This window comes from Glandiceps talaboti, chromosome 6 (assembly GCF_964340395.1).
Source record: "Glandiceps talaboti chromosome 6, keGlaTala1.1, whole genome shotgun sequence".
Lineage (NCBI taxonomy): Eukaryota > Metazoa > Hemichordata > Enteropneusta > Spengelidae > Glandiceps > Glandiceps talaboti.
In genome coordinates this window covers 6,973,312-7,045,400 of record NC_135554.1, presented here as the reverse complement: position 1 = coordinate 7,045,400, position 72,089 = coordinate 6,973,312, and the positions used below count along the sequence as shown (strand labels likewise).

The 72,089-nt window shown below is 35.7% G+C and overlaps 3 protein-coding genes across 4 annotated transcripts; 2 read left to right on the top strand and 1 right to left on the bottom strand.

Moving 5' to 3' along the window:
* Nucleotides 1–40,786: 40,786 nt before the first annotated feature.
* On the bottom strand, nt 40,787–51,845 carry LOC144436095 (transitional endoplasmic reticulum ATPase). The gene is made up of 15 exons (XM_078124779.1): nt 51,722–51,845; nt 49,519–49,633; nt 48,593–48,846; nt 48,031–48,223; nt 47,539–47,670; nt 47,082–47,184; nt 46,470–46,603; nt 46,068–46,203; nt 45,679–45,791; nt 45,053–45,217; nt 44,254–44,589; nt 43,480–43,658; nt 42,748–43,036; nt 41,944–42,101; nt 40,787–41,656 (listed from the first exon to the last, which is right to left on the bottom strand). Exons 1-15 carry the CDS (start codon nt 51,736–51,738, stop codon nt 41,551–41,553), a joined length of 2,430 nt encoding a protein of 809 aa, XP_077980905.1. The 5' UTR covers nt 51,739–51,845; the 3' UTR covers nt 40,787–41,550.
* Nucleotides 51,846–52,142: 297 nt separating this feature from the next.
* Nucleotides 52,143–60,564, top strand: LOC144436096 (leptin receptor gene-related protein-like). Of its 2 annotated transcripts, none has more exons than XM_078124781.1 (4): nt 52,143–52,323; nt 58,153–58,226; nt 59,102–59,291; nt 60,211–60,564. In XM_078124781.1, exons 1-4 carry the CDS (start codon nt 52,288–52,290, stop codon nt 60,325–60,327), a joined length of 417 nt encoding a protein of 138 aa, XP_077980907.1. In that variant the 5' UTR covers nt 52,143–52,287; the 3' UTR covers nt 60,328–60,564. The 2 variants fall into 2 exon arrangements, with proteins under 2 accessions (XP_077980907.1, XP_077980906.1); XM_078124780.1 differs by lacking the exon at nt 52,143–52,323 and adding an exon at nt 56,738–56,977.
* A 4,236-nt stretch (nt 60,565–64,800) lies between these two features.
* LOC144436286 (ribosome production factor 1-like) lies at nt 64,801–71,494 on the top strand. The gene is made up of 9 exons (XM_078125034.1): nt 64,801–64,941; nt 65,514–65,564; nt 65,723–65,803; nt 66,436–66,531; nt 67,302–67,455; nt 68,101–68,183; nt 68,573–68,751; nt 69,876–70,002; nt 70,527–71,494. Exons 1-9 carry the CDS (start codon nt 64,801–64,803, stop codon nt 70,566–70,568), a joined length of 954 nt encoding a protein of 317 aa, XP_077981160.1. The 3' UTR covers nt 70,569–71,494.
* The last annotated feature ends 595 nt before the right edge of the window (nt 71,495–72,089 follow it).

Sequence of the window (72,089 nt, the reverse complement as noted above, 5' to 3'; positions counted from 1 at the left end):
ACATCTGTAAAAGATTTTGTCGGTAGATAAGAGAAGAGTCTACTGCGATATTCGACTTCTGTCATGACATTCACTCCTCCACTCGCACTATTGTCTGAATTAGCCATCCTTTGTCAGGTTCAGTTGGTTTCTACCTGTGGTAATTACACATCAACAGCGACGGTTTCTCCAAAAGCGATATTATTTTCATTGTCTTTCAACCGAATATACATGTGTGAGAGACTTCAACAATGAAACCACCATATAGAAGTAGAGGAACTTTGTAGCTTTAGCACTTTACCATAGGTAACTCATGTAATTATAAATGCAGTATTGAACTATGCTGTATGTCGGAGGCAATGCATAATTTATATCACCTCCACGTTACCAACCAAAAAATGTTGTGTTCTCAATGTCATAGGCTTTTAAATTACACTGCGGTTATTGACTCGATACTGTGGTTATTCGAAAATAAGTATGCGTTGTAATATGCAGTATATTAGCTAAAGGCTAAGTGATCCAACATATTGTTGTACCGAATAAAAGAACTGCGTACAGGGCGTGGCTCTTTAAATATCCATGAAACGTTTTGAATTTTCTTCCACGTCTACTAAAATGTATAGCGTATATTCTCATGTTTATACAAGTCACAATATAATAATTAACTACTTATTAAACACTTATTTATCGTCTGTTTACATTTTATAAGTGTTTTCAATTTCAATTTACTAGTACATAGTAATTTTACTTCGTAATATTGTAGCGAAAAGAGACTTTGCTAGAAAGTATTTTTCATAATTGTGTGTACAGAATTATATGAAGACGTTGGTGCTGTTAGAACGTGAACTCCTTTTGGCCTCATATACGTGAAAAGTGAGAATCATGAGTAATGGCACCATCCCATCTCTATAAAGACTGTCTATGATTGTATGCTTATTGAAAAGGTTACATAATGATATTTGCAAATCAATTCTTATGCCAGATGGGTTGATAGGGCTTATAGAATTTAGATTACTTTTTCTTTCCATATAAAGATTGTTCTAATTGACTGATGCGTTTTTGATGAAGAGCCGATAAAATGAAGACTCAAATTTGTCAGGCACGATTCATGGACATGTACTGATTTCTGGGAAGGGACAACTATACGTTTCCTTCTATGTGTAGGTACAACACTTCTAATATAGTATCCCTACACGAGGTTTACATAAAATGTAAATTTTAGATAAAAGACTAGTTACAGAAACTGCTAATCAGATTAATACATTCTACTTACCTTGGTCTGTGGCCGTTGTCAATTCGCACATAAACAGGAACCAATAGACAATTATAAACATGGTCATATCAGAGCCTTGGCTGATTACAAGGAAATTTGACACGTCTCTACTATGTCTGCAGATGTCTAACGTAACGGAAACGTGTGTTACACAGGTACATAATCAGAAGGCGAATCAACGAAGAGATAGTCTTTGTGTTGTCGACAGTATGTAAAAAATAATGGACTCTCTCTTCAGTAGCATTTCTTTGATAATTTGCGACGTCGACTTTAATGGAACTTAAATCTATTTTGGACATGATTCCGAAGGCTAAGAGACTCGATAATGTTGCACTGATCTGAGTGCACAGGAATGAGTACAGAATATGGTATTTTCATATATCCACAGGTAGTATATTGAATTTCGAATTTATATTATTGTATGTATTGTGGTCGTAACGATCACATACAGGAAAACATGTCATGTATTTATCGTCTTTTTTGCTTATAATTTAATAGGAAGTGGTATCCTTTTGCGTGATTACCAATACTACTTTTACATCTGAAATATTGTTGTGAAAGGGTATGCTCATACGTACTTACACAATTAGATGTACAGAATATTTTAAAGATGTGGGTGTTGATTTGTAAGTAAACAGGTCATCGCCTCACCTGCGAATGGATAACATAGTGAGTGAAAACATATTACTGAAAAGGCGCCAGGGGCGTTGTGCACAGCCGATATTGAAACCTATGATAATATTTTATAAAGAAGGTATTCCTTTTAGTATGTAGATCTACCAAGTAGGCTTGAAAGTGGCCATATGGATGGCAAATTATTAATAATTTTGGATTTTTAATCCATAAGCAACTCTCCTGTGATGTTACACTTGTGAAACAACATAGACTAAATCCTTGTTTGCTACTTTAAAAGACTTAAGACTTTAAAAAAAATGTTTTTAAAATACTTGTTACTGTATGTACAATAACAAACATTTTACACACATTTAACGTTATGGTATTTATTGAGTTACAAATAAGGATTTCGTTAACGTTGATGGCGTTTCGCATTGTTTTTTAATTGTCTTAAAGATTAACCATGCGAAACTGCAGATTTAAACTGAATTTTCCCGCAAGGGCAAAATCATAGATTTTTGGGCCGCCACACACCGTTGGAATGCAAATTCTGAACTATAGCTACAATACATATGTACCATATAAATTGGAAAATTAATTATATTAACATATGCTAATTAACCATTTAGCTTATAATTTCAGCATCAAGCTTTAAATGACACATGCACGTCTTTTGCATCAATACATGTACTAAATTATCTAAAATTTAAAGTTTATTCAAAATACTCACATTGCCTATTGCTCTTTTGCTAGACATGTTCTTGAAATGTATTTTGGGGTTAAAATGTTTTAAAAGCGGCTGCAAACACCTTACACTCGATCCACCCAGACTTTGAACGACCAACTTCATGTGAATATTGCGCAAGTCCATGAACTCATCAATATACTCCCATGTAAAATTGCATATGTTGATAAGAAATGTTCATGAGTTGATACAAATGTTCCTATGAAATGTTCCTATGTTGATGCAAAACTTCCTCAGTAGACATAATAATAAAGTTACCGACGCTATCATCATGTCAACAACATATATATGGATACCAAGAAACATGCTAGAAAGCGTGCAAATTCGTTTATTCGATTCGTCGACGAGAGTAAAAGAGTAACGAACTTTGGATCGGCGCGCTGACGTGGAAACTTGCCACAAACACGATGGAAAAAGAATTTTCAATGCCATTTTCTGTTCGAAAAAGTATTTTGGATCGCCACATACAAGGACTTCCATACAGTGAAATTGCGTCAGCTATCGAGGTGCCTAAAACAACGGTGTACAATATTTGTCATCGATATGTGACAACCGGTGAACTTGCGACGACTACACCGCCACTACGTGAACGCACAACCGTTACTGACAACATCTTGCAGCACATAGCATTCTATAAAAGAAGACAACCAAGTATCTACATCGATGAAATTAGAAGAAATCTCTTCGTCGACAACGTATGTCAAAATGTAAGCCATAACATCGGGAGAATTTTCCTCCAACTTCTTGGGCATCACTTCCCTAAGGACCACAAGTTACATAAAATTTTCAACAAGGGGAACGTGAAAGTGAGCTACAGTTGTATGAATAACATGGCTTCCATTATCAAAGCTCACAATAATATGATCCTTAAACACCGAAACGAAGCTCCAATAGGGACATGCAACTGTCGTGATAAATCAACTTGCCTGCTTGATGGGAAATGCCAATCAGACAATATCGTCTACAGCGCCCAGGTCAAAATAAACAACAGAGATACCAAATTCTACATTGGCTCAACAGAAAACAGCTTCAAAACGCGTTACGGCAACCACAAGTGTTCTTTCGCCAATAACAAATATGGAAATTGTACAGAACTTTCAAAGTGTGTCTGGAAAATAAAGGAGTCGGGCCACCAGTATTCCATCAACTGGGCTATCTTTGCCCATGCAGCCGCCTACTCTAACGCAACAAAAAGGTGCAACCTGTGTCAGAGAAGATGTTTATCATAAGTGTGAACAAATTGGGGCTCCTCAATAAACGATCAGAACTGATTTCATAGGGCCGCCATCAAAACAAATACATTCTATCATTCCACCATGTCACTCCTCAACGCGCATCACATCCGGGTACCAGTTCTTCTGCGAGTTCGAATTCTATCACTTGAATTTCAGTTAGTCATCTGAAGATCGCATTCAAGCGTGAAACTCTGTAACGGCTCCGAACTAAAACTTGTGTATTTTGTGTAAATACAGCTCTAGTTCTCAGTATTGAGCGCTTTTCCTTCAGTTTATGACTTTGCTGAATATGCAAGATATGGAACAAGTTAGATTCAAGTACTCTCTGAAGAACATTTCTATACCATCTAAGAATGCATACAAAACGTCTCATGGAAAAGGTGGAATCCGTTATCTAGCATATGATCGATAAGGTGGAAAGTCTTTCATTTTTTGAAAGGAGAAAACGGCGATGACAATCTACCGAGAGAAGGAAAATTTGGTTTCAAAACTAGAAAGTGTCCGCCACAGATTACTGACATGATATCTTTCGAGGAAGACATGCTAAAGATGATTGAAAACATCAAATTTAGAAAGGTAAATAACGACTTCCAGAAGAAGTTAGAATCTGACATCCAACATATCAAAAAAAACCTGACAAGATGTTTATTCCCGCGGATAAGACACGAAACTTCTAACAAGTTGAAAAACAACAATATGCAAAGCTCCTTAGAGACAACATCACGAAGACATACAAGGAAGCAATTTCAATTGATCTTCATCTTCACCATTTCTACATCATAAGTTGTTTAAAAAAATATTGAACTTATTATAAACAGTGTTGTGGAATGTACAAACACAACTGCATTGCAATTGATGACAAAGGCCAGGGGCGTCATGGAAAATTTAAACCCCTGTTGGTGCTGTTTGCTGCCTGCCGTAATATTTATTCTGTTTCAAGGAGGTTGCCTACAGATTAAATAACCACACTTGGCAGAACCAATTAAATAGTTACATCAGTTGTTGTTGTTGCCATTGTTGTTGTTGTTGTTGTTTGGGTACTAGTACTATATTATTGTTCAACAAGGTACACCAAAGGTACTATTGAATTTCTCAACACATTGACCTGGTCCCTGGAATATTATGCTGTATCCAAGATGTAGGGATGTTTCTGTGTACAATGATGCTAGACTAGATGGTTTAAGTGGTGAACCTCACGCCTTCACTGTTAGAGATAGTGAGAGGGATGGTCTCTTGAATAGGAAGGTACAGGCTGATCATAAACTGATATTGAAGAAAGGACGATCGGTTATTCTACTCACTAATATGTATAATATAAATGGATGGTTTGCTATCTAATGGTCTCCAGAGTTACGGGAAAGATTTTGTCAGTGGATTACCGAAGGTACTTTTGAAGATGCAAGGGCAGTCATGGTGAGAAGAAAGCATTTTTCCATTTTAGATGAATCTGGTAGGGCACTTGCCAAACGTCTACAAATCCCTTTACAGTTGGGTTTCGCATCTTCAATTCACAAGAGTCAAGGGTCTACACTTACTAATTTAGAAATATGTGATATATCAATGTTTTCACCTGGTCAAACATATACTGCATACACAAGAGCTGCAAGTCCTTGTGATCTTAGAAATCTCCCTGGTGTTATTCCAACCCATCCCCATGTTAAGAACTTTTATGATAGATGTGTTGACACTGTTTCACAGCTGGTAGTTCCACCGATGTCATAGTCCACTCCTACCTTCTGACTGTACTGATGTAGCAAGTTTTCCATCCTTCCCAATGAGCATGACGCCAGACCACTTTGACTGTGTTGACATCCCAGTATACATTATTAATGATCTCTCTCTAAATCGATACCATGCTGGAGAAACTTGCATGTATTCCTCTTAATGCACCAGGCACAGTTGAGATTATGCTAACATTAGGTTTCTGTGACCCTACTAGGCATCAGGCAGTGCTGATCATTTTATATATAAATGTCATCTACTCAGTGAGTCATCCATTAAGACGAGTACTACACTAAATCAGAAAATCCTGAAGGGACAAGGAATAGATGTTGCCACCATTATTTGGCATGGTAAGGTTCATCTACATGTACTGGCAGATTGTCCTTAAAAAGTACGGTCTCTTCAATAGTGATGTGGTTACTCCAAGACTACATTTAGTCATGTCAGTACGTATTCTAGAGTTAAATAAGTGCTTGATGAAAATTTTCATTTCAACTGAACACATCCACCATACACTGAAAGAAGTTGTTAGTATACCAGCTGGCTTTAATAAGCCAATGCAAGGAAAGCGACATAAAATTGGTGGTTGGCGTGTAAAAAAGATAGTTGATCAGTGCTATAGAGATATGAAAAATGTCATGTCAAGCAAGTCCAAGAATACCAGGAGCAAATCTACCATGTACACAGGGAGCTACTAGCACTCTTCCAACAACTACAGGTTTCATATACAAAGTTGGTAAGTATTACACCATTTCCTGACAGTCTTCAACACAGGGAACGGCATGACAGAGGAAGTTTGACACACATCACACTGTTTCTTTTTCACCTGTGGGCTGGAAACTGTGTGTGAAACGCTTTTCACAGAAGATAGGATGAAAGAACACAAGGTATCATTTCTACAAGTTATCACTACGGCTGTCAAGGAAAATGAGCCTTTGTATGATATGATATGTGAATAGGACTGCTCAATGGGCAGTTTCTCAATGCTCCTGTAGTGGATGAAGGTGACGATGCCATTGAATCTCTCCATCAGGAGGGTGATGAACAGCTTCAAGATGATGACTCCTTTGACTACAAGCCACAACAGAGTTATGGATGTTCTTTTGCATAACACAACTGGTGATGTAGTTGTAGATGTGTTTATGGATGATGATGCAAGTACTGTTGACCCTAGCGTTGCAAACCAAACATGTACATGTAATTCATCTTTGGATGACATTGTAACCATGGCAACTGGTGATGTCGTAGTAGATGTTTTATGAATGATGATGATGATGATGATGCAAGTACTGTTGATCCTAGCATTACAAACCAAACAGGTACATCAAATTCATTTTTGGGTGACAATTTAACCATGACAACTGGTGATGTAGTTTGTGTGTTTAAGGATGAGGATTCAAGCAGTCTTGATAGGGATTTCAGTCACGTGACCATACAGTGACGACGCGCACAAAACCGTCAAGCTGAGACACTTCCAACGTTTAAATCTCGGTGTAAAAAGCTTTATGGGTTCAATTTTAAAATTAAAATATCATGAAATAAACAAGAAATATATCATTATACTATGTCTAATAGACATAGTATGTTGCAGGGTTAAGGGCTTTAGGTCTCATTGACAAGATAATCACTGGACCATTCTGGAGACTGTGTTAGACCAAAGCCAGTGTACTAGATCTGAACACCTACCTCCTCCAGATGAAGATCACATTTGAAAGATGCCACATCACTCTTAGAAGGAGGGAATTTATTTTCTGATGTAGCTATACATAAAGATGCAATATATGAAGAGCTGCTGAGAGATTCTGGTGATATGGAGCTTGACTGTTTAACGCAGCAAGCTCTAGAAATCATCATGCACTCACTGCTACTCATTCTTGAAAGGCGGGCAACAGATCAGTTGCCAGATGGCAAATACTGGCAACCTACTGAGGAGATGGTAAGACAGGCAGCCAATGTACCTACCACCAATCTTGTTTCTGAACGGGACTTCGCAGTGCTTGACATGTTAGTGCGACAAAAGCTGCTGCAACAGTCATGGCTTTTGAAGCACTAACAATGTGGATGAATAACAGTACCACACAGTGGTTGGCTAAAAAGTCACCTGAAGAGAAACACAAGTTACTGAAGGAAGCCAGGGAATGTGCTCCAAGAGCATGTGATAAATTGAAAGAAAGACAAGCTGTATTAAAGGAAAAGAAGCTAGTAAACTTAGCAAACAATCAAAAGAAACAGGAAGAGATGAAGATTAGACAACATACAAAAAAGGTCAAAATAACAAACAAGGTTACATTGAGGGGAAAAGTTTGGAATTCTCTACTTGCGGTTGACCATGAGTTAGATGCTATCGAATTGGCAGAACGACGAGAGGCTGTGGTAGACCAAATAAACTTTCAGAACCATATTTTAAAAGCTGTTGTACCAAGACAATTATATACTTAAAGTAAATATGTTCAAGAAAAGTGTTTCTTGATTCCTCTGCAGCAACTAGTAGAAAATTTAAAAGAAATCATCATGCTAAATCCGGTGAACAACACAATAGATGACACGCCATCAACTACCGTGACGAATCCAGTAGAAACACACTGGTTGAACAAGAAAAAGAGAAGCTAGCAAAGAAATTGCGCTAAGCTAGAGAAAGGCGCAAGGTACAACAGCAAAAACAGATGTTGCCACAGTATGAAGAGAATCCTGTACGTTTAATTGACAAAAAGATAAAGTACAAATGTGTTGAAGAGGGCAAGGATGCCATGTGGTATGAGGGAACTGTGACAGGAATAGTGAAAACAAACCCTTCTAAGCCATTACAAACAAAATACTCTGTGGTATATGAAGATGACACGACTGAAGAATGGACCTTTCCTTTGCTGATGGATATGAAGAATGGGGACTTAATTTTTCTTAATTAGATAGTTAACAGTTATGACTGTGTAAGTGAAGAAAGTGTCACAAACAAGTGGAGATCCGTGGAACAAATTTATTACTTGAATTTCTTTTTTATTCAATAATAGTAAAGGAAAATTTTGTGGAAGTTCCTTCATTTTCTCACTGCTAGTACTTCATTTTGTAAATACTTACCTGGTGAAACCTGTTTGGAAAAGTGAGTTTCAGTTAAAACTGAAGCCCAGCAAGGGCAAAAATATTAATTTACACTTACGTTGATGAATTTAATATGAAAATCTGTTGTGAAGATAAAAATGACAGTTGATGTGAAAGTACTGCCTGTGCAAAAAAATATTTTTCAATTGCCTTGATCAAATCCTCTAGTCAAAAGGTAGTCAAAATATCAATTTGACTTTACGTTAATGTGGCAGCACATTGTGTGTAGAAAGTTGGATTTTTAATAGGTCATTAATTACACAAGACGTATCACCATTGCAACGCTACTGTAATAGTGAAATATATATATATTTCAAAGTGAATCTTTAGCAAAACTTTGTCATTAAGCATTAATTAAATTTATTGTATATTACGTATTTAAATGTAATCTTCTGACAAAAGTAAAAGAATTACACTATTCTTAAATACTGTATGATTGGTTTCCATGGCAACCTGTAATTTACTGCTCCCAGTGCTTCTGATGATGCACTATTGTGAATAAGATTTCCAAAAGTTTGATGAATTCTATTCCAAAAATTATGCTATATTACATAATGGAAGTTATGCTACGCATATTTTATTTGCAAAAAATTGCAACATTGTTGCGTTACCATGGTAACACACTCATAAAAAATAATTTCCAAATCCCAAATGAATAGAGCTTCAAAAGTTACTAAAGAACTGTAAATTTCATCTAAATTTTGTGAAAATCGATAAAGTTACATACCTTTTAATTTGTATTTTGATATCTTGATAGGTGAAAACTGTGCCATATGCCTTGCCAGATTATCATATTAGTGGGCCGCCGCAAGCGAAAAGGGACCTTATGGACAAAATTTTCGATTTTCAGTTTTCATTATTTTGTGAAAGCTCGTATGACGTGCTTCGATTTGATATATGACACGTACACCAATGCTACCCCTATCTCTGTGTATAAGGTCATGAACTTTGGGTAATGACCCTTGACCTCACATCTATTTCCTTTCAAGCATGTGTAGGCATTATGTATAGGTGAACATCTCAACATGCTGTACTAAACCCGTTGTTCTTATAGGTATTTGACCTTATTTATGCATATATAAACATGTATATTTCATCTTTGAAGAGAACTGAAAATTTTTGCGATGGGACTGTTCCATTTTCATGAAATAGGGGGGATGGGTCTGTAACGGCTGTCTGTCCTCTTTTCTTGAATATCAGGGCTTCATGACCCCCTGCATTGGCAGAGTAATTGTTATATTGACAATTTGACAATGTTTTAGTTCCCTTTTAGCCCTGGTAAATATCCCCATAAGAAATATATATATATATATATATATATATATATATATATATATATATATATATATATATATATATATATATCATTAGTGATAAGTCAGTGTGAGAAAGTTAACATTCACAGCCTGAAGGTGTAGACTGTCAAACATGGATGAAAGTGAATGACAAGAAAACAAATACAAACCAACAACAACAACAATATAGGTTTAAAATACTCTGGACTTTTATTGCATATTTACACAAATACACTGTTTAATCTATTCTTTTCACACAACCATTTACTACAATGTCTATGTAGCACTCTATTGGGAATTTGTAATAGAGTTGTTTCATTGTAGTAGGGTAGAGTTATTCTTCTCTTGAACTTAACTACCAAGGAGAACAATTCTCTATTCATAAAATATTCTATTCATACAATGGACAGAACTCTTCTCTAAATGGCTCTCTGACATAGGGTAATATCTGTTGATGTAACTCCCTGTGTCGTTGTCGGCTAAGACCCCCGGCAGATAACAAATTTGGCCTGATGTTTACTGGAGGAGGCCATGAAACACCACGCCTTAACAAACATACCCTGTCCTCAGTTGTATCAGTAACATGAAATTTACAATAAACTACTCCAGGATCAGTTGATGTAAAACGAAAATGATGATACTTACTAATACCTCTCAATGGCTTCAAATAATTCAATAAAAACTTATCCCATTCATACCAATTAAAAGTGGGAACACCAGATGGACTCTTATAAGTTACAACCTCATTAATTCTGGCACTTTTATCTACAACTTCAGCAAGCTGATACACAGTATCAACATCAGACCTACGATATAGCTGTCTGATCTTACCAAAACAAGCGTCACATATGCACTTTGTGTGACCCACTTGCATAAAATGATAATCTATTTCCTTATTTAAACCTGTACTGCACCTGTAACAAAAATAATGAATTAAAGTTTTGTTCTTATTTTGTCCAGCACAATTGTCAGCATGGAAGGAACTTTTCTCCTCACCAAAACTAGAATGATGCAAGTAGTGGTCTAGGATGCTCACAACATTGTTAGGACCATGACACTTTTTACCATCGGGTTCAATTGTTTCAGTCTCGTCAAATAAATAATTAACTTGTTTCTTAACACCTTCACAACAAATACCAAAACAATTTACACGTAAAGGGTTCAAAAAATATAAAGGTCCAACTTGTCTTGATTGATGTGGTAACATAAATGATTGAGCAAAATCAAATGTATAATGGACATGACTTAAATTTGTAGAGCACGGAGAAACATTTCCTTCAGTGAAGTCAACATCACAACTATCCATTTCAACCTTAGCGTCTTTAATACATGTATTGAGAAATTTTCTTTCCTGTTGTGCTTTAATTACATGGGAATGATACTGTTCTGTATATGTGAGTTTGTCTTGTTCACTGAAAGAAAACTGTATTTTCTTTCTGAAGTCCTCACATTTATAACAGACATCAGTCTGAGGGGTCATACATTGTATATGAGGAAGGCAACTATTCCAGACACTTCTGAATGTACTCTCACCTACTGCAGTTAGATTTTTTTCGCAACAAGATTTGACATAGTGTTCAAACACATTAAACTTTGAGTCACTTGAAGGAAGATACACAGGTGGAACACCATCTCTACCACGAGGAGCTGCTGGCATTGGCAACCCTACCTCATCTCCATATCTCTGAAGAAACTTGACAACACCATGAATGACCTGCGTGACCCAAAAAAAAAATTAACATTTTAATATCCAAATGATCAGGTTGGTATTGTGTGTAGCAGTATATACAGCAATAATTATTCAACCATGAACAGAATATAAACATTGTTACATTTCTACTTAGTAAAATATCATCTCACTAAATAGGTATCTTAACATGAGTTATCAGAGTATTAGTTTTACTTCTTAAACAAATCCCAAAGTCATACTTATGGACAAGATCAATATGTCCAATGTTGAAAAAAACCTAATTTTTTTTAGTTAAACCTCAGAAATCCCCAACTCCCTCTCCCCCACCCTGTCACTTTCTAACTTAATTTGCCAAAATTGTTTCAGACAGCAAACAATTTCACAATAGTATGTAATAGTATGTAGTGCTATGAATACAAAGCTAGTATGTACTATGTTGTAGCATGGAAAAAATAAATATCTTTTATCAACACTTCGATGTATTTTAGATCCATACATTTATTAAAATGGAAATTCTTCCATTTCTGTGATTTGATAGTTAAAAATAATATTTCTACATATATTTTGGGGTACTGAACAGATTCTATTCAAAGTAAAATTGATCTTGTAGAACTGAAATGGTTAAAAACCTTACCCTCAAACTACAACAATTTAGTTTTATCCTACATAATACATTGAAATTTGAACTATTGATCTCACCCTTAGATAAGACTGTTTTGTGTTGAATACTAACTAGTCAAGGGAAGTTTAAAGATTGTATCAGAGTACTTTCTGAAAGCTACATTGTACCACCACTGAAACCTAAATGACTGTAATTGATGTACTTTGATATATGGTATATTTGGCAACATTGTTTGATAACACTGGTTCTCATCTCGGTATAGACATAGCTAAATAAAAGAAAGTATAAATTCAAAAGGGAAAACAGAAACTCACCTCATAAGAATAAGCATTATGAGGACGTCTTCCCTTATTGCCATGATCACGGGGTGTCACACCATTTAATTTGTAATGCTTCAGGATATTCTTGAATGCTTTTGGACCTAACAACATAACAGGATATAAAATAGTTATTACAATACAAATAGTCAACATGTATGAATAAAGAAAAGGACAATTTAGTGTGTTATTAAATTGAATAAAATAATGGCTTAAAATTAATACATGACTAAGCAAAATAATGATGAATGCAGTAAGTCAAAAAAATGTTAGGAAGGTCAGATCAACATAATTTACAAATTAATCAATTTGGAGGATTTCACCAATGATATTTAAAATGTAATCTTAAAAAATCATCAAATGTAATATAATATATTTCAAACAATTTCAAGAAAAAATAGTTTTGACCAACGACATTCAGCAAAATGTAAAACAATCAAAAATTGAAATTTATCAAACATAGAAAACAATTATGAAAAACCAAATCAAACAATAAACTGTTGTCCATTCAATATTATAATCATCTATTAAATGTAGTAACATAATGATGTAAGATGTCATATTTATTGGAGGCAAAAATTAATTAAAGCATACGTTGAAATACAAAACTTTATGGGGTTGCAATGGCAGGGCGACAGACCAACGACTGGCTAGTCACCAAGCATATGTACGTCGCAGGATAGGACTCGTCGAGTTCGTTCTGAACTATGACATAAGGCCGACGGCAACAGAGTCAGATTCGGTTATGTAAATGGCTGACAAGCAGTGAACATCAACCACTAAATACTATATACTTTTTATATGATAATATCTAGTAATATTCACATATTTGGCTTTATTACACACATACAAAAAACAGTAACTCAACACATGGGCGGCGAAAATGTCTGAATTCGAAAGGATTGTGTTTGTTTACAAACGTACAACAACAAACAAACTACGATTATTTGAGTCGTTCCCACGAGAATTAACAACATAGCAGTCGGATTTCCAAACATCAAAATTTATATTACACATCCTTTCAGTTTCTACATTAGTATTTATGCATCAAAGTAATGTGACTGATAAACACGATATGTACACGACGTAGTCTACTTACCAATAAAGTGAATGTAACGCCATGTTTCACGACAAACTTCATGGCCATCAAACAAGTACTCAAAAGACTGGCGATCCCGTTTCCGTCCCTGTTTCGTTTTACCGGCCACTTCCATCATTTCAAGTTTCGCAAGGATTAGGAGATCTCGCTCTGTAGCTGTGAACTCCGCCATATTGAGCCTGTAGTCAAATATTTTGTCGACCCCGATATGCTGATAGCAATTCCGATCGACACACTTGCAGCCCTCTTGTACAGTTTTCTGAACGTCGGCTCGGTCCAACGAATCCTTGTCACGTCTGGCATGGCCATCGCTTTCAAAATCTTGAGAATATCTTAGGGCAAGCTCCTCAGTTTCTAATGGTTCTTGCTCTGTCAAGTCATCATCATCGTCGTCGTCGTTGTCATCACTGTTATTGGGGTCGGAATGGGGTAAGGAAGGTGACCTATTTGACACTTCGTCATCTGCCGAAATTATCTGAGGCTCAGAGTCGCTGTCTTCTCCGCTGCTACCGAGAAGTTCCTTCTGTGAGTCCTCAAGTAATTCTTGTAATTCAGTGTCTAAATCAGGATCAACGTGATAGTTCATCGCCATGGCATAAACAAATATTGACAGGGAAACTTTCTCCAGACGATCTACACAACGTATATGAACAACGCAATCTTCTACAATCAAACCCTAAGCGCAATTTTGTATTCATATGCAAATTTCAGATAACACTTACGTAGAGTCGACGCTCTGTTATCTTGTAAAATACGCCTAATAAAAAATTGTTTATCCCTCAAAGATACATATAATGAAACACTGTATATGTGTATTGCATTTCGTTAGGAAAGAAAGTTGCTACATGTATTTAATTAAGCAAAAAATCATTTTTTGACATCGTAGAAATTGGCGGTATTTTCACTACGTTTTCAACTTTGCAACATTGTTACTTTAAACGCCGCTATATCGATTTTATGTGCGCGCTGCTAAGGTCCCTTTTCGCTTGCGGCGGCTATTATAAGCCATTGTCTGAAATCTTATACCGCAAATTGCGATATCTTCGGAAGCAGTTCATCAATCTTTTCCAAATAAAAAGTATTTTGCTTGGTATATATAGAATTTATTTATGCCAAGTATCTGCATGTGAGGAAAAAGCTTAAAACATTGACCTGAATTCCCTAGTCTTGATGGTGGCATTGGAAACCAAACATTTACATCGAACTCATCTTGTCACAATGGTGTAAAACTACATGCGTACAAAATGATTGTTACACGGTATCACCATCTGCGCTCAAATACATTGACTAAACTCAAAGAACAGATGAGAAAGAAGAAAGAAATAGAGTTAAGGAAATAACTTGTAGTTAAGTTCAATACCCCATCAAGTCAGCATTCAGGACTAATCACCAAACAAGATGTCATCACACAGGAAATTACAAAGCATGCTTGAATCAGATCCAGAAGGTCTTTTTTTTAAATTACCAAGGCTATAGCTTCATTGTACTTGTGTGATATATTAGATGATTTCAAGAAATCAAACAACTGTAAATTTCTAAGTACAGAGTTAACATTCAGAGTAGCACAAGCTCCAAGTATGCACTTATCTCACCTCATGACTCACCATAATTTAGAATGCATGAAAGCTAATACCCCTACATGTATAGATGTACATGGTACTACTAATCAACAACAAGTACGATTATTAGAGCATTAGAGGAGAAAAGAACAATGGAAAGTGATCACCACAGTGGTAATTGGCATGTTGCAGAACGAGCTCAAGCATTTCCTGGGACTGGAGATAAGATCCGAAATTGGCAAGTGAGATATAAGAAGAGAAATTGGCGATTGTAAACAATCAACAGTCGTAGTTTCAAGGATTCATTATGCTAATCAGTTCAGGCAAGACAGTAAGTCCATGAGTTAGTCCTAACAATTTTATCATCGATATCATCAGAATCCGTCTTACAATATATACACTCAACGTTCGAAATTGAAAGAAAGAGAATCACCAAACAATAACGATAACATTGTGCTCTGTGCTCGTGCTCTTTTCAAACAGAGCGCTCTAAAGTACTGTACCCGTATGTTCCGAGAGCATTACGCGTTGTCATTCGTTGAGTGAATTCACTCAGTGCAGAGAAGTTTCTCATTTGATTCCGAGCATTGAATTGAATGTTGTGTACATTATATATACACACATAAGGCTATGCATTGTCAGTAGTGTACGTGGCAATATTTAACATGTGGCAAAAAACAGTCGTAACAATTTGTAGGTATAACAATTTCATTCCTATTGTCACTTATAATGATGAAATAATGAAATACTTCAAGTTCACAATTGAAGTAAATACAGAGTCGGTGAGCAATGTCTCAAAGAGTATAACTACCATATAGCAAAGCATCTTGGTTAGTATTGGAACTATTAGTTGCCCTTGAACAACTGAACATGTTTTCAGTGCTATCTTGATCGGTTTTGTAATCTTTCACAGGGCCTCCTCTACGTACAATTTCAGCAGCATAGGTTTGAAACCCATGCATCATACTACACAGATCGAAAATGGTCTTCTCTGACAGCAACATATTTTTTTTTCTTTTCTTTAGTTGTAAGGTTTCCTTGATGGTTGATATTTTCCTGCCATTTCAAAAGCCACTCTAGAACTGCTAGATTTGACTCGAGGCGGGGGGGGGGGGGTTAGACCTTGCGGTAGACAGAGAAAACACTGACAACCTCTGATAAATTCGATTTGCAAGATTCAGTCATTCCAAGCAGCCTTGCTACAGAAATGTTATCTGAGTTTAGAGCCTGAGGTAAAGACTTTATGAAATGAAATTTACCAAGGTGGGAACTCTCCAACATACGGTGACCGACCTCTGGGAAATGCTACAAACTTGCAAAGTTTTGGCGCGACTCCCAAAACAAGCATTGCCCAACTGAGACAAATGGCTGCTGCCATGCCGATGTCCATGATCAGCATGACCTACAAGAAACCAGCATCAGTATGTTCCTGATTTTATAAAATCATCTCAGGATCCAGGAGCAAACCCGTAGTCGGGTAAGTCACAACAATTTCAAACAAGAAAGGATAATACTACCATTTCAGTCTCGCCACACCTGTCATTACAACCACGGCCCCTGAATTTGGGCTGGCAAAGAGATAAATGACGACTCGATGTCAACCAACGAGTTAAGTTTGTTGAGGGTTATACTATTATTTTAATATTTTATACAATCAGTGAAAGGGAGAAGACTAGCGATTACGCCATTTGGTATGTAAGAAATAGTTATTTACAAAGCCATTCAATATTCATTCAAAACTCTTGACAGCAACATTTAAAGACCATCACATGTTTGTGTTGGTAGTTTTCAATCTTCTGATTTTAATGAAGTATTATCTATATATCAATAAAGTAGATTTTGCTATTTCATTTTTATTATTGCAGGTATCCCGTAGTAAGAGCTCATTGGGTGTACAGGTAGCAATAGATTAGGCGTAGATTGATTTGAAGGCGTTGTTGGTAGTTAATATATAGATCTACAGTCGTGAGTGTAGGAAAGTACATGCAGGCAGCAGGGATTCAAGAAGAGAAGCTGGTTGACTTCTCATTAAACTGCCAGTTGTAGAAAATGTCGCTAATGGTCTGATGATAGAATTGTGTAAATATCAAAGTCAACATCAGATGAGGTTGAAGTATTTTGTCGATTGGGTGAAAAATATTCATTCAAAGTGTGAAATGATCAATTATTATAGTGATACACTTCTTCAAAGAGTAAAACGTGTATTTGAAAAAAAAATCAGACTCTGAGTAAGAACAAGAAGTACAAAGAACTACATATACTAATGGATGAGGAAGACAAACTGAAAAAAATCTAAAATAAATAGTAGTGATATTACTACAACAACCAAACAACCATCTGGAAGTGCAGTACATCCACTACCTGTCAAGTTGAAAATGAAGCACTATCAGAAAGCATTAGTCAAACGCAAGAGCAGTATGAGGAGGCACTAGCAATGATGGAGCCATTAGGCTCTACATTTCCAGTAGTATTACGTCAACAGCACGGAAAAGCAATGACCTCAGACAGAAGTAGAAAGTTAAACCAAAGACCTTGAAGAGTAGTCACAACTGGAAAAACTAGAGTTAAAACTGTCAAAGGTTAACACAACAGGTTAATACAAATAGAAAATTTAAAACAGAAGAAGCAAAACAAACAAATAAAAAAATATACTCGTCGTACTTTGCAAACAATCGAAATCTCCAATACCCGGAAATCACGAAATGATCTCTAATCCGAGATAAAGGATGTTTACAGACTGATAGTAAATTTGACATTTCAGTTTACTTCACATCTCGTTTATTTGAGAAAGTCTGGTCATGAATAATATTGGTGTTAAAATTGCACCATGTTACAATATTTTGAAGAAAAAAAACAAATATCATGGCTCACGAATGGTCTTAATTGCCTGTACCTTTCCAATACATGCCCATGTACATGTTACAGCGGGATGATGTATTAATTTTACAGTTAATTGTCTTACAATGATCTGAGTTCTCGATAACGTGTGCCATACTACACTAGTATATATATAATTATGGCAATGACGTAAATGAACCAGACAGAATTATTTGCAATTGCTTGGTTCTGGTAGACTAAGTGTATTATCTTCGTAGGTTGCTTAAATCTAATTCCAAACCCACATACATGCCTACTGTATTATAACACATCCCATGCGGTAGTTACATGTGTCAAAGTCTTTAAAAGTTACATATAGGTTATCAATCGAAAAATGTTTGTTATTTCTGACAAATTATATGTGTTCAATCTTCATATCTACTACATAAGTCAGGTTATTAAGCGCTGCTTACGGATACAGTGTGACTTTCTCCGAGTGCATATATTATATCTATGCAAAATGGTTTAATGACGAGACTTACATTTGTTTTAATGCGATCATACACTGCTTTCAGGAGTGTACAACTAGTTGAAGTAACGGGAAGTACTCTACACCGTTTACAAACAATATATCTCGGAATAAGCGATAACGATGCTAACGTCGATAGTATATTTGACCTAGTCCAAGAACAACTGGACATTGAAGAGCCCATTGTCATCATTGATTCGAAAGGACAAGAAATGCACGATGGGGCTGGAACGCAAGGTGAAGCATGACGTTTGCGTCTTTCCCCTCTGTGAAGTTACTGAAACATGATCCCAGATATGCTTTTTCAGCAGCAGTGCTGCATGCAGTTACACAATATACCATTCTTGCTGGTAATGACTCCTTCAAATTAGATATAACGTTGGTAGCTATATTAAGGGAATGTACATTTTAAACTTATGGGGATGCAGAGGATTTCCAGAGTGATCATCTACTTTTCCACGGGAAAATTTGTGCACCCCAAAATCAAATGCATTTTTAGGAGACTGGCTTAACAATTGGGTCTTCTCTGAAGGTTTTGCGGTCGTGAACTATACACTCAGATTTCACTCAAAAATTGATTGTTTTCATTGCTGTCAAAATATGATCAAACATGATTTCGTCATGAAAAATGACTATGATCTATCATGATTGGCAAATTGAGTTGTCAATCATGGTCATATCATGATCATAGCATTAACATATAAATTTGTATTTGTGGTTGACAGCCTGTCGATAAGTTAAATTTCCTAAAGTAACATTTACCACTTCCCTAGCTATTACGACAATACAAATAAATAGCGTTTTTGAAGTTGTATTTTGTGCTTCGAGATTGTAAAACAGTTCGTAGATTAGATGTTTTACAATTTGGTCTCGCATGATACGCATGTCTGCTGACTGTATTTGCTGAAGGAACCTCACTTTATACATTCCTTTTTGATGAACTGAATATCCTATTCTTGTATATTCAAGAAAGTTTACTTCAGAACATTTTGCATTTTATATATTCTTCTAGGATCGGATTTCTGGAGGCCTCAAACTAGAAAAATTTTGTGTGTGACTCAAACTGCACACTAACAATACCTCTCAAGCAGGCCAAACAAACAAAATGCAAGAATTTACAATCTATCAAAGAATCATCCATGCACCCATTCATTCACTCATTCATTCATTCATTCATTCATTCATCAATCAATGATATTATCAATGAATGACAAAATAATAATAAATTCGATAATGAATCAAGTATATTCATAAAATGTTTCGTTTTGGCAAATACATATATTCTCAGACAGATGAAAGGAAAGAATACTTATATTAGTGACAGTGATTGAAAGCAGATACAGGGGCAAACACACACAAACACACACACACACAAACAAACAAACAAACAAACAAACAAACGAACGAACGAACAAGTTATGGCATTCATCGACTGTACTCTGCCCACACATTTCCCACAAACCGAACACGTCAGCTTCCCCCAGGAATAGAATTATAATTTACACAGACGCAGTAGAGATCTACCTACTAATTCAAGCGAAAGAGTAGAGGTGTTGGATTCTCTCGTCAGCAAGATGACCAATCTAGAACAGCAAATTAATAAACTGGTGTCGACAATGCAAAGACCTCATCTCACGGAAGCACTGGAAACTGTTCGAGTTGCACGATCATGTACCATATGCAAAGGCATACGTAGGCGATATTAATAAATAACGTGGTCTGTTCAGTGTTCTTGTGTCGTGTTGTGATATACATGTAATTATTATCATTATTATTATTTCTTTATTTCAGGCCATCAAGATATTCCATAAAACATATAAAGCATACAAATACAATTACAAAAACAAGAACAAGACAGCCAGAATCTATATTGAACGAACCATAAAACGTTTGTAAACATTTTTAGAAGTAGTCTGATAGAAAGGCAATATGTCACGAAAATAAATAAAGAATTGAAAATCTTGATACTGCAAAGTATTACCGTTTTATAACATGCTCTCTTTGTGACTGCCATAGTAGCATCGTTTCAGGTTCATGTGAGAATATATTTCGTGTTCACTTACAGTTATGCTGGCAAATATCTTAGGCATATCATCATGGTCCATGTTTGTCAGCTGGATGTCTTATTCTATTTTGTTGTAGCAATGTAAATAATACATCGTATTTTCTTTTTCATAGATGAAAATTCAGCTCAGCTTGTCCACTATACCAGTATCGAAAATGGCAATACCAGTTTTGAAAATGCCTTTATGTCCCTTAACAAAATGGCAACAAGTGAAAAAGATGTGCTACCCAATGCAACCGTTCAGTTCGTGGATCTATCGGAAGAGGAAGTAAATGAAATCACCAGTAAGATGGAACGCAATCTATCTAGGTTTAAAGAGGAGTCAGTATCCTTTCCTTTCCAACCCCAGAACTTCTCTGTTGCATGTGTGGTGTTAAATCTTCCCAATTGTCAGGTAACGGGAGACTTTATATCGGTTCTGGTATTAATTTGTAATTGGCACAGGAAATCAAGCATGCGACGTCATCATTCCAAAGATGTTGATTACAACGCAAGCAGCAACACAGATACCCCACAGTTGGTCTCTCTTTTTTGCGTTCATCGACATCACCTCTTCTAATTCAAATATTGATGCGTGTATATATGGCACTGATGGCATTCACTAACATCGACTTCCGCCAATTCTGACCAGCTAGATCTTTGAATAACCCAAGACTTCTCTTTCGTTTTTTTGTGACGTTCTCTAGCTGCAACCATCTTCATTGTAATATGAATAATCATGATAGGTCTAATTGAAGCAACAGTTGGTTTATTTTAATTACATAAAGAATAAGTACTTTTTTCACAGAATGCTGAACCATTGTTGTCTGGAGTTCAGCCCAACAATGTCGGACAACACAATGTTAATTGGTATCGCCAGTATATTAAAGAAAGATTACTTACAAGGGCTAAGGCATACAACAATTCAAAACACACAACCTGTGATATACCTTTCTGCCTGGGACCAGATGATGATTGGGTACAGTGTGACAATAACAATTGCAATAGATACAACACTGAAATTTTGAATGCATCATATGCAATGAAAATTGGTAACAAAGTAACATTTTGCTTCATTCTAAGTCATCAATAAGCATCAATCCTTATGCAGTTTGAATTGTTAAGAGGTCATTAACAGGTCATTAACAGTAGTAGTGCTTTAGTCAACAAGAAATGTAATATAATTAATACAAAAGCGAGGCATTAAAAATTAAGTTAAGAATTAAGTGAAAATATAAAGAGAGAAAATAATGTTTTTTTGGTATGTTGAGAGTGCTCTCGGAAGGGAAAAGACCTGGTGAACACCTGGGGCGCCATGCAAGGGCGGGAATTGCTTCCCAGATATGACACAAACTTTAAGATGCCTGTCCATTTTACAGTTTCTAATAGTCTGTAAGATACATACATTTATGCCAGCACTCACAGTCCAGGTTAAGAAGCCTGATAGGGCTGAACAACATGACCTACCTTACAGTCTATGTTCCAAGAGAAAATGTATTTGAGCATGACCAAGTAATGTAAATTATAGCTTGTTGATAAATAAAATAAACTTAGTATGTGTAGTGTGAACCCCCTGGTGTAAATAGAAGAGATCATCTTTGACAATCTGATGCATTTAACAAATCCGTTTACTTTAAGTGAAACAAAAATATTATATATATATGAATAATCATGATAGGTCTAATTGAAGCAACAGTTGGTTTATTTTAATTACATAAAGAATAAGTACTTTTTTCACAGAATGCTGAACCATTGTTGTCTGGAGTTCAGCCCAACAATGTCGGACAACACAATGTCAATTGGTATCGCCAGTACATTAAAACAAGATTACTTACAAGGGCTAAGGCATACAACAATACAAAACACACAACCTGTGATATACCTTTCTGCCTGGGACCAGATGATGATTGGGTACAGTGTGACAATGACAATTGCAAGAGGTGGTGCCACTTTCGTTGTTGTGTCGTCACCACAGTAGATACAATACTGAAATTTCGAATGCATCATATGCAATGAAAATTGGTAAAGGTAACAAAGTAACATTTTGCTTCATTCTAAGTCATCAATAAGCATCAATCCTAATGCAGTTTGAATTGTTAAGAGGTCATTAACAGGTTCATTAGTGCTCAGTTTAGGCTAGTAGTAGTAGTGCTTTAGTCAACAAGAAATGTAATATAATTAATACAAAAGCGAGGCATTAAAAACTAAGTTAGGAATTAAGTTACAATGTAAATAGAGAAAATAATGTTATTTTGGTATGTTGAGGGTGCTCTTGCAAGGGAAAAGAAAAGGTGAACGCCTGGGGCTCCACGCAAGGGCGGGTATTGCTTCCCAGATATGACAAAAATGAGATGCAACCACTTTAATGTGTCCACTGTACAGTTTCTAATAGTCTGTAAGATACAGTCAGCACTCATAGTCCTGGTTAAGAAGCCAGTGATAGGGCTGAACAACACCACTTATCTTACAAGTAATGTAAATTATAGCTTGTTGGTAGTAGGGTAGTGTGTGAAACCCTGGTGTAAGCAGAAGAGAGCATCTTTGACAATCAGATGCATTTTACAAATCATTTTAAATTCAGTTACTAAAAGTGAAACAAATATATTATATATATTGCTATTGCATTGCAGTACTCTAAAGACCATGTAGGTCTATACAGGGATGACGGTTTAGCTATTTTCCACAAAATATCAGGTAACAAGGCAGAACAGATAAAGAAAAACATCACAAAGATCTCAATGACATCGGTCTGAAAATAACCATCGGAGTTAACCTGAAAATTGTAAATTACCTCGATATCGTATTACACCTTTCCAGTGGGAAATATTACCCATACAGAAAACCAAATGACAACCCAGTGTGCATCAACTCACAGTCAAATCACCCACCGGTTATCATCAAGCATCTCCCAGCAGCCATAAATAGAAGAATGTGTGACATCTCATGTAATCAGAATGTTTTCAACCAGGCAGCACCCCTTTATGATGACGCACTCAAAGCAAGTGGCTATAAAGACAACCTTGCTTACACAGATGGAATTGACACCATCAAGAGACGGAGCAATAGGAAACGTAATGTCATCTGGTTTAATCCTCCATACAGTCAAAACGTAAGCAATAACGTCGGGAGAATTTTCCTCCAACTTCTTGGGCGTCACTTCCCTAAGGAGCACAAGTTACATAAAATTTTCAACAAGGGGAACGTGAAAGTGAGCTACAGTTGTACGAATAACATGGCTTCCATCATCTAAGCTCACAATAATATGATCCTTAAACGCGGAAACGAAGCTCCCATAGGGACATGCAACTGTCGTGATAAATCAACTTGCCCGCTTGATGGGAAATGCCAATCAGACAATATCGTCTACAGCGCCAGCTAGGTCAAAATAAACAACAGAGATACCAAATCTTACATTGGCTCAACAGAAAACAGCTTCAAAACGCGTTACGGCAACCACAAGTGTTCTTTCGCCAATAACAAATATGGAAATTGTGCAGAACTTTCAAAGTGTGTCTGGAAAATAAAGGAGTCGGGCCACCAGTATTCCATCAACTGAGCTATAGTTGCCCATGCAGCCGCCTACTCTAACGCAACAAAAAGGTGCAACCTGTGTCTTACGGAGAAGATGTTTATCATAAGTGCGAACAAATTGGGGCTCCTCAATAAACGATTAGAACTGATTTCAAATTGCCACCATGAAGACAAATACATTCTATCATTCTACCATGTCACTCCTCAAGACAACGTGCATCACATCTGGGTACCAGTTCTTTTGCGAGTTCGAATTCTATCACTTGAATTTCAGTTAGTCGTCTGAAGATCACATTCAAGCGTGAAACTCTGAGTTACAGCTCCGTACCATAACTTGTGTATTTTGTGTGTATATATATATATATATATATATATATATATATATATATATATATATATATATATATATATATATATATATATATATATATATTGTTATTAGAATCCCTCAAATTTGCCGGCCAATACACCACCATATCAGATGAAGACAAACAAATTATCATGCACGCGCGGAAATCTCTCCTCTCTGATAAAACCAAACCATGGGTAAAAAAGAATAGTAATGGATCATTTGACGTCACAATGGGAAGCAACGACGGGGCCGAAATATGCGAACTGGTCGGAATATTCATGCTACACAAATTAGCCAAAAAATATGGTAAAGAAAACATAGGTCTCTATAGGGACAACGGACTCGCCGCCTTCAAGAACATCACCGGAAGTAAATCAGAAAGTATCAGAAAAGACATAACTAAAACCTTCAAAGCCATGGAGTTAAAAATAACCATACTCACCAATCTGAAAACCGTCAACTTTCTAGACATAACGCTCAACCTCAACAACGGTAAATATTACCCTTACAGAAAACCCAACGACAACCCCATGTACATACACACGCAGTCTAACCACCCACCCAGCATCATCAAGAACATATCGTCAGCCATCGGCCGTAGAATTTCCGACATATCATCCGACGAACACATCTTCAACCAGGCAGCCCCATTGTACCAAAATGCACTAAAAACCAGCGGCCACAAAGAGAACATCACGTACACCAGCACCCCGACGAAGAAAAACAAGAATAACAGAAATAGAAACACCATCTGGTTTAACCCACCATACAGCAAAAACGTAGCCACCAATGTAGGCAAACGATTCCTCAACCTAATCGCAAAACATTTCCCAGCAGACTCTAAGTTACACAAAATATTCAACAGAAACAATGTCAAAGTCAGTTATAGCTGCATGCCAAACATGGCTTCCATAACGCCAAACGCCACCATCTCCAACAGCAAAACTAAACCCACTCAAAAACCTTGTAATTGCAGACAGAAAGACACCTGCCCTTTGAACGGCGAATGCCAAACGGAAAACATCGTATACCAAGCCACCGTCCATGGAAAACAAACAAAAGTATATATCGGTCTAACAGAGAACAACTTCAAACAGAGATACGCCAACGACAAACAGTCATTCAAACATGAAAAACACGAAAACAGCACAGAACTATCAAAACACATTTGGAAACTGAAAAGAAACAATGAGCCTTTTTCCGTATCCTGGTCCATCAGCAAGACAGCCCAAGCATACACCAATAAAACAAAACGATGCAACCTGTGTTTAACCGAAAAACTAACTATTATTAAAGCAGACAAAAGCTCCACACTAAACAAAAGAACTGAGTTGATATCCAAATGCCGACACGAGAATAAGTTTTATTTGTCCAACTTCAATAGAGCATCTATCACCTAAACTAAACCCGTTAACTAACGGAACATCAAAGCCCAAACATGTAACAACCAGCCAAACTTACTTGCCCGCACCCAATAACTCACACAATAACAACCAACACCTCCACACATACAACACCTACCCACCGACACAGACAATAGTGATGGTATTTCTATTGTCTACACTCTATATATACAGCACACCCAGAGAGTAGGCCTCAGAGTTGTCTGATGATCGCACTATGCGTGAAACTCCGAGTTACAACCAAGAAAGAGTTCCAGTACTACCAAAACTATTACGCTCTGCCACTGCGGTATAGAGCACTGTCTTAGCAGATTGATACTCACCGAGTTATATATATATATATATATATATATATATATATATATATATATATATATATATATATATATATATATATATATATATATTAATAAAGGGATAGAACCTTATGGTGAGTGCAACTGTGGTGTACTCGGGGTTATTGGCACAAATGTTTTCAGAGTTCTCTGCACCCGTGCTAATATTTAAATGTTCAAAAATTTGTAAGTGAACTCAAAAGAAGAAATTGCAAAGGTATTGGTGGAATTCCGTGGGATGAAATCATCATAAGTAAGGGGATAAAACTATGTAAAAGAACAAATGAACTGATTGGCTTTGAAGATACAATTATTCCTGAAGAGTAATACACAGCAGACATGACAGAGTCGTCCAAATCACAAAACGAAGGGAGTAAAAGTTATGATGGTTCAGATACTGAGGTACCAAATCAACAGTCCTATCCTATCCTGTAGGAAATATGAACCGTGTAAAGCTTACAAAACTTGTATGGGGTACCATTGAAATTCTCAGCAATGTAGTTTATGGGAAAACTACAAGTTGTGTAAGGTGTGTGATGGAGCCTCCCATAGTTCAGCTTTTTTCGACAGGCCAAAGAAAACACCCTGGATCTCACCCAACCCATTTAACAATGACTTGCATATATACTGGCTTTCAGAACCAACCCACTTACTCAAAAGGCTAAGGAACTTTGTGTTGTCTGAGACACCAGATTTAACTTACGGAACTTCCAAAATCCATCCTTCACACTTTAAAGATGTAGCTGGTTTAACAAAACTCTCCAGGAAGCATGTTTACTTAGATGAGAGTAACAAAATGTCTGTGAAGTTAGCAGTTCAAACATTTTCACAAACATTTGCAGAATGCATTGTACATTAACATTCCTAACCAGGCAATACATCAAGCACTCGCGCGGCAACGTTTTTTAACATCATGAACAGTTCAATTCAAGGCTTGCTCCCAAACATAAGAACTTTACTAAAAGTCTTGGTTTTCATGGAAAGATGGCACAGGGAGGTTAAATCAACAGAACAGAAAGAACACTGGAAAAAAATCATAAGCTTGTCGACATACAATGATTTAACTAGGTCCATAAGTGCTTTTATATCTTAAATAAGTAGCATGTGTAAAACAAAACCATGTAAATGTCAACATTGTTCCCAATCTGATTAAAATCCGATGTAGATGTGAGACTTTCATTACCTCGCCAGTTAGGAGGAATTTATGATCATCTTCTCGTGGTAGAGTAATATATATGACTGTGTTATGTTCAGGAATAGTGTTGATTTCTTGCTTTAGTACTAGTGTCCTTGCAACTATATTCTTTTGCAATGTTTTGTTGGAAGATAACTAAATAATGAAATGAATAATAGTCATTTATTAATAACTGCCATTGTCTAATCTAACAAAGTGCTTGGAAATGGATGATCGAGTGCTAATCCTTATCAACTATTTTCAATTTAATGTGACATTAAAAAGCTGTAAACCATTGCATTTCTACACATTCACTGGGATTGGTTTAACTTTAAGCTCAGGTGAACAACAAGTCTTTATCTTTTCAAACTGCTGGTCATAAGACTTTATCTAATAAGTCAAAAATGTATCATTGTGGAAGATTAGTATCAGTTGAAGAACTTTTCACAGTCTATGTACTTATGGGATTAAAGCAGAACAAATCTCATGCCATGATCATGTCCTTTGGTTTTAACCATGTACCATAACTGAGATTATTGAATTTTCAGAAAGCTTCAATTCTATTCCTTTTAATATTAAAACTCACCCAATTTATTGAAATTACCAGCAATTTGTTTGGGGTACTTTGAGTCGCGTGATCTTGCATTTTTTTATTCAAGAAAAGCATGACAATTACAAACAACACATGTATTGTTTACCAAGTTTCAGGTTACAAAACTCAGTCTCAAATGTTTCTGTTTTGTTTTTATTATAAGGTGATGGCACTTAAGCTTAAAACAATTCAATGTCCAAATGTAACAAAAGTTAGTCTAATTTTTGAACAACAGACACAATACAAAATCCAAGACATTGCTTTGTAGCCAATGACGATGAATTATATGATGCTTTGTTTTCAATTGTTAGAACTTCTCAAAGCTACTCTTCATGAAACCAAATCAGACACATTGATTCGAGTGCCTGTGGTCACTACCACCACTGCCAGCACTGGTGCAAGTTTCAAGAAGTTGCGGACAGGGGTAACACTACCAAAAAAATGAAAACCCTAATATTGTCGATGCTGTGAATGATGACCAACGGAATGTTCCTCTGGAAAGTTTTAGGTTAGTTTACAGGTTTATTTTTCGTTGTTGCATGTATATTGTAAGTTATAAGTTACATACATTGAACTTGAGATGGATAACGAGTACAGTGGTACTGGTAGCGTAAACATCACGTGACATACAATTGAATTTTTGAAGTGACTGTGGTTTTTGGTACGAGTAATGTTTACACAAATATATTACCAATTGAAAACAAATCTTGCACCTTTTTTTACACCTTTTTCATTTGGCCGTTATCATTAAAAATGTGCAAAACATGTATGTGTTGTACATGATTCAGAGCCCTGCAACATTCAGAGAAATGTATTTTTGGACTGCTTTGATATTCGATGTACATATGTATTCTTCGAGTGTTATATTTACAATGTAGGTTTTGTGTATGTTATCACTTGATTTGGCGAGTTTCTTTTGCAACCCCCTCTGCATCATGCCCTTCCATCCCGATGCTACTAATAGTTATTCATGTTTGGATGACAAATACTGCTGTATAATATCCTAAACCATAGTGACAAAATACCCTAGCCCTGAAAGACAGATTTTTTCATTTCCATTATTCTTGTTTCTGAAAAAAGAACAGGTTTGTTAAATTCACTGGTTGGGTGGAGTACAATATCATACCCTGCTATGACTGATACTTACAACAATATTATTTATTTTCTCATTTTTTCAGACTAATAGATATGGCCATACTTCAAGTGCTGATATCACAACACACATCCTGTAAAGCCTGTGGTAATGAAGATCTGTTCCTGACTGAAAACCTTGACAAGAAAATGGGTTCTGCCACTCTCTTTCGTTTGAAATGTCGTAACTGTCCAGTCACTGTTGATTTTTATTCGTCTTCTACATGTGCTGACAGTCGGGCATATGAAGTAAATCGGCGATTGGTTCTAGACATGTCAGCAATAGGTAAAGGACGTGTTTCCCTAGAAGTATTGTGTGGTACACTGAATATGCCTCCTCCATTGTGTGTAGTGATGCATACCAAGACACAGTCAACAAAATTAAAGATGCAGCAGTATAGAGGTTGTAGAGGAGAGTATGAGAAGGGGTGCTGAGGAAATTCACATCGATGTAAATGCACCAGTCAACGAAGTAATACCGACAACAGCAATGATAGATGGCACATGGCCCAAGAGAGGCCATTCGTCTTTGCAGGGTGCTGTTACGTGCATTTCCATGACTTCCGGTAAATGTATTGATTATGAATTACTGAACAAGAAATGTTATGGATGTGACCGTTGATCTGGTGTAGATGCAAACGATGAGCACTACCAGGCATGACAACACATGACTGTGCTGTAAATTATGAAGGGTCAGCACCATCAATGGAGCCGGAAGGGGCTAAAAGAATATTTGGACGGTCAGTTGCAAATAGAAATCTCCAATATACAAGATATGTGGGTGACGGCGACTCAAAGTCGTACCTTGAAGTTCGCACTGCCAGGCCGTAATGATATAGACATCGAGAAGCTAAAGTGTGTTGGACATGTACAAAACCGTATGGGAACTGCCTTGCGGAAAAGAAAAAAAAAGAAGTAGGGTGATGAAGGCTGAGAGATGGTAAGACCATCGTAGGTAGGGGAAGGCTGACTGATAAAGCTATTGACGAACTTCAAGTGTACATGTATTATGGTTTGGCCATCCGGCGAAACAAAGGTAACCTTGAGTCTATGCAAAGGGAAGTGAAAACTGGCCTCCACCATTAGTGCATCAACAGTAGCTCAGCCACAACATCAATATTGCCCTCCGGGAGAAGAGTCATGGTGTAAGTGGCAGTCTGACCAGGTAACTGGTCAACAGACTTACCAACCAAGACTTTGTCTCCCGTAAGCTGATGTAGAAGAGATAGTACAATATACGAGAGACTTGGTGATGAAAGGTTTCTTGAAAAGTGCCTTGATGGGTTCACTCAGAACTGTTGTGAGTGCCTTAATTCAATGATTTGGCAATGTTGTCCTAAAGAAGGCATGTCTGGTGCGAGTCAGCTACAGTTTGGCATAGCTCATGCAGTAGCCAGTTTTAACGATGGCTGTGTATGTAACCTGAAAATTCTACAGAAAGTGTGTCCAACATGGACAATACAGTCGCTCTGCTTTTGATAAAAGGGATAATATGAGGATAGCACAAAGTGAACGACTTCTTGCACAACGCCAAGTTAGAACTGAGTGGAGACAAAACTGTAGAAGAAAGAGATAGAGAAAGGGAAGGGGAAGTCTATGCTGCTGGAGCATTTTGAAAAACAAGTATTAGTACATCACAAAAAGAACATATCATATTCCACCTTGGAATATTGGAACCAAAGGGTATTAATAAACAATTCCATTCAGTCCCTATCATCTACAGTATGGTTCTGTACCATTTTGGAATTGACTCTAACTACATGTATATGATATCACACACTAACTGCTATGTTGATCTTTTCTTCTTTAGCTCATTCTAAATCATAATATCTTTCCTACACTTTCAGTAAAGTGTGAAGATTCAGTTCTTTGAAGGGTTAATCGTGAAACGTCTGCTAATTGTAATTTTTAATACTGGACCGAGAACATTTATCATGAACAAGTTTTTAGTACTAGTACATGTACCTTGCACTTCTAGAGCATTATCTTGAACTACATGAAGATGTATGACTTGTATGAATTACCACCCCAAGAAACATCCCCACTAAATTACAGCTCAATCAGCCCATTAGTATTTGAGTTGGAGATTTTTTGCCAAAAAGTGCAAATTTTTCAACCTCATTTGCAAATCACTTATTGCATAACATTGTCTTGAATAATTCTCCTGTGGTACGATCATGTTCATTTGAACGCCCAAACTAGACATCATATTTATCCCCACCAAATATCGAGTAAATCTGTCATCAGGTTTGTGAGCTTAAGTCGTTTACACACACATACACACACACACACACACACAAATACATGCACACAGAGATGATTCTTTGATGACTAAGCTAGAGCACACTGAACCTCAGTCATACTGAACCTTTGTTCAGTTGTGTTAGAAAAATATGTGCCCCCTTCAGTACTCCCATTTTATTCCATGCTTCCCTCCCCTTTCTAACTGTCTAATTTGTTTTGTAAAGTAGTAATTCTTTCACCACAACCATGATGAAGGAGGTGTCAAATTCAAGAAGGTCAATAGATTTTTATTATACTTTGCATACCTAAGCATTGATATCTGAATATGTCAATAAAAATGCAGAGAAATTACTATGTCACCACCTTTGTTCTCAAGATATTGACCGTTCCTTGTATGTACATATATATTTTTGGTCAAAATAAGTAGATTTACAACAATTAACTACAACATGATTTTTGACAGTTAAAGATTATCCCTGGAACACCAAATTAACTTGTACGTATTTAAGTGCAATGTATAGTAGGTCCAGATATATTTTTTGTAATTTCTCTTTTATTATTTCAAAATAAAATATTGTTATTTTATCTGAATAAAAGTCTGAGATAGATTTTTGTTATACACTGTATGTGTACATTTTATTATTATTATTATTTCAGCTATTTATCGATATAAAAAAAATATGGGGTCACCACATCGGTTTAAATTCTAGAATTGAAATTGTCACCCCACACCCCATCTAAATTTTGACATCTTCAACAGAAATATCTTATAAAATTTTGTTGAAGTTTGACAAAAATTAAAATGAGCTTGTTTATCTTTGCACATATGCATAATTTACCAATGCCCCTTCATAATTATACAACAAAAATCATTGTGTATGCTAATTTGAAAATGCCAGTACAAAATGTGACCCCCACACCATCAAAATCAAGTTCAACATTTTTGGAACAAAAATCACAAGAAATTGTACAACATAGGAACACACAGGCACCAGGGGATATTTCTTTCAGTTCATATCTATGATAAATCAACTGAACTATATTGATATGTGGAGTTTGTTTCTTCCTCCAAATGGCAAAGTGCTCATAGTCATAATAATTGTGACCCCACACCATCAAAATTTCAACACTTTCAACAAAAATCACATGAAATTTATGTATGTATAGATACTAGATGCATTTATTGATTTTGGGTACAAAAATATCACCCTCATTGAAACCAAATAGTAATGTTACCATGGATACTTCTTTCATGGGGAGACAATGTAGGTAAGTTTTATACAACTTGTATAATTTGTTGCAAGTTGGCCTGACTGATGAACAATAATCTAATTTTGGTTTATAATATCTACTGAAAAACAAACTATAAATTCATTAATTCATTAATTGTACATTGGCAGGATGTTAATATACTGATACAGGGATGTATAATGGCCGGAGGGGGAGGGGAGCGGTTCCATTGGAAATGAATACATGTGTCAGGAATCTCCTACACCTAGACCCCTAGCGAAGCCAAACAAGTGTTGGTGGGTGGTTGAAGAGGGAGATAGAGCAGAATGCCAGAAAAAATGGAATAAGTTTTGGAAGCCTGTTACACAAGAGTACGGTTATCAGTTTTAAGAAGAAAATAAATGGATTAGAGGAAATTTATTTGACTCTGCTGGAAATTATTTATTCTGCCAGGAGTGTATTGCAACTGTGCTTGGTGTATCACGCCAGCGATTGGCCAGCCAAAGAAATATTAAACAACAAGAATTCCTTAATCCAGTGGTGTCATTAAAAAAGAAAGATGTACTCCTTCAGAAACTTGAGAAGTACGTTCTTATTCCAGACCCATCTACAGACTGGAATAACTGCTGGACCAGTGTTTTTGAAGAGGATAAAGTGGAGGTCAGACAGTTATCAGCCTGACATGGTCTGGAAGGGAGATGTCAAACAACGATAAAACTGTTCTGAAGGAACAATTCCTAACATTTGCTGATGCAAACTCCTATCCAACAGGAAGAACACAAGGGTCCTTTGTTCTACTTTTTACCAGTATTCACCCTATTGTCTATTACCAGGATTTCAGAGAACTATAGTATGAAACTAAACTGAAGCATTCTTTCATTGGTGTCTTCAACTCCAATCAACAACAGCTTTGAAGAGAAACGGTAAGTAGCAGTGCAGCAGAGGGCTGGTTATCTCAGTACAGAAGTCGTCATTCAATTCACCCACACAAAACTGTAATACATGTAAAGAGGTCAGCAAAGAAATTTGTACTAAATCCACAATAGTACAGAGAATGACAGAGTGTGGTGATATTGATGAGGGAGAATTACTGAGGATGAAAACAACCTTAGACAGTCTAAAGTTGCATATAGCAGAACATAAAGAAAAGGCAACTACAGCACAGCACTTCTATAAACAGTCTTGCAATACAGCATGGCAAAGTCAGCAAATGATTGAAGATTTGCTAGGGGTATAAATGGTTGTACCATATTAACATGTCTGTATGCTAGGGGTATAAATGGTTGTACCATAACATGTCTCTCTGCTAGGGGTATAAGTGGTTGTACCATAACATGTCTCTCTGCTAGGGGTATAAGTGGTTGTACCATAACATGTCTCTGCTAGGGGTATAAGTGGTTGTACCATAACATGTCTCTGCTAGGGGTATAAGTGGTTATACCATAACATGTCTCTCTGCTAGGGGTATAAGTGGTTGTACCATAACATGTCTCTGCTAGGGGTATAAGTGGTTATACCATAACATGTCTCTGGTAGGGGTATAAGTGGTTATACCATAATATGTCTCTGCTAGGGGTATAAGTGGTTATACCATAATATGTCTCTGCTAGGGGTATAAGTGGTTATACCATAACATGTCTCTGGTAGGGGTATAAGTGGTTGTACCATAACATGTCTCTGCTAGGGGTATAAGTGGTTATACCATAATATGTCTCTGTGCTAGGGGTATAAATGGTTGTACCATAACATGTCTCTGCTAGGGGTATAAGTGGTTGTACCATAACATGTCTCTGGTAGGGGTATAAGTGGTTATACCATAACATGTCTCTGCTAGGGGTATAAATGGTTGTACCATAACATGTCTCTGCTAGGGGTATAAATGGTTGTACCTATCATGTCTCTCGTAGGGGTAATATATACAGTGCTTTGAGCACTAATTCAATAATATCAAATGCTAAATAAAGTGTGTATAATATTGCTAGAATTGCTGTTATCATTATTGTGATAGCTGAAATGGAAGAAATGTATCATACAAAATTGATTTATTTAATTCATGTCGAAATGTGTGATATACATGTACATGTAACTATAAATAAAAGAAGTACTTTCAAATTTTTACATTCTGTGTTATAATAGCATGTGTATGTACATAGTTGTGTGTAGAGGAAGGGATGTGCATGCATGTGTGTTTCACATGTTCCCAGTGTCAGATTTGTTTCCCGTTTAATACCATGGTAACATTTCCTTGTAACCATGACGACCACATTTTACATGGCAGTGCCAATCAAAATTGATAGCTATTATAATAGTTCAGCTAGCTGTTTACAAATATGTGTGTTTGTTGCCAATTTACTCCAATTTCTAGTTTGATTTCGGATGTCAAATTTCATCCACAAACAATATAGGTGTTCTACTTCAAAACCGTGAAGTAAACCCAAAAAGTGATTTTTTCAACATAATATTCTACGTATGGGTTTTCCATATTATCATAATTAATGTTTAAACATCTCCGTCCACACTCTTGATCACAATTAGTTATGAGACAATGAGATGCAATTTTTATACAACCAGCTGAGCCGACGAGTCAATTTTCTGAAATCGTTAGAACAAATTGAAAACATAAACCCTTTTTACACATTGTTGTGTTTGATTCAAGATTACAGGGAAAGTGAAAGCTGTTGCAATTGCCCTCCAACTGCGATTTTACACAAAGTGTCCTCTCACTAGATTTGCCTGCCCACTGTCCCGTGCGTGAAATTTTCCACTAGTCTCCCCACATCGGCAAATGCGCTCCCTCCCATTCTTTCCCATCGTACGACTTGCAATTTCAACTCCTGTGCTCACTAAAGTGTTGAAGCTGTCCGATGTGCCCACTGCCTGCCCCCTTCCCCACCAAGCTGATGTACACGTTCCCGCTGATATAGTATTTTCTTTTTCTCCCTCCCTCTGACCAATTCGAGAACTTGCAATTCTCCACCCACTAAAAAAATCAAGTACGGACCACAGCTTCGTCTGCACCTGATCTATCATGGTAAGAGATGTTTTGACTCGAGGTAATTATCTGTACACCAAACAGCTAAATCAAGATTGTAACTGTACAGTAATTAACAAATCATTACCCTAAAAAAGAAATGTGTACAGATAATGAATCAAGGACAATATTTTGAGCTTGTAGTTGTAAAGTTGTACAAAAAATAACGACCACGTTGTAAATTACAACGTTTGCTCATAAACATACACCACAGAGGACTTACCTTTTCTCTGTGTAGGCCTAGTTGGTATTTTCCAGGCTGCACCCAATTTAAACTGCTGATGTTTGTCCTGGGTGTTTGCTCGTAATAAAACAGAAACAATTTCATATCCAGCCAAAATATGTGCTGTATTTAAGATGTCCAGATGAAAGGCTAAGGAAAGCAAATATTACACCAACGCCAACATTGCTATATTTCATCGTCTGACGAACGAGATTGGCGCGTAAAGAAAAAAAACCGTTACATTTCCAAGATTTTGTGTCTATTTATACTGCTGAGAACGAGTGCAACAATGTAACCGTTGGCTTACTACACTCAGTATTAAAACAGAGTGTGTCGAAGGTTATTGTTAAGCTCACAAGCGTGCTTCGCAATGTGGACAACGAGGAAATATTTGGCTGTTCAGTAGTAACTTGTGATAGATTTTGTTCACTGACAATTATTCCCCAAAACGACGACGACAACAACATATTGCGTTCTCAATATCGAGCTCGAGGTATCGTGCAATTTCTGAAATGTCCTTTACAGACCTTATTCATCAAATTTCAAACCTATGGATTCATAATTTTTTAAAACCATCCTGATACCGTATTTCATTCCATTATTTCATTTCTAAACTATTTAGATTAAAGTACAGTGTATGTGCTGAACATTGAGTGCAATACAATGAGAAATTTTGCTCGAAGATTTACCACCCCCCCCCCCCCACCAAACACACAAAGTAAATAATTACTACTAATAGTACTATGAAATAAAATAAAAACGTGCGTTTTCAATATCGAGATCACATAGATATCATTAATGTGAGTTATTTATCCACGTAGAACCCTAATACGTTCTCCAAGACATGTAGAACTATCAATGTGTACCATGCATATTGCACTACTGAATGAACAACTTAGTTTAAAATTTGTCAGTGTCATCATGTCAAAAATGCCAAAAATGTTGAAAATGAACGGTTAGGGAAGATTTTGTTGTGAACAATACACACCCAACCTACAAGTTGGATAAATACATTAAAGACTGATGAGTGATATGATTTCAGAGAAAAAAGACATATTTCTTCACCTCGTGATATGTCACTAGTATGTGAGATTTATACCCATCCATCAGTTTGCCAACGTATAAAAACCGAAAAGTGATGTTCCCTTGCAATATGATAATATCTTTTAATTTTGCAGTTAAAATATTATGGGCAGTGCAACAGTGTTTTGCTTGTTTTTTAGCTCCGCTGTCAGCGAAAGCTGAAAGCGTAGCTTTAGGTATAGGTGGGTATTGAGGTATAGAGAGTAGAGTGAATCATAGGTGTCCGTCAAACTTTTATATTTTTACTATCTACTCCATAAGTGACAGTCGGAATTCTTCGATATTTGGTGTGCATGTTCCCTGGGGGGAGGCTATTCAGATTTGTTCATGCCAAGTTGATCTGTGCCATTTTCAATTTTTTATGATTTTTTTTCATAAAATGTCATTTTCATCAACTCCTTGAAAACCTCTTATTAGATTGCTTTGATATCTGGCGTGTTGATGCGCAGGGGGTAGCTTACTCAGATTTGTTAATTTCAAGTCAGCACATCCTCATTTTTATTTTTTATGATTTTTTTTTTGTAATTTGAAAAAAAAATGAATATGTTAATGAGCATAATGACCGACGCCATATTGGAAATCAGTCGACGAGACTTTAAGTAAACTGCCACTTTTCAAAAGACACTATTGACGTCAAACAAGCAATGTAATATGTGCTATAGTCATAATTCTACGCATTGGGCGCCCAAATGACAAGCGTTTGTTCGAAACAGGGTTGTAAACTTCAAATCCAATTCTGCACCCTTCTACATTATCAGCCAATCCGCAACATCCTCATTTGCATACTCTATCCTGATTCGACCAGAAGCTGAAGGTGACCTCATTCGACCGAGCGATTTTCCACAGCAAGTATCTTGAGTATCAACACAGGACGTTCTTAGTACTCACACTAAAATCACACTTCAGACCCACTATAAAAGTGTGATGTTTTCAGATAACATGTAACTTGTGGTTAATTCTATATCGTCGTGCAATTTGGAATGACAGTGAACCAGAATTCAGACAACTTGCGTAAGGAAGGGCATGCCAGGCATGCGGTTGAAGTTTAAATATGGCCGACAGTTCACATGTAAAGTTAAACGACATGAACGTGTCTTGCCTTTCCAAAATGCAAATATTTGGCAAGTAAAAATAATTAAAATAATTACAACTTTAATTTGGCTTCAGACTTTGCATTATGTTTTGCGTATCTTTCCCCGTTTTACATGTAAATCCGAAAAGGTTCTCTCTCATCATGTCATCAGTGTCAGTGATCATACCGCGCGGGGTAGTCCTCGGGTGCACGAGTCTGTATTACTGACTTGACTCTGAACACCGGAGGGGGAGGGACAATTGTCAGAATCGAGTCCCGAATTCCTCCGTATGCAAGCAGGACTACGTGCGGGGCTGCTTTGAGTACGAGCGAAGTGAGGCATGTTGAGGTATTTTGTTGAGAATTATAAATATTGCGAAATGTCAAGTACAAGGTTTAAATACAATGGAATGATGAAAAAAATGGCAGAGTCTGCTGACAGGCGCCGGTCACAAAAAACACTGTGAATTAAAATATCAGACGATGTACATGTATGTATTAATCGCCGACAATCCACCCGTATGCACGAGGGACTAACCCGGAAGCAAGTCGTTGTCAGCCATACGTTACAGTGGTAACATCGTCCGAGAAATCGCTGCGTTCAGAGTGTCACTGTCATTATTCACAGAATTGTTGTTTTCGAGTGAAAACCCGTCTTGAATTGTATAACTCTAACAAATGAAGACATGTCAAGTTATATTTTGAAAGTTGTATCGCTAGTTTGAGACGATTTTCTCACGTACTATAGTACTATCGAGGCTTACTTGGAAGTAGTAGGACCTTCCAGTTCATCGGGAAGTTTAGCCAGTCCGATAATTCTTTCTGGTTTAGTTTACAACACTTTTGATCACGCAGATTTTGTTGTTGTGATGAAAAGAAATTAAAAAAAGATCATTTCAACCATTTCGTTGTGTTTTCTTTGTGAAAGGTAACCGAACATGAACGAGTGTTACCACTGTAACGTATGGCTGAGAATGACTCTCTTCCGGGTAGTTGAGATTGTCGCCGTACGGAAACTAAGATGGCGATTAATACATTTCTTCCCTATATATATCTACCACAACTAGAACAAGTTGAATGTTGTTGACTTTGTAAATTTGTTAGAAAATTGAAATTCAAATTGCCTCAAAATCATTTTAGATCCCTAGTTTATTTCATTCTTCATTAAAATTTTCCAGGGTTACAGCTGTAAGACACTGGAATTACTTATAGCCAACCTCAAAATCCTCTTTTTTTCTTTTTCTTGTGTGCATTTCCCAGTCATTTTTTTCTGAGATTTTGTGCAATTTTTCATAACAGTAGATTTTTGTTATAAAATGGTGACTATGGTATAAAAGTACAATACATTACCAACTTCTGTGTAAAATGTGTTTTATAGTGAGACATCATATGAAACCACTAATAACCACTTTATTGCATCGCTAAAACAAAACTGCATAGTGACTCGAAGAGCTGAAGACCTGAACCACTTCTACATGTCACCAAAATAAAAAATTAAATTAAAAAAAAACCAGCGGAGCTATTCTGACCGATAGGTCGCTTGTTATCGTAGCCAACATACACTTTGGGATATTTTGGGTGGAATTAGGCTAAGTGTGGATATTGATTTAACTTCCAACCAACCCCCACCCAATAGATAGGATCAATGATTTCAAAAGGCAATGTGTACATCAAACCCCACCTTATGAGTACACACACAGATTCAGTAAGAATTAATGCCTATGAATAATACTCGTTGCTATTCTGTTCTTACTAGTACATGTACTTGTCTGTGGTACACATTAATTGCTGTCAACTGTCAATATTACATACAGTTTCTCAATTGATCACAAGTGTCATCTTTCACTCCCTGGTGTATAATTGTAAACAAATTGTTGATAAGGACAAGGCTGGGTGGTGGACTACACAGATTGCATGACACACTTGTACTTGTGTATTTAATGTATGCATCAGACACTTCAAGTTTACTGCCTGGGTGTATGTGTGTCATATGCCATATGTGTAGTGGACCAGCCAGCCTTGTCCTTATCAACAATTTGTTTACATTAACACCAGGGAGTGAAAGATTACACTTGTGATCAATAGAGAAACTAGCTGTTAGTAGCTTGAGACAGGCTTAGAGCCATGGTCAATGGAAGGTTGTTGTATTTGCTATCCTGACATTTTGATTTTCACTGTCCTTTTATCGTTGACAATCATTGGGGTGTTCAATTTGTCTTGAATGGCATTCCTGTATAGGACACGATTAGTCGAATACATAATAAGACATTTAAATTATGCCATCAGGTCACATGATGAATCCACAATTAGGTCTTGTCATGCAGTCAGAGCCTTTGACCTCACACCAACTACATACATCATATTCTATTCAAATGTACTGTTTTGCACTCATTACGTGTGTGGTGGGAGGTGGCTTCTAGACCAGTGGAACAAAGCTATGATCATAGATGAGAAAAGAACAGCAAAATACAAAATCAAAATGTCAGTTAGGATAGCAAATAGCGTAGTAGCACTAGTCCGTCGAGTCTACAGGTAGACTTGCAGCTGTACGCATGGTGCACCGATTGGTTCACCAACAACTGGCTAATGGAAACCTCAAAACACATGGCTATCAGAAGAAATGAATGTGTGACTGATTAGCGATAACATATACCAGTATTCCCTTATTCGGTGAGACAACGTGACAAAAAACCTCACAAACTCTTGAAACACTCACAATGCGACACAAAAACTCACAAACTTTTCAAATATTTTTGAAATGATAGTTTACAGCTTTAATAAATCATCTCATCTTACACACATGAATTAATAGAAAAGTACACTTTTCAAGAGACTGACTAAACAATGGACAAAACATTCAATGTTTTACTAGTAATTTAGAGAATCAAAATCTCTCATTTTTCTTGTAGCTCAAATTTGACACGGCTTTATTACCATCTGTGCCGACTATCTTTGTCTATATTTTGTTTACCTTGTTTCTCTCTGTGAAGACAATTCATGTCAAAAGTTACACTGACTGAGTTTGCTCTAAACTATCTTTTGAATAATTTTAATAAAGTCAATAATACAGAGCTGTTAACCTTTAAGTTGCTCTGAATACAATCTCTTCTCAAAATATTCTTAAAATACATATACTAAATGAAGATGGTACATCAAAGTTTTTTATGAATATTTAAATTTACAGTGCACACCCAAGACGATAGCGTCAGTGGTGTGTGAAAGAGTGTCTGTGTAGTTAGACGACAACTGTGTAGTCTGGAATTATTTCAAGTCCTTGCAGTTTCATGGTAAAATCAAATACTACACGTCTAAAATGGGCTATGAAAGTTGACAATCATTTCATATACACAGATGTTACTTTGTTCTTCTGATAATCCAGGTATTGTGGACTGAAGCTACAGTGGTTTGACATCGAAGGACAAATAAAGATACGGTGGCTGTCTATTACTGTATTGAATATGAAGTGGATGTTGAAATAATTTAAATTAATTGTTATTTGATATAAGACTTGTTCAGTTGTATAAGTCGTCATCACCATTGTCAGCATACAGGTCTGCATCATTACCACCACCTGAACCTCCCTGTCCAGCATCAGGTCCTTGCTGTGATTCAGGAAATCTGTAAGTCAAGGAGATGACGATTGCAATTTAGCATTATCATATACCCACTTATCTCTTCCTATGTAATTCAATGGAGAGCACGAATAATCTTCTGTACTATGCCCTGGTTATTACAATTGTAGTGTCATAGAAGGCATGCATTGACATTAACATATTACTAGAATAGTTTAAGTAGGGTTTTATGCAAGTAATTTCACTTGAGAGTAAAAAGGTTATAAACTCAGCCTGTGCCACTTTAGCTCCCACTTGGAGTTGTTTTGTAAGCCAAGAATAAAGTACACTAACCTAAATCCAGTTCCCAGTCCTCTGCTTTGTTGTAATGTCTGTGCAAACATTTCATATTTCCTAATGTCATTGTCAGTTACAGAACGACGGGCAAACTTCATAGCTTCTTCAAAATGATCCCTTCTAATCTCTGGTACTGGATCATCCTCTTCAACTTCCTAAATTAAAATACAACATATATACATATTAGTATTGTAGAAATTTACATTTTATGAGGGAGGATGTTCTAATATCAAGAATATCTGCTCCATTTCACACAACCCCTTACCCCCCCCCCCCCCCACCATATACATACATACATAGGTACATACATACATACATACATACATACATACATACATACAAACAAACAATATCTGCTCCATTTTACCACACCACCAGCCCCCCACACACACCAGCCATGAAAACATGCACCTAAACACACACATACATAGACATGAACATCGAAACATTGTTAAATTTAAGAGTCCTCCTAGGTATTGTTTCTTGGAGATGTGGAGTGTTTTCACAACAATATTCAAACCAAACATGAGTACTTTGGAGAGCTTTTAGTGCCATCAAAAAAAAGCATACTCAATAAATGAGACAAAATGCAAATTTAATACGGTGGTATTTGACTTTGTGATAAAATCATAAATTGCTGCACGATAACGTTCAAATCCAGATTAACAAAGTTGTCACGATTCAATTTACGAAAACTTTTAACGTTGAGTTAAAACAGTAATATGAGTGTGTTTGCCTCCAAGAGATCATAAGTTATGGAATCAAACATCAAGTCTTTCAATGGATACAACAAGGACTCACCATATCTTGGTCAGGATTCTGTACTCTCTCTCTTTCTCTTCGGATTTCGGCTTCAATACTTTCACGAATTGCCAGCTTACAAGACCTCTGACAGATTTCTGTCAAATCAGCACCACTAAAACCATGGGTCACTTTACCAAGATATGTTAAATCCACATCTTTCGCCACTGGGGATTTCCTCAAATTTGCCTTTAGAATGGATTCACGTGACTTCTCATCGGGCAGTGGGATGTAAATAAGCTGGTCAAGACGACCTGGACGAAGGATGGCGGGGTCAATAATGTCTGGCCTGTAATGTAACGATTTAAACAATTTCAGTCAAATTCATATAATCTTTTTTTTTTGTTTATGGAATAGGTTGATAAGAACACCAGCAATGACTGTTAGTCTATATTTTGTTGAGACCACCCAGTTTTCATTTGCGTTATCAAAATTTATTTATCTCATGATAAACTGACAGCAAACTACATTAAGCATGTTTTCCTTTACACTTTTGTTTTTCAAAGTATTCTGTACTCTTTGTACATGTGTTCAAAGCATTTGTCAACATTGCCATCTTTGCACTTACAATGTTTGTGTTTGTTTGTGTTTACCAAGTGTAAGTGTGTGTGTGTGTGTGTACACGTGCATGCATGCGTGCATGCCAAATGAAATCTTTATCACTGCATGATATTCCTATTGTATATATTTCCATAACTAGTCATTGGAAATGTACTGAAGTGTTAGACTGACCTGTTGGTAGCTCCAATGATGAAGACATTCTTCTTATTACTCATACCATCCATTTCTGTCAGTACTTGGTTGATAACACGATCAGCTGCTCCACCACCATCACCGGCATTACCACCACGAGATTTAGCAATGGAATCCAACTCATCAAAGAACAAGACACAGGGTGCTGCTTGACGAGCCTAGTCAATGCAAACAATAACAAGCCTTAATTATACAAAGTGTAAAATAATTTCTATGTCACTTAGCAGGATATCAATCCTTGTAAGTAGGACTATTGAAAACATAACTTTTGCTGTTCACACTGAACAAGAGAAAGGTAAACAATATGCACATGTACCATATCATTGTGTTTGTGCCTGCCTGCCTGCCTGCCTGCATGATACGATACAATATGATACAGCTTGTATATTTCTCTTATCTTGTGAACTGCAAATCAACATCACATTCCCTTGCAAACTTTTCATGATCATTTTCACCAAAATTAGTACTGTTTTTATTCTAATTATCTACATTTACCACTGTTAAAATGGCAATTTGCTCAAGTAATCAGCCACACTTTGAACTCTTGTTGTTCTAGTTTATACATGACAAGCAATTGTGCCAGATGACCAAACTTTCAAATCTGTATGTATATATGTATATCTCCTTGTGGTGATGCCAACATTATATCACATCACTCAAACATAAACGATCAACTCACAATGCATCAAAACATTTTTCTTTTATGTTATTTGAATAAACTGGGTTACAAAAAGTTTTAAAAATTTAACTTACCTTATCAAAGACATCTCTGACATTAGCTTCTGATTCACCGAACCACATTGTCAGCAACTCTGGACCTTTGATGGAAATAAAGTTTGCCTGACATTCATTTGCAATGGCTTTAGCTAGAAGTGTTTTACCACAACCTGGGGGTCCATAGAACAAGACTCCTCTACTGGGTGTCATACCAAACTTTAAGAACTTGTCCGGATGTTCTACAGGGTACTGTACTAATTCTTGTAATTCTCTCTTGACATTGTCCAAACCACCAACATCCTCCCATGTCACATTTGGTACTTCAACGACAGTCTCACGCAGAGCACTGGGACTACTCTTGGACAAAGCAAACTGCAAAATAATATTCAAATGTTAGTCACTTGTTGTGTTAATGATGAATGGTACATCCACTTGCTTCAAAAACAGGACAGAACTGACTGCTCAAACAAAAATACATTATTTCTTGTTTCACATTTCCCACAACTAACAACATATCCATATCAAATTTTGAATCTTGTAGGCCATTGTGCAAGTCATAGACAAAGCCCTGAACTTAAAGGCCAAGGTTCAACCAGGCTGTGTGCCCACGCTACGGAAGTAGGTTTGCGCATGTGCAACATAATACGTTTGTTTATCTGGGAGGAGCATTTGGTAAATCCGACCCAGGTAGTTTATCAACATATTAGTGGCTGTTCACACATATTGGTTACATGTAGTTCTTGCCTAATCCGAAGCCTATCCACTTTGAATCCTAACATACATGTATCTTCAGTTGATTGCCAAAGTTAGATTCAAAACACCACATTGTACATACCCTAAAGTTATCCATTGTCACTGCAAGAGAATCCATCACTTCAGCATCAATAGTTTCATCTTCTAAATCAATCAGATCCATTTTTTCTCTGATTTGTTGTAAAGCTGCTTCTGAACACAGCGCTGCTAAATCAGCACCAACGTGTCCATGAGTCTCATTTGCAACCTGTCGACAAATTGAAACAATATTTCATTAATTTTCTGAAAAAGATTTTTTTCTATTTATTTATTTATTTATTTATTTATTTTAAGGATAACTAATGGGAGCTAGTCCCATTTATAGGCTCCTTTGCAGGAAAAAAACGGCGTACCCGCGGAAAACCATTGCGGTAGTGTCAAACTGAACGACACTCTTCTTACTGACACCGTGGTAAATTTAATCATACCCAGCCCACACCTGGTGGGTTTGAACCCAGGCTGCAAAGGTTAGAGGCATGCGAGCTAACTGCTCGGCCACCGACAACTCCACAATTTCAATCTACAATTTCACATAAATTTACAAAAAATCTGAACTACTCATCAATCATTATCAATCAAATAAATATCACTTTTCTAAATAAAAAAATTTCATGCATCATAACTAAAAAACACCAGAGACTACGATCTAAAATTCAAGCTCTAACTTACCTGTTCAAGGTCAACATCATCACCAAGTTTCATGTTTTTGGTGTGAATTCTGAGGATTTCTAGTCTTCCTGTAGCATCTGGAATACCAATATCTACTTCTCTGTCAAAACGACCTGTGGAAGCAAGTTAACAGCAATGTCAGTAATTTTGTATGTCCTAAACCCATTTCCCAACAAGATGACATAAACATGAGATTTTGCAAAACCAAAAGAATATTGTTATGTTTCTCAATGTGTGCTACTTCCATGAAAATGTTGCGTGGAATGCACTACTTTCAAACAATGTCATGATGAAATGATATAATGAAACAGTACACTGCAAGAACACACTCCATTTTGCCCTACTATACAATCAAACTCTGCCCAACCAAAGATGATGAAAGCACTCACCAAATCGCCTCAATGCTGGATCTATGCTGTTTGGTCTGTTTGTTGCTGCCATGACGATGACGTGAGATCTCTGTTTCAGCCCATCCATCAATGTCAACAACTGTGACACAATTCGCCGTTCAACTTCACCATGGGTCTAAAACACAACAATACAGTAATACATGTAAGTACATTACCCATGACACAGGACTAAACTCTGTACACTCAAATACACCTACCGACAAAAATTCCACATTTGTTTTTCCCAACGTGTCGTTTTTACGTACAACATACATCCCCTGGTAAACAGTAGATTAGGAGACAATAGTACTTCAGTCGAGTTCTATTTTTAAATTGTTACCTCTTTTTTGTAATATTATTAAAGCACCCCGGTATGTTGTTACATGTTTTGGTATAGCTTACCTTCTCTCTCTTTGGTGCAATAGCATCCAATTCATCAATAAATATAATTGCTGGGGAATTCTTCTCTGCTTCCTCAAAAGCTTTACGGAGGTTAGATTCTGATTCACCAGCCAATTTACTCATGATCTCAGGACCTGACAGAATGAAAGTTTACAACATCATGACATTGCTTACAGAGATATTTAACGTACAAACATCTAACAATAGACTGAGAATAAAAACATTTGAAGCAATGAGCCCTTTGAGCCAATGTAACATGCAAATGATGGACAGCAATATCTTGCAATCCACCAGAAGCCGACTCTCAAGAAAGCCAACATGTAATTTGTAATCAGTTTGATTTATATCAAAACATTTGTTGTCATTCAATAGAGGGCACACAACTCCATTTTTTTCCACCTTGTAGGATAATCATCAAAATGCACGTTGTACGTACAATGTATATGGTGTATTTTCATGACAGATCATAAATTGTTTTGCGACTTTAATAAATCTTCTATAGCCCATGCCAGCCACATTTCATGGCTTTAGAGATGAAGTAGTTCCGAATGATAAACTCATTGGTTAAGAGGTGTACCCGACTTACAAGTACGAAGGGGCTTCAATACTTACCGTTGATGAGGAAGAAAAAGGCTCCAGTTTCATTAGCTACAGCTCTAGCTATGAGTGTTTTACCAGTACCAGGGGGACCATATAACAAAATACCTCTGGGTGGCTGTTAAAATCAACAACAAAATAAAACAACTATAAGATATAGCAGTTCGTTTTAGGAATGGTTGGACCTTCTTCATAATATCCCATACGATATGAACTATGTGTAGTGAGAAAACTACTAAACACTTACTTATAACTAAGAATACTGAACATGAGGTGATGGAACTTGGACAAGGTGGCCAAGGTTTTCATGGAATACACGTATGATGAAATGTATCAGTGGAAAACATGTGATACAAGTTTATCAACCAGGTTGAAGCAAAATGCACTAGCCTCATTCTAAAACTCTGTAATCATACCATAGAAATGAAGAGACAGTCTAAAATAGTATACATACTAAGTGACACAGACATACCTTAACACCAATTGCTCTGAACAGTGCAGGATGACGAAGTGGAAGTTCTACCATTTCCTTGATCTGTGCCAACTGTTTTCTGACACCACCAATGTCATCATAACCAACTTCATTCAAGGATTCTTCTTCTTCCTGTAATAGTTTTAACAAATACAGTTCAGTTAGTTAGCTTACATAAATTTACCAACAAACGACATCAAATTTAATAACATTTTTTTAAATAGTAGAATCACACTGGAAAGTGCACTTATGAAATGACAAACTACTACTTTGCTAATAATCTTTACAGTATTTCAAAACAATGTACGATAAGTGGAATGCAAAATACGGGTCCAATTGGGTGAATATAAATCATGATATCCTACAGCAGTCTCTTACAAAAGACATACACAAAAATAATGAGGTGGAGTGTTTGGCTATGCTGGTTGGCTGAATCTAAAATCAGACTTGTATGACTTCAGAAGTAATCATTTTCACTTGTCTATTCCTTACCTCTCTCTTGATAGGCTCTCCTTCACAGTGTATGACAGTATCAGGTGCAACAATACAATATGGACTTGGGTCAGTTTCAACCACTTTGAATTCCACTGCTCTCATGCCACCTCTTACCAAGAAAATATCTCCTTTACGTACGGGTCTGTATGCTTCCAAGAAGTATGGTTTCAGGTAGACTTCAAACAAGTTACTGTAAAAGATCGGAATGGCAATGTCAGATATCAATGTTATGAATAAACAATTATAATCTTTTAGTCAATACATTAAGAATTATGTGAACTTTCTCTTGCTACGAAATAAATCTTCTAATGCCCCATTAAAGAATTTGTTATGGTCATTCGCCAAAACAAAATTATCATGCAAGGTATGAAAATCTAAGTAAGCTGTACCAAATTTTCCATACGCTCCCATGTCACTGGAGTTCCCAATTCTTCATAAAAACCACTGCTTTAGAGTACAAAGTGAACAGGCAAAAGACCGACTACATAATGGAATGCGATGGACAAATTTGAACACAGCAAACAGTGCTGCTAAATAATGAGCCTGAATACTGACTTACCCTGTGAGTCCATCTACTGTGTCATCAATAGGTAGGACATGAATTCTCTTGCCGTACTTGACATCTGGACAAGCTTGGACACTGACAATATCTCCTAAACGTACTCTGAGGTTATTTCTGACGACACGATTGATTCTGATTTTGTCATCTCCTACTGTATCATCTGAAAGTACAATACAGACTGTATCTCTGCGTTTCTTGCCTTTCAACAATACTGTGTCACCACGGAACAGTTGTAACTGGTCCATCTTGGCCTGTCAAGGAAATCATGAATTTGGTTATTTTAACATAATATTTCACAATTTTTTTTTTGTCTCATTTAGTTCTCAAGAAATGCCCTCTACGAGGGTAAGTTTTTCAAATACCTTTATATTTAAATCTTGAGATAATTATTGAAGTCTGCCATTTTTAAAAGCAAGCCACTTTTAGCAATTTGTTACCATAATGTATGGATGGTCTTCATATCCTCTCACCAAACAAGACACCTAAAGGTCACTCAATCTAGCTGTCCATGTGATAATAATCAAACATTGGATAACCATAATTCATTTTGCTTTATCTCTTAACACAAATGTCATGTGTCTGTTCAATATGCTTGGGATAAAGTGGGCTGGAGTGTACAATAATTAAACTAGGCCCAGTATTTTTCAATTTTGCTTTGAAGTCAGATCAGATTTATACATCAATACAATATGGCTGCATACATGTACATGTACCTAAACACTAATGTCATGACCTTGTCTGTTGTATACACCTTATTGATCATCAAGGTCAACAACATATTCTAATCAATTCAGAACCCTCCAGTAATCAACGATTCTAATCTAATAAGGTTAACATCACATTCTTTCTATTCTTCTACTTTCCAAATGACATCAAAATCTCATTCACAACACAATGACACATCACTGTACATCCTTCCATACCTGTGACATAGACACAACAGAGTTATCTTCATTGACAGCTTCTTCCACAATGAGACGATTTGGTCTGGCTTTCTGTCTCAGTATGGCAGTTGCCAAATCATCTGGATTCTGTTTACTGTAATTCAAGGGATATATAGGATGAGTAAAAATTGATACTTTGGCTCACATTGTGATTTTTTATGATTCCACACAACAATACAAGAATGTGTACAAGATCTGTGAAATACACACATTTTACAATTTATACGATAAATCTGTGGTTTACATATAGTAATTATGATACGCATCTCTTCAGTTATATCATTTTTAACAACTTATGACTGTACATTTTCAACTATCTGACAGAATTTTCATTTTTCATACAAATTCCAAATTCATGTACACTAGTTATTTTTATATCTACATTTCAGCAGTATTTTTCAAGAACCATACTATTAAATCATAAGACAAACCCTTCTATATTGGAATAATTGTTACTTGTGAAAACAAATGTATCATTGTAAATTGTACGTATGGGACACATGTCAATACTAGCCTATAACCTGTAGATGCTAGAACTAACGCTACAACACTATTTCCACTATCTTTAACTCACATTTTTATTTTTTGAATTTTCACTTAGTCAGTCCTACATGTACATGTCTACAGGTAGGCTATGTTAATACAGGAAGTTAGGAATAAAGGAGTGAAATTCTTATATTTCCTTTATTTCTCTAACTATGTACTGATTCTAGTTGTCTTAAGATTTTATTCTAATTGATTTCAGAAGTTAGGAAAATCTTATTTAACACTAAAACTCCTTTCAATGAGTATTCTAATAATATACATAAACATATGGAATTAGAAGCAGCAGCTAATTAAATATGAATAAAACATACTTTGCAGTACAAGTAGTTTACAATAACATAACTGTGGGAGGTTGTATAATTTGTTGACAAAATTAATATTGCGCACATAGAAAAAATACCTATCTTATGGGGTCTTCCCCTATGCTTGGCTCCCTAGATTCAGATAATTATCATAATTTGAACAGCTGGTCATTTGCCAAAATTATAGTAAAGAAGTTGGTAAAATTTAAATTATGACTGAACAATCATTGATATAAATTGTGTTTCAGTTAGGGGACTTTAACCTCTACAATACCCTAACCCCCCAGCTTGACCATTAATATGCACCTACTATCAATCCACTGTTCTTTATCCCCCCCACCCCCACCCTGACATACTAATGAAACTTTAAAACAACACCATACTATGCTAGAGACCTTTAACCAAATGGACAAAGCCTGTTGATAATGTAAAAATGGCAACATATGACAAAATTACCAATAACTTTGAGCAATGCTCCTCATACTATGTAGAATCCTTCTCACTAATACATCCATGGTATAACATACATCGTATCATTATGTATCATATGCAATCAAATCTAAGTGATACGAATAATACCCTAGCCATAATTACTACCATGTATACTAAGATTTCAAACTTCAATTCACAACACTTTACATTCACATTTAATATCAGTATGAAAATGGTCTCCTTTTTTTTTAAAGATAAGTGATAAGGTTATTTCCAAACTAGATTCTCTTTGTGCCGGATATTGTTGTTATTGAATGATGATGCAGCACATTATGATGCACCACTCATGCAATGGCCGACTCCTTTGACCCTGCCACGGGGATTTCCAGATTTTAGTTTCAATACCACCCTTCTACTCTACAACAATGATGGGGGCTTATATAGGTTTTCTTTTTTTTTAAATATCAAATAAAGCTGGGAGCATTCTAAAGTTACAAGTAAGGTCGATTGAAATTCGTGCCTATTGTTCGTTATAATCAGCTGTTCAACTACTTCACGACTGACTTGCATGTTTCAACGCTTTCATAGTGATGATATGGTGTTTACACTCGTACAAGATGTGACAACTGTTTTCAAAATTTGCACTAAAAACAAACACAGTATTACGTTCTCACTATCAATATCGGCCGTCAACCCACATATAGACGATATCATACGATGACTTGGAAACTTTGAAAACGTTTATACGGAACTGGAGCTCACAATGACAAAGTGAAATTGAACACAAAACGGGGTAAAAATTGTCACAACTCCAATAAAAAAGTTCTGTAAAAATACAACAGAATTCAAAATCATGCTTGTAATATATCTGTAACTATTCCTAGATCAAAATGGAGACTTACGATCCTCCCTCTGCCATGTTTTGTGGTATTTTTCAGTTTTTCTTTGAGAAAACAACTTCACCAAACCGCAGTTGATCGGCTTCTAAGTTCAAAATGGCTGCTCTCACACGTGTGATGACGTATATATAGGAAGTTAATGACCAAAGCAAATTTTATCTGACACACGATGCGATATATTGTTTTAATAGATTAAGAAACAGTATACAAATATATCAACTATTAGTTTAAACATATATATTTGTAAGTTTTTAATTAATTTTAAAATTGATAATTATACGATTTGTATTTATTTCATTGTATCAGTCAAAATAAAATTGTCGAATCAAAGAGCTATGAATAAAAAATTGAATCTGTAATGATTCAACTTCCGGTCTATTTTTACTTCCTTCGTCACTTTTCGACAACTTTCTCGAATTTTCTCGAAAGAAATAGCAAGGCCTGGCTTAGGTAGAACTATTTACAAATTATTCGACGGCGAGAAACGTGCCCTTATTCCTGAAATACGTGATTATATATTTTTAGAAAAAAATGTTTTGGTATCTCAGGATCAAATTAACTTCCGGGTTATGACGTCAACATGTAAGATGGCGGGTATTAAAAGTAAGTGAGCGATCTTTTGTTGCCATTTATACCTTGATTTATTCTAAGATTATGAATTCCGATAATTTTACATCTGACTGACAAGACCTCTGTATCGATGTTAATTTGTTTCTCAGAAATTCTTATGAAGTAAATCAGCTAATTTTATCGATGGCAGTATTTGACGTTCAAAGAGGCTGTCTTGAATAATTAAGTAAATATCATACGTGAGGGCGATGAGTAATTCTTTAAAAAGACGTCTTATCTGTCATAACAATGGTACCGCCTTTTAGCATATGCCGTGAACGCTCCATGTAAGCTGCTAAAAGTAAAACGAAAGTTAATGATATGACCTTGTCGATGTGAACAGACGAACCAAAGTTGTACGATAATGAATAAATTCTTTATTTACAGTTTAACTGCACTGTTCTTATCATCGCTACCGTTCGCGTTGACTCCTTGGTCCTACTGTTATGCTAGATAGTAGATGCAGACTTTGCACGTCTAATGTTAATTAGTCATTTGAGGAGAAAATATCGTGTAACCATGACGATAATACATAACAACAGCAACATTTCTACAAACTAAATGAAAACCAATTTTTTTTAATGTTTTGTTGTGCAGAATATGTATCTCCAATCTGCCGTTTGACAATTTTTTATTGAATTATGTCATGTTCTACTAAGGATCAGCAAATAGTTGCAATACTGAAATCAGGGATTCCTCACAAAAGTCTTTCCCCATAGCCATATATAGTCTTTCCCCATAGCCATATATACAACAGTGGCATATGTATGTGTGTAACAACAATAGAAATTGGGTTTGGCACTACAAATATCTAAATATAGGATCAGGGGTGACTGTCACTGTACACGTCATGACTCAGCTCTACTTCAGAAAAATGGCTGTCAACATAACAGTTCTATTATCTAGTAAACACTGTTCATTGTTATTGAAATAAGAATGTGACAAAAACTCATTAAATAACATTTTCACTACTTTTCGTAAAAAAATAAACAAATGGGATTCTTCATGTACAATGTTTTTTTATGAAGTGCACTAAGTAAACAAATAGTGTGTGTCTGTGTTCCCTAGACACTTTACAGGGGTGCCACACATAAACAAATTTAGGTTCCAGTGTCTGTGTTCACTAGACACTTCACAGGGGTGCCACACATAAACAAATTTACATTTTAATACCAACATGTAACTTTCCTCCTTCTGTTACCATGGTTCCTAACCTTACAAACACAACTGCCATAATGACTGCTATAACCACTGTGTTTTACATAATAAAATACACAAATTTTGAAAGCACCATGATTTGAATTTGAAATGATTTTATAATGCGCTGTCATGACTTCGTCTTTAATTAAACACTTTGGTTTTGATTGATGGAGGGTACCTTTTGAGTTGATGTTCTTTAATAAATACATGCAGGGCTGGAAATGAACCTTTTTCTTTGGTAGTCCTAGTGGGCTAATTTCAGAAATTGTTAGCCCAAGGATTGTGACCTGTAGTCCATATTCCTGAACTGAAAACAGATTTCCTGTATTGGAAATATGTGTGTTATTAAAATATGTTCATATCCATAAATCTCCCATCCTCATCACATTATCAGTGGTAGCCTGAGTGGACTACTAGCTGCAAATTATGGTAGCCTCATGACAAGAATTGGTAGTCTGTGGGTATAGGACTACTGTTAATTTTGAGCCCTGAAATGTAAAATGTTGAATGAGATAAAATGCATTGATTTCAATCACTTTTGATGATTGGTAGTTGTTAATATAACATTACAGTGTGAACAACATGGAATATAGGTGGTAACTTTGTATCTTTCAACTTGACTCGTAAACAGCACTCCCAGTGGCCAAACCATGAAATCTTTTATCTTTATGATAACCAGAATATGCCCACTCTGAAAAAGGATTGAACATTAGGTGTGAAAAACAGTTGTCTAGCAAAGCTATAGAAACAGTTTGCCCACAATAAAAAAATAATCCTATGTAATCCTGATGGTTCTCTACTGATAAGATAACACTAATGCAAGAACCTAGTATTAAAACCCTGGCCTTTAAAGTGGCCATATGGATGAGGATTTGATATTTATTTTTGATTTTTGATTTCTAAACCAATTTTATCATGGTTTCCTTCTTGAAAAATCAATGTGATACAACATTGACAAAGTCTGCGTTTGAAGCTCAATACATTTCAAAAAGCTAAAAAAATGTGCAAAATGTTTGTTATTGTACGTACATTAACACATTTTTTAATCTTATGCAATGTATTGAGTTACACACACAGTCAGACCTTGTTAATGTTGTATCACATTGATTTTTCAAGGAAGAAGCCATGATAAAATTTTATATATTAAAAATCCAAAATAAACATCAAATCTTCTTCCAATCCATATGGCCACTTTAAAGCAAAATTCTATGAAGTGGTACTATTCACTTTGTTAAAGAAGTATTCTATCCATATGGATATATGATTTATGGATGAACACTAACTAGTACTAGTAACTTTAATGTTTGATTTGAAAGTCAGTGTGGATATCATTATTCCTAGTTCAAATGAATTGTATGATTATTAGAAGTAAGTAGGTAGAGTCTATCTAAGCTCACTAGTCATTTTACATGTTTATCAGGGTTCCATAAAATATGATATACTGGAAAACTGCACATTTTTCAAGAGTTCACCCTATCAGTTAGTGGGGTATCCAAAGCTAAACTAAAATCACAGTGTTAAATGTATCTTGTTTTTCTCCCCCAAAGACTGGCACAGGTACAAATGTGATTTGAAAACTCAAAAAAGACCTTGAGATGGTATTTTCCATACAGGCAGTATGCCTCCATCAGCTGTTCACAGGAATATGATAATTGTTAGCTTTTTTATGACTTCAAGTGCTTCTGTTTATAAGGTGTACTATATTAGTGGTTTTATTAAAGACTTTTTCTGTATCAGCCATCATTTCTGTTTACACTGGAATTTAATGACTTTTTATAAGTACTGTAAATCATACCAGATTACATCATTTGATATGCTGTAGTCCTAGACAAATAACAGTTGTTATGATCAGACCATGTTAAAAGGGCTAGGGGGCAGGATGTATACCAATGTCACCTCATGAGGGCGCACTACAAAATTTGTACTCACTAATTTCAAGGATAGGTACATGTATGTGCTATCATTATCACATTATGACATAACTCATCAATTAGACCGTAAACTGTATTTTATACCAACATAGATTAGATGCTTTGTTGCCAGATTTAAACAATTTTAAAAGTTGTAAAAATAAAATGTATGTAAATATGCCTAGCAGTGACACCATGCCCATACCAACAGCCAAATGATGGTTTATATTGCAAAGATGCAAACTGGGAAGGGTAGCCAAGTGAAAAAAAGATTCAAAAAGGTGTATGCAAATATGCCTAGTAACAAGACCACACCCATAGCAACAGTCAAATGATGTTGGAAATTATAAAAATAACATGGATTAATAGGCAAGCAAATAAACATTCAGAAAATATAGGTAAATATACCTGGCAACAAGACCACACCCATACCAACAGCCAAATACAGTTGTGCTATAGCACCATTGGCGCTATTTCTTAACAATTTACTTCTACATTGTATTTCCTTGTACACCTTCATGCCATTGCCTGTTGCCAGTTTACATTTCGTGGTAACTTTCTTTTAAAATCATATTCTAGAGAGAAACCAGGTCTGTTTAGACTAGTAGAGTCTGCATAACATGTTCATCTACTTAACTTATAAGTGTCTTCATTTACTTCTTTTACACCTCATCAAACTCTCACGGAAGTATTGTGAGCAACGAGTCGGTGTCTTACATCATCATAACATGTGCTTGGAGGTTGAAGTTATTTATTAAAAAATTTAAAGGAAGTCAAATAAAATAAAATTCCAACCTACCTATCCTGTTTTCTGAATTGAAATTATCGAAAACAAGATTTGTTTTTATTTTGCCTTATGATTTTACACATAGCTAAGAATTACAAGTGAGCTAAAGGGTCTTGTCACCAGTTGAACGACTATGAGACAGATATTTTTTTCTTTGATGAAGACATTTTGTTCATAATTTGCGATATAGGTGTACCCTTTCCAACCAAAGTTTTTCAAATTTTTGATAAATGTCTGATAACCAAGAGGTAAATTTGCTGTATTGATGTGCTTTTACAGACATTATTAATATTTGTGTTATAACTTAAGACCCCCCACAGCCCGACAGGTTACATGTATATGTTGTCATGTCACTTGTGGTTAAGTTGTGTCTTGTCAGATGAAAATTATCAACCAATATAAAAAATATTCAACCAATTCTATTGTCAGCTTTTGAAAAACAGTGTGATTCTTTTGTGCTGTTTTCAACACGTTATGACATGACTATTTTGGAATATGAAAACAAACCATGAATATTGTATAAAGGCCTCCTATCCCACAATACAATGTATGGCCCTAATTAGCACATCCTTTTGTCCCAGATTTGAATTTTAACATCATATAGAGCTCACATCACATCCTGCTCATTTTGAATATTCAATGACATTCATTGTAACATATGCCACCTAGGTCTAAATACAGACACACCTATCGAGACCTGCTGGTACACTTGCAATGTTTGACTCCGACAGGAGGCCATCTGCAGTTTGCGGTAATCCAGATAATTTGTTTAATGCTTCTTATAGTATATTGTTGTTAGTATTGACTGTGGACATCTTTCAGCTTCCTTTTACTGTAAACCCACATCTTGGTGATATGAAATCATTGATAATATCATAGCCTAGAAACTGACCTTTATGAGCACTGATGTCAGTAGGAAAATGAATCCACATTTTCATGCATTAACAAACCATTTTTTCTTTGTCTCTTTTTTGCCCCCATTGTCTTTCTCGCTGTGCTGCTGACGTCTGGTTCATATTCTACTGATAACCAGGGTAAGTGTCATGTCTATTTGATGTTAATTAGTTTAGATGTCCAAGTTAGAGACATTCATGTAATGAAATTTGGTGTCAGATATAACAGGAGAAATTACTAACATTATTGGGTTATATCAAAACGACGAGTCAATGAAAACCGCTGTATGACTCATATACTGAGTATAAAGCTGTTCTTATATACAGAAGTCACTGTATCACAGTGTATGGTTCTAGACGAAAAAGTACAAAAATGTAAGGTGTTTGAATTGGTGGGAATGCACAAAATGGATGTATCAGGTACATGTACATTGTACCATTGCATGTATAATATGCTGATCCCAATTTACTATTGTATTCAACAAACAGGATATAATACACATTGTACATTGTACTGTACTTTATTGTAATAACAAAGAGACGATACCATCAGTATGCAGTTTACATTTTAACATCCCAATTTTCTATTGTTATCAAACAGGACATAATACACATTGTACTTTGTACTGTACTACATTATAATAACAAAGAGATGATACCATCAGTATGTAGTTTACATTTTAACATTTACATTAACATAACATTTACATTCCTGTACAAAGAGGAATTGACGATAACAAAAAACAACTTTTACATCCAAATTCTCAGTATAATAGTACATGTACATGTATTCTTCTGCAAAATACATGTAAGAATATTCTCACAAACAAAGCTGGCGGTACTAAGTTGTAAATTCTGTGTATGACTATGAGTGACAAAATAATAATTAACTTTGTTGAGCCAAATAGTGTATAGTGTTTTAATCATTATAATGTCATTCACATCATCTCCACATTTGGTTATTGTCAATAGGGGTCAAAATTTTGTCACTTGATATGAAATAAATCTTTGATTCTATTTGTTTCAATTTGCAGTCTAATTGTGTTAGCCTTTGCACTAGCATGTGGGCTGACACTGGTGGTTCTAGGATGTGCTCTGAAACCCTTTGGGTAAGTATCAACAGTCATGTCACCTCTTTCATGAGTGGCACATACATTTGTACACGTGCACCCACTCTGCCTGTCTGTCTGTCTGTCTCTGTCTGGCTGTCTGTCTGTCTCTCACTCTTTCTCTCACTCTTTCTCTCTCTCTCTCTCTCTCTCTCTCTCTCTCTCTCTCTCTCTCTCTCTCTCTCTCTCTCTCTCTCATTTATCACAGTGGGTCATACAAGTAATACTTGTTAATGATTACACAATGGAACACACAAGGTGTGCATGTCTATGCAAGACAATGTACTTATATATAATATGCATATGAAGTGAATTGTTCAATGCAAATTATCATTATCACAAATTTGAATGTGAAATAACTGTGATGGTGAATATGTTTAAATTTGAATGCTATATTTTATATATGTTTTAATACACTTTTTTGGTAAGCATCTTAGTACTTTGGTTCTGCTGTTTAGATCCTTGGTAACAGAATAGGACAATCTTGATAAATTGACAGCTTTCTGTTTATATACATACTATTTTGAAGAAACCATAGAAATTACACTGCATGAAAAGTGGTGTTTCCGCTTTCTTGTACCTGACGGGTCACACAACGGAAATGTGGCATTTCTGAATTTTCGGCAATTCTGTTGTATGACTTATGTACACGGAACCAGAAATGCCACCCTTTCATGCAGTGACAGTGGTTTGCCACTGGTCACCCCAAAACCAATATAAGCCTGTTTTAGATTTTGAAAATTTATTGAGTGTTTTATTCAAATGACACAGTTGAGTAAGAAATAAGTCAAACAGCCTATGTATGCAATATGCAAACTTGAGTGAATTCACCAAAAATAATAATAACGCTTTCTTTCTTTCTTTCTTTATACCAGTGACTGGTGGCCTATGTTTGTGTTGTTTTTCTATGTATTATGTCCAGTACCCACAGTAATTGCCAGAAAATATTCACCAGACTTGTCATCGGGAGCAAGCAGTGCACTGATAGAACTCTGTATCTTTCTCACGACTGGTATTGTAGTGTCAGCGTATGGTCTACCATTGATCCTAGCTCATACCAATGCTGTAAGTACTAAAAACAAACAAACTGTGTGTTCCATAGAATAAAAAACACAGCGAGACTGGTGAAAATGTCTTCTGTCATTACTGATTGTAGACCAGGAAAAGACAATCTTGGGTCTGAAAGCTTTTTTTGGAAACCATTTTGATTGAACTTGAAGTAAAATTTTCATCATATCAATAGCATATTTAGAAATTAACACTGTAGCATGACATCTAGGTTACATTGTTAGGTTGAATAGTGGTTTATTGTATCTGTATAGTACTCTCTATCATTATACCACACATCGTCACGACAACGCGTGTCTGTGTCACAACAAAGTGTGTCTCTGTCACTGGTTCTGCTGTGTTCAAAATATGGGTCAAACATTCAAAATTGTCATTACATTCCCCAGTTTTCTTTTAAGTTTCATATTACTAGCACTGGTATAATTATGTTATTCTCCAATATTTTTCTTAATTCAGCCGGAACATACTCGTGACCTAAGGGTTTTGTCACTACTTGTCTAACCACTCGTAATGACAAAGCCCCTTATGAGTATTTTCCTTAGTGAAACGAAGTAAAATATTGGGGAATAACATCTAAATACATCATACGCTATTGTTGAAAAAGATCCCTCTTAATAGATTGTGAATCAGGTTTTTAGCAGGTAGTATTTACACTTTGGAATTCTCAATGTCGGGACACAAGACAACTGCAGTCTCAAAATTTTCAAAACTAGATATATTATTATTCAAAGAAACATTCCGTGTGTATTGACTTTCAGTGCCGTCGCACAGAACAACGTTTCAAGGATTCTGGCTCTGAAGAAATGATTTGGGTTGACTGATTGATTGATTGATTGATTGATTGATTGATTGATTGATTGATTGATTGATTGATTGCGTACCTAGACTAATCGCTGATTTGCTATCTCTTTTGTAGATCATGTGGGGAGCAGCTGGGCTGACAATAGCTGGTAACACTGTGTGCTTCTTTACTATTCTTGCCTACTTTGTGATCTTCAGAGGAGATGATGAGTTTGAATTCTCCGTCTTCTAAGAAGTTACATTGTTAGTGTTTTTGTTACGGCTATATGGCCAGTATCTTGGTAAAATTTGGTAAAATTTACAGAGTTGCCTATGTATGTAATGACAATTGTAAGGGAATCTCCGTAAAAAGACTTGGAAACTTTTAGTAAATTCTACCTTCTTACCGCCTGTGACAAAAACATTGTATCATTCAGATTTCAACAATTCTATTTTGTCATGCAAATGAGGGCCACCTTATTATTTTCATTTGTTTCTTGTCTTAATCCATCCGGAGCATTCCACTGAAGTGATATTGAATTTTTTATCAAATGTTTGTAGAATTATCAATTCATCACTTATAAATTGTCGATAACTTCCACAAACTTTGTGTTAGTTGTCATAAAAATTACAATTTATTTTGTCTACGTATGTGCATGCATAAATTGACAAACCAATACACACGTCAGCATAATTTGATAAGTAAGAACTTGCGAGTGCAAACTGTTGATCTTCTTGTCACTCTTTGTGTGCATAAAATGTGAATAATGAAAAGATTAATTGCAAAAATTAACAATAAAAATAAAGTCACTTCTCGCCAAAAATGTGATGAGAAACATAAAAACTAATAAGGTTGGCCTTATTTTTCACTTGTGTATGAGCTAATGAAATGTATACTAGTATGTATACATTGAATAGAATTCAAAATAAAGAGACTTGATATTGGTTCTCTGTGTACAGAAAGGGGGAAAAAACACTTGTTATTACTGGGGTATGTCGTAACTGCCGATTAGAATCTGAACTGTAGTTAGTTAGTTAGTTAGATAGTAAACATCTTGTGATATGTTATCTAAAACTTGTAATAAATACATAACTTTATCAGCATGTCTGTTGTAAATATATGATTTTGAAATGTGTCCGTGTTAGAAATAGTGTTACACTTACAGTAAAAGTTTAAATTGAAGTACCAGTGTCAGTTTAGAAGGTTAAAATGAACATTTTTATGGCATGATACAAAGTAGATTGTCAGTAAAGTGTAAAATATGTAATGTCGTACCGCCCTCACCGGCCTGCTCTATCAAACTTAGAGGTTGACTGATGTGTGAGGGCGCCCTGTCATGGCTTACCTAACAGACTAGATGCAAAGCCACTTGAAACGTGCACTGACAAGTGCATTTTCTATGAAAGTAACCTATGTATGACCTTTTAACACATACATGTATTTGACATTCATCCTTCGACTGAACTATACAAAATATGATTCCAGAGAGAGGAAACCATGCGTTTAGTTGTAATGAAATAGATTATTATACCGTTTGATATGCATAAAAGTTACTCAATGTGTTGCAGAGTAAGTCTTGCTGGAAAATGTTTCCATAATGTAACATCTTGTGTAGATATTGTGTCATTCTGTTTGTAATATTTTTTTAGAAACAGGTAATTACCTGTTGTCATGATTCTATATTGACTACAGCTGACAAACTTGGTAAAGATATACACGTAGGGATCACGCTCCATATGTCTGTGTGTATGGATGGATGGATGAATGTATTTATGGAACAATTTGTTGGATGTATTATTGCCATAACAACATATTCTGTGAAAGATTTGTGAAATAAGTCCAAAAAGGTGTGGCGCTATGCAGTCAGTCTTTGTGTGACCTCATACTTTGCGTCATGAGACGCAAGAAAAAGAGGATGAGTCACCCTGCTCTGTATCAAATGTTCAATAAATGAAAGTAGAGAAGGCATATATTCAGAAATGAAAGATTATTATAAACTTATTGCCTGGCTATGAGGGCACGAGTAGACATCCAGTACCCCGAGGGTGGTTATGCAGCAACTAATTCCCAGAGGTTGAAAGCTAAAGGAAAAAGTTTCTACATAACACCACCAGGGGTAATATGATGTCGACTAGTGCCCGAATAAGGCAAGGCAATAAGAATAGATATCACATCAGATCACTTAGTGGGTTTAAAAGTTGTGTCTGTATATGATTCATTTTCTTTGACCTGGAAATGGAAGATGCCCATTCCAGTAACATATCAATAATCGATTTACTTTCATATTAAAAATTGTTATGAAATAATCATATTATTAAAATGCTGTCAGTTGTGCTTCAGTGGCCATATTTTTGTTTTTCATAACCAAGTTTCTATGAGCCCTGTTTTGTATTCCTTGAATTTTTTTGTGTGCGAATATGTAGATATACATTTTGAATGTAATTTTGAAACATAGGACCATCATTGTAGTCATCATGGGTTCATCAGCATTGATAGGTGTAATGAAATTTTTAATCAAGAACCTAGGCTAATAAAATATTGTGTTGGAATATGTACTCAAGAAGTTATCCGTGGTTTCGATTCTATTTTATCTCTCGTGCACGTCTCATCAAATTGATCTAATCAGAGTGAATATCTAGCTTAACCACATGCTGACAAAAGTCATGTCAATAGTAATCCATCACACATTGACAGGTACTTGTAATTGCGTAATTCATTCAAGAAAAACACGATTCTGATATACAAATTATGTGTACATCGTACCACCACCTTCAAATTTGAATGTGAGTCACATGTAGATGTGATATCGTCTTCGGGCTCCAATTGCATTAAATACAGTTGTTTGTGGTAATTTAAAATTTAAACTTTAGCACAGAATGTTGTTCTACATACATCTATTTGACTAGATAGACTGATAGATCAGCCGTTGTGGGTGCGGTCTAATTTTCCTTTCAGGCCAATAAGCCCGGACCGATGATGTCATTACAGTCTGTTTGACTAGACAGATCAAAGAGAATTGAAACCACGGATGACTTTTAGACTATAGAATAGATCAATTCACTTCATACTATTTGTGTAAACGTAACTATAAGTAACTACAATATCATTCTTGTATTATAATCTTTTGACGTAACATTTTATATATGCTAGTCATCTAGAAGAGAGACTTTGAAAAAAAAAAATTTGTTTTTATGTTCTATGTATAACCGTGTCACAACTGAAGTGTATATTCAGCCTTCAGTCTTTGCACAGAATGTTGATAGTGGAATAAAAATTCAGTTTACCAGAAGGAAGCAACTGTCTTGGTTTTATGTGCAGGATACTACATGTAAGCCATGGATACTTAGCAGTCTGATTTTAAAGTGGGAATATAAGATGATGGGATAGTGTTAATTGGTTGACCGTCCTTCAGTGGTTTGTAGCACAACTGAACTGAGGTTCAGCGTGCTATAGGCATCAAGATATGTATGTATGTATGTATGTATGTGCAGGTGTGTGTGTGTACTTATGTATGTATGTATGTGTGGATGTGTGTGTGTGAGAGAGAGAGAACAACTGAGAGTGAGAAACAACTGGATCGATTGATTTCAAATTTGGGAGGGACATTGCTTATGATGTGTAGATGAAAAAATTGTTGCAATGAAAGTGATCTTGATCAGTAGTTTTCAAGTTACGTTCAAAAGAATGATTTTCTGTTAAAATAGGTTGTCTTTTAGAATGGAAGTCAATGAGGTATCATTTTATAATCATGTTACATAGTCACTTGGCTAAAGTCCATGGGTTGTTCCATTATCCTGTAGGGTTTTTTTAAGTTTGTTTCTCTTACTGCGTGTGTGTGTGTGTGTGTGTGTGTGTCAGACATTGGATTTCAGTTGTGCACATTGCCAATAGCAGTTGTTTTACTCCATGTGTAGGACCAAACCAGGAGAAATTACAAAAGAAATAAATGTTAGTCATTGCAAAGTGTATACTGCTACATCTTCTCTATTTAAGCAAAGTACCAGTGTAATGGTCACATATACCTTGGGTTGGGTGAAGGGACGCTTATTTTCAAATTCCTGTATTGCTGACAAAAGAATTTATAGCGAAAAGTGACCAAGCAAGTGTGACTGCGCATCACCTTTTTGCAACATCAATAAGAGATGATCTCAAAAATAATTCATAAATATGTGGTAAAATAAAATAAAAATGACAATTAAAGTGTAATGTAGTTTAACCGGAAACCTCATTTTGATAAAATAAAAAGTAAAAACCTTATTAATACAGACGAGCTAAGACACAAGATATGTTTTTGAAGCATCGCTGTTATGGTTAGAGCTGTCAGAGCTGAACAGATATTGATATATAAGTGCATTAAAATTATAGTACTGTAGGTCGCGAAGTATTGACAAATGAAAAGTGGGGTTTTTTTGTAAAGTACTGCTTTTCGTCTTATACACCTGCATATTCATTGAAATAATAGCTTGTCTGTTCTTTTCTTTTGATTATTTTTATTTTATTTATTGTTTGGATCAGGCTCAAGGCCCATATAAAAGAAATACACCAATAATTATGATGTTGCGAGACCCAAGAAATCACACCGGAATAATTTTACCACTTTGTAGAGCGCCACCAATGGTCGGAGTAAGATCGCGACCTTATAAAAACGTGAAGGCAAATAATCTGAACTTAGAGGGTCTCTGCTCTGCCAACTAATCCTTAGGTAGTTAAAGTGTCTATTTCAAAATGGCGGACCACCATGTGGAGAAGCGATCAGCCGATAAGTCGAAACTTTCCGTAGAAATACCCCTACCAAATATATCTCGAATCAAAAATAAGGACAGGAGAAGAGAAGAGTATGTGAAGCTGAAACGGAAGAAACACAAGGTATTAATGAATAGTTCTATCGCATTTTCATTTCAGAGTGTGGGTTGGGGACTGGCCATGTCGCGTGTGTAATAACGTTACAAGCATAGCCCGGGCTGGGCTTTAAAATTGCACAATACATTGTACATCATAATCAAATTACAAAGTCATGTTTATTTTATTTAATTGCTGTTGTTCTACTCTGATAGGTTCGATGTGTTGGACTATGACATTCAATAACACGACCCCCCCCCCCCCACACACACACACACACAATAAAATAGAGATAAACTACATGTTGTACATCTGATTCTTTCGTTTGAAATCTATGTAGTAACACAATTTTTATATCATATGAATCAATCTGGTACTACTGAGGGTTCAAATATAGTCATCGATGACAAAGATGACTTGATTTTTTTTACTGTATTGATAAACATCAAGTTCTTATAACTAAACATGTTACAAATCTCATGGTATGTGCTATAGCTTGTATAAATATAATTGTGATTATTGAACTGTGTACCTAAACATATATTATAATTTATACATCATTTTTGTATTCTTATAATAAATGTTAAAACTTTTAATAGGAAAAACGTGAACGACAAAAGAAACGCAAGAAAGAGGAAAATTCCGAAAATGTAAGTACAAACATATATAATATGTATATTCTTTTTTGAATTGGTTTCAGAATGAGATATTATTCTAACTTGATTTGTACATTATTAATAAATTATTCCCACCAATACTGAGTAGTTGGTTTATTTAATGAAATGACCTCTTTTCACTTTTTTTTTAGGGACCTGCTAAGAGAATACCCAGAACAATTGAAAATACCAGAGTGTATGATGAGACTATGGTAGATCCACAAGATGAAGAGGTATGTTATCAGTGATGTGACTGATGTCATCAGTTCTGGAGTTGTGTGTCATGACAATATGTGTATATGTCATCATTTCTGGAGTTTTGTGTCATGACAACGTGTGGTTATGTCATCAGTACTTGAGTTATGTGCAGTATAATATGTGTATATGTCATCTATACTGGAGCTGTATGTCATGACAACATGTACAATGTATCTATGTATTTACATCATCATTTTTGTTGTTCTATGTCATGACAACACATGTCATCAGTAACTGAGTTGTATGTCATAACAATATGTGTTTGTGATCAGTTCTACATGTATAGGCCTATGGTAATAATAAACATGTTTAGTTTATCAGTTCTGGAAGCATGTCATGACAGCAAGTGTTTATGTCATCAGTTTTAGAGTTCTATGTCATGAAAGTGTGTGTATCTGTCACCAATTCTGAACTTTTCAAGTGCTGTATCATGACAATACACTACCAATTCTACATTATTGAAACTACATGTTCACCATGAAAATTAGATGCCAGATGTTGGCTTTGACAGTGACATCTATGACATCTTTTCTCCAGTGACGTACATGTATTTGATTATATTTATTTAGAAATGACCTGTAATGTGCTGTTGTTTGTTACATTGTAGGTATTGTATGATGAAGCTACTGATGAAATGGCAACGTATTTCAACAGAGAGACAACACCCAAAATATTAATAACCACATCAGATAGACCTAAATCAGTAAGTTGAACTAAAGTCAGACAACATTTATTTGTTTTATTTTGACATATTAGATGTACTTATCAACAACAATGTTACAACAGTATAGATGCCTCACTTTCATTTACTTTTTGCAAGGATTTAATAGTAGGTAAAATCTACCTTAGTAGTTGGTCAGGTATTTTGGGATTCACCACCCAAATTACAATGTATGATGCAAGATATCGTAAAATCCATACAAAGTTTACCAGATTTACCTATATGTTATTATGGTTTCCTTAACAAAATTATAGTTCAAATCAAGGCATAGAAATCTATACATTTTTTACCTGATTTTACCCCGGCTTTAACCCCTTTATATAATAAAATATGTTGGGGTTCTATAATTTTATGAAAATCACATCCACAGGTCAAACTTCTACAAGTTGCCAATGTACACAGTATTGAAAAATCATTAGCTGAATCCAACCATGCTGATAATCAATTCAGCATTTAACAAATAACAGCTGTGGACATCCAAGTGTGTGAATCCCCTTTGTGTAACTAGTCAGACTGAATTGATTTGTAGATTCCAGTCAGCAAATGACAAGTTGTATTCTTATCATAAACATCCTAAGGCTGTTCAGTCAGCATCAAACTGGGTGACAATGGTTACACTGTAATCAAATCTGTGTCAACTAGCTTTGTTCAAAATTTGACAGATGAAGACATAGTCTAATGGTTGGGATAATGCCAAGGACCTTGCTTTATGTCACTATTTTACTTAGTTGGTTTTTTTCTTTTGTTTTCAGAGAACAACCAGGCTATGTAAGGAGTTATCTGATAGTATACCAAACTCAGAAGTCTACTACAGAAGAGGGTTGGCTTTGAAGAAAGTGATACCACAGGCAATTGGACGTGATTTTACAGACTTGGTTGTTATAAATGAAGACCGGAAGAAACCAAGTATCCTTGTATAATTATCACAAGATATGAATGTCAGTTCACTGTTCTGTTTATACAAGACACAAACCATCTATGATCTAGTTCAGAGTTCCATAGGTGTCAGTATAGGTTTGTTGATAGTGTATACTAGTACTTTAGCCCTGTTCACACTATACTTTAGCCCTGTTCACACTATACTTTAGCCCTGTTCACACTATACTTTAGCCCTGTTCACACTATATACTTGAGTGCTGTTCACACAGGTATAAAAAAAGTTTCCTACTTCTGCTAGGTGTCAGCCAGAATTCATGTCTATGTAAACTATACAAAACACCAGTCACATGGTACAAACAACCCTCCTGACTTGCACTTCTTGTAGGCGTAAGAAGAGGTCAGTGTCTGTAAACACAAATGTATCCTGAGTCATAACTAATATTGTCCAGATACAGGGACATCTTAGAGAAGTGTTTTTGAATCCTGTATTGTTTTAATGAAAGCAGTCTTCAAAATATGTAATTTTTATGTACCATAGATATGATTTATGAATCATAATAATGCATTTGGATATGTCCATTATATTGACTTGTTTATGTATTAGATCATGGAGAATCAACACAATACTAATCTACCTGTAGTGTAGTCTACACTTCCTTAACTCATGTACAGATGGATTACTGATTTGCCATTTACCTGATGGTCCAACCCTTCACTTTAAAATGAGTACTGTCAAATTAGCCAGAGAAATCAGGGTGAGTATTACCATAGAATGAAACTAGAAAGAGAAAGAATAGCTATTTGTACACATCAATGGAAGTAGTGTGTGAAATTTTAAAAATAAAAGGTTTTGGCAGCAGTGTGCTCTTTTCACTAGTCGATATTTGATGTGTCACTCCAAACATTCAACCATCATGACTCTACAACCAGCAATGTACAGATGACAAGCCAGCCACTCTTAACCTTTCAACCATCATGACTCTAAACACCAATGTACGGATTACAAGCCAGATACTCTTTAACTATTCAACCATCATGACTCCATTCACTACGTTATATAGCAGATTCACAAATTATGGTTATGATACACAGGTATTTATAATGTCGCCCTCACTAACTGATGACATTTATGTTTTCATCGTAGCGTTGCAGTACCAGCACAGAACACCAACCAGAACTAATTCTAAATAACTTTAACACCAGATTGGGTCATAGTGTAGGACGTTTGTTGGCATCTTTATTTCCACATAATCCAGAATTCAAAGGAAGACAAGTGGTTACATTTCATAATCAGAGAGATTACATCTTCTTTAGACGACACAGGTAAGATTTATTTTACATTACAGAGGTTTAGATACACGTTAGAATGTGTACAAGCACAAGACCTAGGAGCATGATCGTGCAGGCTTACATGTAATGACTTGGGCTAGAGTTGTATTTAGCTACACATTCAGAACTTAAAAACATGAAAGACAGTGGAATGGGTACATGTATTGGCATCTTCTGTTCAGAAGGTCAAACACATAACTTTGTTTTCCAAACTTGTCTGTACTTTTAGACATTTTTCATGCAGGTAACAGTCATTGTATTACAGTGTACATAGATCACCCTCAGCAAGAGACAGACACTTGCAACAATTGTATTACAATGTATATAAATCACCCTCTGCAAGAGACAGACACATGCAACAATTGTATTACAATGTATATAAATCACCCTCTACAAGAGACAGACACATACAACAATTGTATTACAATGTATATAAATCACCCTCTGCAAGAGACAGACACATGCAACAATTGTATTACAATGTATATAAATCCACTCTACAAGAGACAGACACATACAACAATTGCATTACAATGTATATAAATCACCCTCTGCAAGAGACAAGACACATGCAACAATTGGAATACAATTTATGTAAATCACCCTTTGCAAGAGACAGACACAACACAAGCAATAATTGTATCCATTGTGACTTTTGCTTCAGCACAGCTTTCTTTCTTCTGCTGTAATCACTTATGTTACAGGTATACAGTAACTATTTGGACAATTGCTTAATTTTTTCTTTTAATGATAATATTTGACAAAATTTATAAAGGTTTTTCTGATTTATGAAATAAGAATGTATCTTGTATCCAAGTCAATAGGGCAGCTTCTTGAACAGTATCAATTGTTTCCTGTTTATAAATTATATTGCTTATTTCACATTCAGTTTCTATTATATTTGATAATTCTATTCCAAATAAGGAAAATATTCATAATTTCTCACAGTGTCTCCATCTTTGTCCCGAGAGACATACTAATACTTTATAGATATTTTTATCAACTGATTTACACATCAAAAATGAAAATATCAATAAAGTTTTATGTAACCATAACCATAGATTATTTGGCTTTACTGTGTATGATATAACAGGAGAATGATTACATTCTATTTATAGGTATATTTTCCGTAATGAGAAGAGAGTTGGTTTACAGGAAATTGGTCCGAGGTTTACTTTAAAATTACGATCTCTTCAGAAAGGAACATTTGATTCCAAATTTGGTGAATATGAATGGGTACACAAGGTAAGAGTAGTAGTTAATTGATTTATGTTTAGTAATTTAGTATAAAAACAGCTGAAATGTCTGTACTACTGTTTTCAAGTGGAAAGTGTTTTTAACAGTTATGTGAGATCTGATTAATTTTGCACATAATATTGCTTTCTTGGTGATATGCCATTGTAATACAAATTCGTATTAACTGCTTTCACATCGTTCTTATAATGTTATTAGATTTAGTGTTTTTGTTACGGGCAACCATGGTAACAGAAAAAGTGTGATCTCGTAAACTGGCATTGCTTTATGCAATAAGTAAATTGCAATTGGAAAACTTAGATATATTTTACCTACTTACTACCCTGAAGAAAAAATGCTATAGAATTAGCAAAGGTATTCAAAGATGTTACTTATACATGTTTGTACTTGGATTGATTTAAGTTTCATTGCTTTCTTCAGTGTTATGAAATGAACACAAGTCATGGGAAATATGAAGTAAAGACAGCGCTACTTATAGGAACATAGATTGATTTTTGTTTTGTTGTTTGTTTCAGCGTCATGAAATGGACACAAGTCGAAGGAAATTCCATCTGTAGATGTGTATATGATTACCTGCATATGACATGTATGGAGAGAAAATACATGTACAAGCTGTTGATATTAATGGGGCACAGTCTGTAACTTGATGATATGTGGAAATTACTTTGTTTCATTTTGCAAATATAGCTAGTGGTTCTCTGTTATATCTCGCGTTCCACCGTCAGTACCTGCATTGTTTGTGCATACTCAACTACATCTATCATAAACTCTGGTATGTTCATTAATGTATATGTTCACTGACTTTAGCTTAGTAGAGTCTGAGTTCCCGGCTGTGCCACTGTAACTTATGTATAAACCCCCCTACTAGACATCAGAATAAAATGACCACATCAACTTCAAAGACAAGGAGAATTGAAGAATCAAAAAGATATTTTATTGATTTCAAACAATGATGTACATTTGTACTTGTATCAATAAATATAGAAAAAACATCAACAAAAGTGGAAATATTTAATTTTAAAGTGAATGGTTATAATTATTTTTGTGTGTTCCTTGTCAAACCAAGTAATGAATAACATCAGTTGTTGCAGTATTAATGACAGGAGAAATAATGTTACCTTGGTGTTTCAGTCATTGGACATTACAGGAGAAATGATGTTACCTTGGTGTTTCAGTCATTGGACATTACAGGAGAAATGATGTTACCTTTATGGTGCTTCAGTCATTGGACATTACAGGAGAAATGATGTTATCTTGGTGTTTCAGTCATTGGACATTACAGGAGAAATTATGTTACCTTGGTGTTTCAGTCATTGGACATTACAGGAGAAATTATGTTATCTTGGTGTTTCAGTCATTGGACATTACAGGAGAAATAATGTTACCTTGGTGTTTCAGTCATCGGCCATTACAGGAGAAATGATGTTACCTTGGTGTTTCAGTCATTGGACATTACAGGAGAAATGATGTTACCTTTATGGTGTTTCAGTCATTGGACATTACATTTAAGGTAGACGCATTTCAACCCCACACTAGCAATAACAGAGGTACCACACACACAGTAGGATCCTATACCCAGTCACATTGAAAAGTGATAATTATGGCTACTCCTTCACAATACAGTAGAAACAGGCCACCAGTACGCTTGGACTTGATTTTAATGACTTGATTTGTTTTACTTTCCAACTGATAATGAACATTTCAACTTGACTACTTCTACATCCACACTGTGCATGGGCACCTATATAATTGTTTCTTTTGCATTTGAAGTTGTTTGAGTGGGTGTTAAAAATGTCATGTTATAAAAGTGAAACACCATGGCAACATCGTCTGTACTGTAATACAGCACTGTCACACTATATTTATCATGGAAATACATATGTTTCAACAAATTTGGATTTTAGAATGGATTTTATGGGTTATATATCATTATCCTATTAATTTAATCTTCAGTTTTCTAAGATAGACACAAACTAAAACTATTGTTGCAACCTGTAAATACAACAATGATAAGCTATTGAATGGACATTGATTTATTTATAGTCTCGGTAAGGAGGTGTCTCTGAAAACTAGTTTAT

Coding starts and splice junctions, on each gene's coding strand:
- LOC144436095 (XM_078124779.1), bottom strand. Junction 47,671..48,030: donor GAGAGCCTATCAAGAGAGAG/GTAAGGAATAGA, acceptor AAACTATTACAG/GAAGAAGAAGAATCCTTGAA. Junction 42,102..42,747: donor AGAATCCTGACCAAGATATG/GTGAGTCCTTGT, acceptor ATTTTAATTTAG/GAAGTTGAAGAGGATGATCC.
- LOC144436286 (XM_078125034.1), top strand. CDS start 64,801: ATGGCGGACCACCATGTGGAGAAGCGATCAGCCGATAAGTCGAAACTT. Junction 65,565..65,722: donor AAGAGGAAAATTCCGAAAAT/GTAAGTACAAAC, acceptor CTTTTTTTTTAG/GGACCTGCTAAGAGAATACC. Junction 66,532..67,301: donor CATCAGATAGACCTAAATCA/GTAAGTTGAACT, acceptor TTTTGTTTTCAG/AGAACAACCAGGCTATGTAA.
- LOC144436096 (XM_078124780.1), top strand. CDS start 56,939: ATGTTTGACTCCGACAGGAGGCCATCTGCAGTTTGCGGT. Junction 56,978..58,152: donor GGCCATCTGCAGTTTGCGGT/AATCCAGATAAT, acceptor TCAATTTGCAGT/CTAATTGTGTTAGCCTTTGC. Junction 58,227..59,101: donor TGTGCTCTGAAACCCTTTGG/GTAAGTATCAAC, acceptor TCTTTATACCAG/TGACTGGTGGCCTATGTTTG.